General features: G+C 38.4%; 4 protein-coding genes, 1 non-coding gene and 1 pseudogene across 9 annotated transcripts in view; 3 read left to right on the forward strand and 3 right to left on the reverse strand.

The window, feature by feature from the left end:
• The first annotated feature begins 3,298 nt into the window (after window positions 1-3,298).
• LOC148295589 (protein FAR1-RELATED SEQUENCE 5-like) lies at window positions 3,299-4,915 on the forward strand. The gene has a single exon (XM_088250532.1). It carries the CDS (start codon window positions 3,299-3,301, stop codon window positions 4,913-4,915), a length of 1,617 nt encoding a protein of 538 aa, XP_088106658.1.
• A 19,527-nt stretch (window positions 4,916-24,442) lies between these two features.
• Window positions 24,443-27,790, reverse strand: LOC110757944 (protein trichome birefringence-like 43). Of its 3 annotated transcripts, none has more exons than XM_088250919.1 (6): window positions 27,596-27,790; window positions 27,256-27,502; window positions 26,558-26,729; window positions 25,551-25,732; window positions 25,273-25,431; window positions 24,443-24,921 (listed from the first exon to the last, which is right to left on the reverse strand). In XM_088250919.1, the coding sequence occupies exons 1-6, from the start codon at window positions 27,618-27,620 to the stop codon at window positions 24,621-24,623; spliced, it is 1,086 nt and encodes a 361-aa protein (XP_088107045.1). In that variant the 5' UTR covers window positions 27,621-27,790; the 3' UTR covers window positions 24,443-24,620. The 3 variants fall into 3 exon arrangements, with proteins under 3 accessions (XP_088107045.1, XP_088107047.1, XP_088107046.1); XM_088250921.1 differs by having other exon boundaries at window positions 27,586-27,790; XM_088250920.1 differs by lacking the exon at window positions 27,596-27,790 and having other exon boundaries at window positions 27,256-27,539.
• Window positions 27,791-29,512: 1,722 nt separating this feature from the next.
• Window positions 29,513-43,386, reverse strand: LOC148295590 (guanine nucleotide exchange factor SPIKE 1 pseudogene; annotated as a pseudogene).
• Window positions 43,387-51,763: 8,377 nt separating this feature from the next.
• Window positions 51,764-54,408, reverse strand: LOC148295591 (uncharacterized). Its single transcript, XM_088250533.1, has 3 exons — window positions 53,133-54,408; window positions 52,955-52,962; window positions 51,764-51,928 (listed from the first exon to the last, which is right to left on the reverse strand). Exons 1-3 carry the CDS (start codon window positions 54,391-54,393, stop codon window positions 51,764-51,766), a joined length of 1,434 nt encoding a protein of 477 aa, XP_088106659.1. The 5' UTR covers window positions 54,394-54,408.
• Window positions 54,409-60,097: 5,689 nt separating this feature from the next.
• On the forward strand, window positions 60,098-60,204 carry LOC148295592 (small nucleolar RNA R71). Its single transcript, XR_015834892.1, has one exon. It is a non-coding gene; the product is annotated as a small nucleolar RNA R71 (small nucleolar RNA).
• Window positions 60,205-62,805: 2,601 nt separating this feature from the next.
• LOC110757935 (proteasome subunit beta type-4) overlaps window positions 62,806-70,356 on the forward strand; it is a 7,945-nt gene continuing 394 nt past the window's right edge. The window contains exons 1-6 of one of the 3 annotated variants that reach the window (XM_088250839.1): window positions 62,806-62,840; window positions 68,089-68,153; window positions 68,321-68,397; window positions 68,609-68,738; window positions 68,874-69,033; window positions 69,182-69,367. In XM_088250839.1, coding sequence (XP_088106965.1) covers window positions 68,092-68,153; window positions 68,321-68,397; window positions 68,609-68,738; window positions 68,874-69,033; window positions 69,182-69,367 — 615 coding nt within the window. In that variant the 5' untranslated portion in view covers window positions 62,806-62,840; window positions 68,089-68,091. Of the gene's footprint in view, window positions 62,841-67,842; window positions 68,007-68,075; window positions 68,154-68,320; window positions 68,398-68,608; window positions 68,739-68,873; window positions 69,034-69,181; window positions 69,368-70,356 lie in introns of those variants that run through there. The other 2 variants (XM_021959684.2, XM_021959683.2) reach the window with 2 other exon arrangements.

The raw sequence follows: 70,356 nt of genomic DNA on the forward strand, positions 1-70,356 counted from the left end.
TTCAGCCATCAACCGGTTTTTAAGTTACGAAACTGATTTTTGTGACATTGGAGGATTGGTCAATGACTTTAATTACTACTTACCATTATTGGTGGCATGCTATTTAAATATAATAAATATCAAGTTGCTATTTTCATCCCTTGTCTTATTTCCCCATTTGTAAAATGACTTCTAAGGACTTGGGGAAAATACAAGAGGTGGAAATAACAACACTTCAGATTTATTGTGGTTGGGGTAACTTTGTAATAAAATTATGATAAAAATCTTCCTCCCAATAAAATATTAGAATTGTAAGATATAAATATTTTACTTGGAATACGTACCTTACTTTTCAATATACATTTAAGTTTTCAATAAAATATTACTTTTAATTGATAGTATCATATCATGCATTGTTGATTACAATATTTTATTTTTGCTTTTAATTGACAAAACTGTGCTGAAGAACAAACTGATTGAGCAATGACAACCAAGGAACATGGCACGGATGTTGTTCTGTGCTGAAGAACAAACTGATTGAACAAACTGTGCTTGTATAATGTGTATTTATTAATGATTTATTGGAATATGAAAAGGAATTTCAAGTTTGAATTATTTTTTAAAAATAAAATACCATAGTCTGATTCTGATGGGCATTTTTGGTACATAAGCAAGCAATTCTACGAAAGTCAACATAAATACAAATAAAAGGCTTAATGTCAGGCGAGTTCAATAAAATAAAAAAAAAAAAATATTCTATTGCTGAACTGAGAAGGCGTTTGTCCCATTCTATTTCTCCACGCTGGCGATAGACGAGCTGCCTCAACAGATTTGGAATCCGGTTTTGGAGTGCTGCGGTGGGAGTGCTGTTTGTGTTGGATTAGTGTTCCTGGTATGTACTGTCATGGGCCTCTGGGATAGTTTTTCAAAACTTGTCATGCTATGGCTTGCGCGCAGCATGCCGGTAGTCTGTGCGCAGCATTTAGGCTTTTAGAAATTTAGAATAAGGAGTGGAATTGAATGTTACTAGGTTGTTTTTTTTATTTTTTATCTTTTAGCTATTGGAAGAATTTGAATTGAATCCAATATTGCGTGTGCAATCAGTGCATGCATAGTAAGAGTGTTTGTTTTGGTCATTTTTACTAGAATTAATGAATACTATATTTTTTAGGCTTGTAAAATGGGTCAAGTCGAGTTAGTCCAGCCTTAAGAGGTGTGAGCCAAGTTCTAACCTATAACGGGCTTTTTTGGCCCTAGGAAGTGAATGTTACTAGGCTTTTTTTTGTTTTTTGTTTTATTTAATCTAAGCTTTTTATAATTTAGGTATTGTAAGAATAATTAGATTGAATTGAATCTAATATTGTGTGTGCAGTCAGTGCTTGCATAGTAACAGTTTTTGCTTTGGTCCTTTTTACTGGAATTAATGCATACTATATTTTCTAGGCTTGTAAAAAAGGCCGAGCTAGGCTAGTTCGGGTGTGAGCCCAAGTTAACTTATGACAGGCTTTTTTGGCCTTAAGAAGTGAACGTGTCGGCCGAGCCAGCCCTATATTAAATACGTAAGCCTAGGCCTTACCGACGGGCCAAATAGGCTTTTGGTACGAGCCTATATGGCCCATCTTATTTTTTGTTTTGTTTTTTTATTTATTACTTTCTCAATATTTTAATCACAAATAATTAAAATAATAATAATAATAACATTATTGTTAAACTCAATACACTAATGTTATTGACATTTTTGGTCTTATTTAACTCCAACCAATAAAGTTGTCGTGTTTAAAACAAAGACAAAACCAATAAAGTTGTCGCTTGCTTCCAATAAAGACAATGGGAATAATGCAGAGCAGGGCATGCAGATTGGATGGATAACCTAGGATGTGGTGATTGTCTACTTTTGAATATTTTTTTTACTTTAGGTGATTTGTTTAATACAAGTAATTTGTTTACTTTGTTTTGTTTCGAACAATTATATATTAGAGTTGTGCACTCTAATTTTTCAACATTGTGCTCCGGTTGTTGATTGGCTTTTATATTATATTGTATTTTGGGGTGGACTATAAGAGGAAGCTCATGGTGTTGTGGCTGGCTAGAATAAGGTTTCGGAGTGCTGTGGTGGGAGTGTTGCTTATGTTGGGTTAGTATTCCTAATATGTGCTATGACGGGGCTCTTGGGTCCTTTTTACTAGAATTAATGATACTATATTTTCTAGGCTTTTAAAATGTATCGAGGCAGGCTAGTCCCTAAAAGGTGTGAGCCCAAGTTCTAACCTATAACGGGCTTTTTTGGCCCTAGGAAGTGAATGGGCCTAATTGGGCTAGCCCTATATTAAATAGGGTCGGGATCTAGTGAGAACGCTTATGTGAGAACATAACATGAGAACACCATTGGATCCAATCTAACGGCTGTATGAAAAGCAATTGTAAGTGTAAGTGTTGTATTAGAACGAGGCCTTCTTCTCTCTTCTCCCTCCAAAACGTCCCCTGCAAAACAGACATCGCCTCCAAACACAAGTCCCCTCCAAACCAGCTGTTCGCTCAGTTCAATGAGGAGGCCATTTTTTTATCAGCTTTGATTGAGGAAGAACTGTAACATTGAAGAGAGAGCACCCTCATTTTTCTGGGTTTCCCATTCAGGCGAAACAAAGTAATCTTGGATTTTATAATTTCATCTTTGTGGTTGGGTTTTTGGGGTCGGGACATACGTCAATCCTTGAGGAACGTCGAAACTGGCGTTGAGTTGGAAAGTGCTGACCGTACTGTTGTGGTTCTGCTCTGTTGGTTTTGAAATCCTTGAGCGGGGGCGAAACAGGGGTTGAGGAAGAAGAAAAGTTTTTGGGGTTGACGTCCAGATCTAAAAGGGCTACGTTACGTTGTCATAGTTGTTGAAAATTTGAAGTTGGAAATCAGTTACGAGGTAAGCCATATACTGTATTTGTCACTTTCATTATTGGCCATCAGCATGAGTCACTTTAGGTTGTATGTATGACTTTAATGTTTCAGCGGAGAGTCATTTGCATGTCATATGTTAGTTCATATATATTGTAAAGCTGTTTGAAAGCATGTGCCAAATATTGGGCATCAACATGAGTCAGATTAGGTTGTATGTATGTGTTTAATGTTTCACCAGAGAGTCATTTGGATGTCATATTTTAGTTGATATATATTTTAAAGCTGTTTGAAAGCCTGTGCCAAATATTGGGCATCAGCACGAGTTACGTTAGTGTGTATGTAGGTCTTTAATGTTTCACAGATAGTGATTTTAATGTCATATATGATGGTGGTGATGTGATATTCAGGGTTAAATTGCAAGATCTGTGAAATGGAGTGCGAAGGACAGGTGACACCGGAAGTTAGTTCGGAATTGAAACCAAAATTGGGACTTGAATTTGATTGCTGTGAGGATGTGTTCAATTTCTATAATATGTATGCTGCGAAAGCCGGATTTGGCATTCGGTGTTCTACAACGAGAACGTGCACATTCACTGGAGAGGTAACAAGGAAAGAATATGTATGCTGTAAACAAGGGTATGCGTTGACAAGCACTGTTAGTCGTAAGAGAAGACAGCGAGGTTGTACTCGAACTGGGTGCAAGGCTAAACTTGCGATTTTGAAGGTAAACGAGAAGAATAAGTACACTGTTGTAGGATTCAATGAGGTACACAACCATGACATGACCACAGTTGATAAAGTCCATCTATTGAGATCTCACCGTAACTTAACAGAGTCTACAAAGGCCTATAGTGCACATATGAGCAAAGTTAATATCCCTGTACATAAACAGGTAAGCCTTCTTGAGGTGCAAGTAGGGGGATTGGAAAATGTTGGGTTTGTTAGGAGAGATGTCTATAATTATGCAAGGGACGTGCGTGGGGAGGTGATTGGGCATGATGCAGAGCTGCTGAAGGAGCATTTTTTGGCTGAGCAAGGAAAAAATGAATCATTTTATTTCAATATGGAGGTAGATTCGGAAGGAAGGATGGGAAATGTTTTCTGGGCAGATGCAAGGTCAAGACGAGCTTATGGGTTTTTTGGGGATGTGGTGGTATTTGATACGACGTTCAACACGAACTGCTATGGGATGGTCTTTGCGCCTTTGTTAGGCGTTAATAACCATAGGCAGACAGTGTTGTTTGGTTGTGCATTCCTAAGTAGTGAAACCACGGATTCATTTGTATGGTTGTTCGAAGAATTCAAGAAAGCCATGCCAGGTGAGCCACCCAAAATGATCATCACTGATCAAGATGCAGCCATGTCAAAGGCAATTCCTTTAACTCTCCCAACAACATTCCATAGATATTGCATATGGCATATCTTGAATAAGTTTATGGAGAAACCCGGCATTGGGGAATGTTTTTCGGAAATGTGCAAATGCATATGGGGTATGGACACTAGAGAAGAATTTGATGCGAAATGGGATGAAATCGTCACAAGCAATGGGCTGAAAGACCATCCGTGGCTGAGCTCGATTCATGCTTTGCGGGAGAATTGGGTTCCATCATATGTAAAACATGTGTTTTCGGCTGGGATGTCCAGTAGTCAACGGGCTGAAAGCTGTCATGCATTTTTCAAACAATATATTAACCGGAAAAACACATTGATAGAATTCATTGTACGTTTTGAAAGAGCTCTTGGTTCACAGAGGCACAAGGAGTTAATGGCTGATCATGTTGATACCAATGAAAAACCTCCACTGCCATTTCGAACACCAATGCAACATCAAATGGCACGCATTTACACTCGGGAAATTCTTGAAATGTTTGAGAGGGAAGACTTCCGAAGCCTTTTATGCTTGTTCGAACTTGTAGAGCAAGATGAGACCCAGTGCAGGTACAAAGTAAGTGAGCGGGTAAATCCGGGGGTAACACGGATGAAGGAGCTTGTGCATGATAAAGATGCCGATAAAGCTTATTGCAGCTGCAAAGGATTTGAATTTTAGGGATATTTCGTGCCGACACATCCTAGCATTTTTAAGAATGAAGCAGGTGGAGCACTTGCCAGACAATTACATAGTGAAACGATGGCTTCAAAGTGCAAAGTGCGGTGTAGTATATGATAAGAATGACAAAGAAGTTAAAGATTGCGTGGACGGTTTGGTTTTGGTTAAGAGATCGAAACTTGGCAAAGTTGCAGGTGAGTTGATAGATTCTGCTTTGTTGTGTGATGAAGGTTTTGAGTTGCTGGAAAATTCATTTGACGACATTCGTGGGAAGCTTACAAAGTTGTTGTCATCAAGAGCTCGTGTCGAAGAAGAACCCAATGGAGAGGTCGGAACTAGTTCTTCCCAAGTCAGAATAAAGGATCCCCATCGAGTAAAAGCAAAAGGGCGTGCGAGAAGAGTGAAAGGACAAAAAGAGAAGGCAGCGGAAGGACATAAACGGCGGTGCAGTGAATGTAGGAAGACTGATCATGATAGACGGAGTTGTCCAAAACTTGTGAGCGGGTAAGTGAATATGTAATTGTCTGGGTTTGAATTTTATACAAGAAATGCTGTTGACTTGTTTCTTTGTTTCGATGTTGCAGCTCTTCATCTTCCGACGCAGAAGTTGGTGTTGCAGTTGATGAGAATTTGCAGCGCAGTCAGAGCACGCAGGACAGGGAAGCTACTATGACAGAGTCATTTCTGCAGGAGTTTGATTTCCTTTACGGTCCCGGAGTTTGAATATTTGTTGATACCAATTTGCGTCTTTTTGGAAACCATCTGGAACCATTAGTGAATCTTATGTAAGTGCCTCATGTTGATACTGAACTAAGGTATGTGAAAAGCAACAGTGAAACCGCCCAAAAACAAAGTAACTTTTGTATTCGATAATTATTAAGTGTCACACACGTATCGCATGACTTACATTCGACCCCCTGTAAAAATAAAAAAACTAAAAGTACATTAAAGTCAACAATAAGTTATTTGAAGAGCCACTTAGTTATCAACATCAGAGTCATCACTTGACTCAAAGCGGCCGCGTTCCTCCCAATCTAGAATGCGTTTGTCATTGTAGCAATCCTCGCACCACTGTCGGGGTAATGCAAACAATGGGAGATGGGGGCTTTGGGGGAGAAGGGGTCGGGGACCGATAGTATTGAACATTGTGTGGACCTACCTCGAATAGATCCCTGCACGTCCCACAAGGATGGTCGTGAACGTCACCATGCTTGCAATAATTATGCGCAACTCGAACTTTTGGATCCATCTTTGGTTGAAGGTGGATGTCCATCCTGGGGCTTTGGTGTTTCCAGAACGTGGAGCCAGTGTTTGAAAGGATTCGTTTGGGATTCATGCAATGTGGGTAACGTTTTATCACCTTTGCAACGGTTGCAAGGAAAATGAAATATGTAGGTAAGCGAATCTTGAAACCATCACGGTGTGTCAGCAAGGGAATCTTGAAACCATTACTATGTGCCAGTAATGTGTCAAAGAACCGAATATCTGTGTCAGATAATGTTGAAAAAATTTATCAACCCACCGACAATTTTTGAAACCAAAAATTTGAGCACTATTAGTAACTGAACTCTACTAATCCAGTAGTTATAATAAGATTGAACTCTGGTAAGAACATAGAACCCAATAGCAGATTTAAACCCGAATAAGCTGCACGTAAGTCAGATCGGGCATAAACATGTAAACACAAACCCAGATCTGGCATTAACAAAAAACAAACAAGTGAATAACGATTGCCTAGCGATTGATATGGCTACCAGCCGTCATTATCGTTGGCTTTTGCTGGTTGGTGGCCTAGCTCTGGTGGGTGTACACCGCCGGAGATGATTTGCTGTGCAGCAGACGGAGTTATGGCGTCCCAGTCAATATGTTTGTGGACATCTGCAGCGAACCGTCGGAATTGCTCAAAACCTTCGTTGAAAGCCACAAACATTGCCTGCCCATGCTTGTCGCCTCCTTTGTGGATGCTCAAAGATTCGTACGTAGCATCGTCCAGGGCCATTTGCAAATCCTCTGCTTTGTGCTTTCTTCTTTGGCCACGAATTCTGTGCTTCTCTTTTCTGTAACCCGTTTTGTTCACTTGGCGCGTCAAATACGCCAACTTCTGCTCAGCTCCGACACACTTTTGAGTCCAATAATGGACCAATGAGGAGTCGTGTTCCAGTTTGTTCTTCATATCATTTATTTCCACAGCAGGATCATCGGAGTCGCCCTCGCTTGCCGAGGAGGTTGGAAGTGGCAGCGGTGGTAGAGGGGACCTTGGATAATCGGGGGCATATTCCCATGACCCATCGGAGTCCCCCTGATTTGCATTGCCGTCTGAACTGGTTGACATGTTCAAGTTTCTTCAGATTGGGGGATTCGTTATGCACAAAACACAACTCCAAAGAAGAGTCAGGAAGATAAGAAGATGTTGATGTAGGGCAATGAGTATAACATAGCCATACGACACCGTTTATATATGATGTCCTGGAGTATTCCGCAGTTTGTTTTATCTGTTTTCCCCATCTGTCACATCAGTTTTGTTTTTTTTGTTCAGTAATGAGAGTATTTGATTTGAATTCGGATTAAAGCCTCGTATGTTTCACAGATAGCATACACAAGAAATTTGAATTTTCAACTTTCAATGAGGTGGTAGCATTTGTCGAATTATTATCCCGATGTTTGCAAAGGAAGGGTGAGAGAATGGTCACTGACGTGCACGTGTGCACCTACCCAAGGTTGATGCGGTCAGGTCCCGCCATGTGTTGTATTTCGTTATTTTCATTACAATTTACACAACTGGGGGAAAATTATTGAAGACATGGTAAGAACAAGGAGAAAAATGGGAAAAAATGCCCCAAAATTGATACCAGCTCCTTGTGGCATTACACAACTGGGGGAAGCTATAAATCGTGGAATGTGTTTTTTGAACTCACTTTCGTACTCAATTTCATAAGATGTGATAATACAGAGTGTACACTTCATCTTCGGAATATGGTTTGAACTCGCTTTCGTTTCAACCGTAACATTATGTTTTGCAAACCTTTTCCGTCTATTTCCTTCATGTTGATTATGTAATTTAAAATAACACAACTATTGGTTACATTTGCTTCGTATGTAATTTTTGTGAAAAATTAGTCTTATTTTCTCCTTTCAAATGACACATTGAATATTATTATTGTTATTTTCTTGGTCAAATTATATATTTCACACGAATAAGCAAACCTCATATTACCATTTTAGGAACAACAAGTCCTGTGAGGGAGATCCAATCAATGCTAAAAACAATCCCATTCCCTGTAGGCATTTTGTAAAGAGAAATTAAATATGTTGACAGAAAATCATGTAAACATACTTCAATTAAAGCATACCCATTTTGCCTTACAACAGTACGCATAATCAACCAAAAGCAGTTTCCCATATTTTTTCCTTAATTTTCTTCACATCTTACAGCTTGGATACATATAAGATACCATCTGAAGTGTCCAAAGCTAAATGGTTATACCTTCAGGAGCGCACACAAAGTTGGAACAAACGCAGTCAAAATGAACTTTTAGGCATGTTTTTCCAAACAAACTGACTGAAAATAACGAAAATGAACGTTGTCCAGCGACGGTTTACTCCATGGTGATTCAGTCCCAGTTGTAGCTTGGGACAACACATTTTGCATACTCTCGGAACAGGTCAAATCCTTTACGTGCTTCTGCTTCCCTCATCTACACTGCCTCATTCGACCCCCTGAACCTTCGACAACCTTTTCCTTTCGCAAGCCTAACCCTCAGTTTCATTACTTTGACTGATCGAAGGTGTAATTTCGCTTGACTTTTCTCCTTCCCCAATGTTTCTTCATACCATCTTAGACGTATCTTCCGACGTTTTATTTCTGTCAACAACGCATCGTACCGCATCTGGCCGGTACGACCTGCATCATCGTGGTCCTCAGATGAAAAGTTGATGGATTTCGCAGGTCCTACAGGAACATCTTATTCAATTCTTATTCTTCTGTGGCACCATTTACGGTTTATGGTTCAGCATAGTTCAGGGTTTATGCTGAATGATTAATTCATTATAGTAGATTTGCAAACACTTCTTCATATTTCATAGGTGTCCGGATTAGAAAATTACAACATACATACTTGAAAAGCCAAAACAGAACAAAATTGATAAATATATACTTGAAATAGCTGGAAGATTTCCAGACGCAAAAAATTTCTTACTTCTTCATCACTTGAACTGCCAAATTCAGAAATGATAGAACTAACAACAGTAGGAGGATCTTTTTAATGCCCTTCACTATACGGATGACTTCAGCATACACATTAAGTTGCTTCACATCCAGCTGGTTTTCAATTTCAGATTCAGTTGGCATGTTGCCTCCAGTCACCCATTCATAGCCGCTACACCTTGTAGCTCCCTAAAAAAACATAAGAAAGTTACATTTTTCATTTTCGGATTACAATGTCAGACCCAATTCATCTACTCTGTAGCAGTTTTCGTTGGCTTAGGCAATGGCCGATCTGAGTTAGTGTTATTGGCTTAGGGAAGATAATACTTACATATGATGTAAAGCACTTCCAATATGGTCTGCCCATATTCCTTTCAGATTTCGAAATTAGCATAACCATCTCAGCATTGCAGTGCCGACACCTCTTTGCTTGAGTGTTTGTTGAAGAATTCGACATGGGTTTGCCAGAAGGGAAAATGAAGATAACAGAAGATGAAAACCCTTCAAACAATTTGCTCAAAACCCCCAATTAATTTTCCTTAAAATCAGAAAAGGAATGGTTTTTTCTTTTTTGGGGAGAACTAATATGGAGTTTCAAGTTTCAATTGTCCTGTTTTGGTCGTAACAATCCGTGACTGTGAGCGGCAAATTCAAAATTTGCAGGAATGTTTTTTTTTTGTTAACCCTAACCCATGAGCGGTAAAGAAAAGAATTGGTTTATCTGTGGATTCCCACCGGCAAATTCGAGGGACTAATGCAGTTTCCTCGATCCGCCTACAATATCTAAGGGGGGGAATTCCCAATTCAGCAATTAATTCATACGCCCAAATCTACAACAAATAGATTATCAAAGTCAGTACTTAGTTACGAACTTAAATTTTACAAACACTAATTTTCAACTAAATCATACCTGGAAAGCATAGCTCAATCCCTTTATATTCCATGCAGGTCTGTTAATTCTTTTAGGCTTCTCATCCTCCACTTTTTTCTTCCCTTTTCTCACTGAACTCCACACCGCCTTTTTTTGCTTTTTCACCCCTTTCCCCTGCCCATCCTTGTCTTCATCTCTCTCTTTCTTCCCGGGAACAAACAACAGAGAATCTTGCAGACACTCAAACGATATAGATCCCCACGGATATTTGTTGAATTCATCCATTTTATGAACCAAATGTAAGTAGTCCTCATTTATCTTTACATTTTGGGGTCTACCCATAATCACAGACTCCACAAAATACAGCAGTCCCAATTTGAATGAGTCCTCGCTTCCTCTTTCGGACTTTAGGAATGCATTTTCTAAGTCCTGGCCAGTAATGTGACTCCTGTTGGTAAAATGTGCTTTCATAAATCGCTTATGATCTTCCCCGGCAGACGTTATGTCAGGCTCGCTTCCACATTTTAGACCACTTATCAAACAAAAATCCTTTACACTGAATTGAGCAACGTTGGACCCTATTGCATAACTAAGGCCCATCATGTCCTTCACACCAAGTCCTCCGACTCGCCGGAGTGCCAGACCATGCACAATTTGACCACTAAATGCAATTTTATGGAGTCCCAACAGGTGCCCAAAACAGCTCTCTCTAAATCTTTCCATAAGCGACTCACTGAAATGCGCCCCAAAATTACACAGGACTGTTTGCGCCACACACAGATTATTCACCCGCGCAGAATAGACCTCTGACTCCGGGAAACAAAGCTCAAACCCACAATCCATTTTATACCTACAAAAGACACCTTTTGCTTCAGAAACAGAACTGATACGTGCTGACAATATTATGACCACATTAACATACAGAAGTGATACCAACTCACAATATTATCTACACATTTTTAAACCTACAAACACTATTTTCAACACATTACATAATTGAAACCTACTAACAGAATCTTCAACATATCAAGTTACAAAACTGATACACTATTTTCAACACATTAAGATACATAATTTCACCTACAAACACTAATTTCAACAAATTCAGATACAAAATTGATACCTACTACAAGATGCATTGCTCCTTATGCATCCCAAATCATCTCATATTCAGAGTTAAGATTCAATTTTCTCTTATGCGTTCTACTTCAACTGGTACTTATTATTATTTGTTTGCCAAGCCCCATTAAATCCCTAAAATTATGCCCAACACTCACACCACTACATGCCCAAAGCAGGATTACAATGAGGAACAGATGAAGATTCCTCAAATTTTACGAAAACACAACAAACAACCAGAATGCAAACAAAAATACGAACTACAACACAGAACACAAATTACTCAGGCCAATTTATATTTTTGCAAACACTCCGTACAGAGACAGCCTACTCTTACCCAGAAAATCAAAGCCCTCAAATCCTCCCTAAAGTCATAAACCAATTTCAATTAAGTTAATGCAGTATAACATGCAAACTTTAATATCAAAGACAGGGAGGAAATTCGACAGAAACGTACCGATTCAGACGTTCAGATCAGAATTACTCGATCACGGAAGTTCTGCCACAACAGAAGAGCAAGTCAAAAAGAAACAGTACACAAAGGAGTTTCTGTGAGAAGAGATGACGAATAGAGAACTTGATGTCTGGTAGGTATTTGGGTGTTATGACTAGGGTTCATTCATCACTCCATTGACAAGAAAGGCGCCACTGTCAGGAAAAAGAAAGGCGCGATTTTTTCGAACCAGACGCGACCTGACACCTCTGCTAAGGGGAAACTGCAGCCTACTCTAATGTACCGTAAGCTCGCTTTTTCTCTTCTACCGTTCAAATGCATTTCAATGGCTGCGATTTATTCTTATATAATGTTCTCACATAAGCGTTCTCACCTGATCCCTTTCGATATTAAATATGCTTAGCCTAGGCCCTACCCATGGGCTAAATAATTTCGGGCTTTTGTTACGGGCCTATATGGCCCATCTCCTTTTTTGTCTTTTATTTATTTATTTATTACTTTCTCAATATTTTAATCTCAAATTATTTTAAAAATTAATAATAACATTATTATCAAACACAATACACTAAAGTTATTGACTTTTTTTGTTTTATTTAACTCCAACCAATAAAATTGACGTGTTTAAAAAAAATTAAAAATCAATAAAGTTGGCACTTGCTTCCAATAAGGACAATGCAAATAATGCAGAGTAGGGCATGCGCATTGGACATATAACCTAGAATGGTAATTGTCTGTTTTTGAATATTTTTTTTACTTTGGGTGATTAGGGCATGTGCATTGGACATATAACCTATAATGTGAGCCATTGGGCCAGTCCAGCCCTAAGAGGTGTGAGCCCAAGTTCTAACCTATAATGTGATTTTTTGGCCCTATGAAGTGAACATGTTGAGACGGGCCATCCCTATATTAAATATGCTAAGCTTAGGCCCTACCCATGGGCTAAATAATTTCGGGCTTTTGTTACGAGCTTATATGACCCATCTCGTTTTTTGTCTTTTTTTAAATGACTTTCTCAATATTTTAATCTCAAATTGTTTTCTCAATATTTTAATCTCAAATTGTTTAAAATAATAATAATAACATTATTATTAAACACAATACACTAATGTTATTGACTTTTTTGATTTTATTTAACTCCTGTTGAGACCCAAAAAAGTCACGAGAAGCCCAAAGACATTTAAAGCCCAATATAACATATAATGTTGGTCATGCGTTAATCCAATCTGTATTTTGAGAATTAATTCATTAAATAAATATAAAAATAGTGTGCATGACATGCCAAGCCAATAATACATTTTTCATATGTCAATCACCAATCAAGCTCACATGAACCCAAGTCATGTCGTTTACAGGGCTTGCACGAGGGATTGTGATGTGGAAGGTTACAAAGGTCCACAAGGCCCACGGAAGCTCTTAAATAATGGAGACTTTGGGCTAGCTACTTGGGAGCACCAAAGTCCAAGCCCATTACTTGGAGTTCTCCAATGTGGGTAAGCAAATGAGATATTCTTCAAGCACTCCCTATTACCCGCTGGAAACAAGCCAATTTCGACACTTCATTTTACCCATAAGAAATAGTCATTTTCCAATGCCTAGCTTTACATGTTGGAAATAAGAATGTCCTAATACTCCGTTTTACCTATAGGAAATCGTCATTTTCCAATGCCTAGCTTTACCTGTTGGAAATAAGAATGTCCTAATGCTCCCTTTTACCCGTTAGAAATAGACTAGCTCCAACACTTCCTTTTACCTATTGGAAACCAAAGAGAGCCTTCACCTTCTATAAATTGGGAGGCATTGCCCAAGCAAAACCAACCCCTCTTGGTTGCTGCAAGCCTCTCAACAACCATGAGAACTCAAATTTTTTCAGTTGCTACAAGCATTCTGGCAGTCATCACAGTTATTCTTGAGCCATCAATCTCCATCCTTTGGCTGCTGCAAGCATCCCAGCAACCATTGACCAACATCTCTTGGTTGCTCAAGCACCCTAACACCCATCAGACCACTTTCCTTCCTTCCTTTGGCTGTTGCAAGTATTCCAACGGCCATCCCAGCCATTCCTTAGCCACCACAACCATGTCTCCTACTTTCTCACCCTTGAAATCCATCATCTTCTCTATAAAGCCTCACCAAGCATAACTCCAAACTTTTCCTTCCTTCTAAGCTATAAACACCATAGCCTTCAAACCTCAAGCTTTTCCTCCCATCCTCCTCTTGAAACTCTTAAATCCATAAAGCCTCACCAAGCATAACTCCAAGCTTTTCCTTCCCTCCAAGCTACAAACACCATAGCCTTCAAACCTCAAGCTTTTCCTCCCATCCTCATTCTCTTGAAACTCTTAAATCCCCATAGCCATAGCCACAAACAATAAATTCTCAATACCCAAACTCAAGCATGTCTAACACCAAGCCAAGCACATGCATTCTCATTTGCTAAACTTGTGGGTCTTTAGCTCTCAAACTCCAAGCTCTCATGCCAAGTTCATATAATCTCAGATCAACATCAGCAAGTCATTTTCAACCATTCCAAAATCATAACCAAGCATTCGTCAAGCTGCTGGAAAATCTACTCAAACCACTCATCCATTCATCCCCATCTTTCTCTCTCTCTCTTTCTCTCTCTCCTTCAAAAAGCTTCATCCCATATCTGAAACACATATCCTTTCAAGCTAAGTTGAAACCACAGTCATTACCTTTTTGGTAAGAAAACATAGACATCACAAGCTCTTCGTCTAGCTGCCGAAAACACCCAAAACCTTAAGCCTTAATCCTTTCTTTATGCTCATTTTCTCTTAGCTCCCACATCATAAGCCTCTCATGCCAAGCCTAGTAGTATCTTGATTCACCAAAGCAAACTCTCATACCAAGCTTGTGCAACATCAATGCACCATCTTCAACTATTCGTCAAACTGCCGGAAACATCAGCACAAAACACGTAGCCGCTGGAAGAAAAACAAAGTACTCCCTTGGGACTTGCTTCTCCCTCGGGATACTTTGGACCTAGTTTTCGCTAACTCAGAAAAAAGGACAATGAAGACTTGATTCACCACTTTATGGCGGCCCAAGAATCAACAAGCCCGAACGAGCCTTCCGACGGAAAAAGACCCCAACAACTCCAACCAATAAAGTTGACGTGTTTAAAACAAATATAAAATCAATAAAGTTGCCGCTTGCTTCCAATAAGGACAAAGAGAATAATGTAGAGCAGGGCATACGCATTGGACATATAACCTAGGATGGTGATTGGCTGCTTTTGAATATTTTTTTACTTTGGGTGATGATAAACGATGGGTTCAATATAGTGTGACCGACGATGACTTCCGTTTTTGCTTTTAAATTAATCATTGTCTAACACTATATAATTATAATCATTGTTAATTTAAATAAAACTTATTAATTAATTATAATCGGGCTGGGTCGAGTTTTTAAAGGGTTTAAAAGTATGGTTCAAGCCCTACTCATTAGACCACGGGCCGAGTAAGCCCATAATTCAAAAAATTAGGCCAAGTTTGATCCAGCCCATCGGGCCTTGGCTTTATTTATAGGCCTAGTCGACAAACAATAGTACCCAATGTGACCAGACTTTTCACTTATTATAATTAGTAAATGATGTGTTATGTGAGGTGACCTTGTTAGGTTAAATTCAAAAGTTTCTAAGAAAGCGTTTAGTTCGTGGGAAAGGGGATTTGAGAATGGAAAATAATTTCCACTTGCATGTTTGGTAACTTCCATACTTGCGACATTGCAAAAAAAAGAGGGAAAGTAAAAAAATTTTACAACTGCGACGTTCTAATTAAATTAAATCCAGCTTGATTTTATTCTTCTATTTTCAGTTATGGTGTGATTAACAAATTTGCACCATATACATGTTGTAATTGAAACCGTTATTATTTTCTAGATCACAATTTAAAGGTCATCTCTGTGAAATGGGGCTTGGGAATGGGAAATCAAAAGATTTCCCATGTTTGGTAAGTCCAAGCATGAGAAATGGTTGCCTGGTACATGGGAAAATAGGTGTGAAAATGAAACCCTCCACCCTCCATGGGTTTCATTTTCACTTCCCATGGGAAACTAAAGCCTGCACTAAATACACTTTTTTTTTTCAGGATCATTTTGTCCCCATTAACAATTTTGAATTACAATATAACATTAAATGCATTTTTTATATATATTTAATATAGGTATAATTGAAAAATTAAATCAGCTTTATTTTGTATTCTTTCGCAAACCAAACATAGGAAAGAAAATAAAGTGTTATTTCCTGGTTATTTTCCTAGAATTACCAAACATGAAAAATGAATATTCATATCCCATAACATGAAAAATTATTTCCCATCATTCAAAAGCTATGAACTAGATTTTGGACTCTTGATATTGATGACCAAAAGACATGTTGAGACTTAAAATTGTGCTTCATGAGGTTATTATAGCACAATTTGTTTTCGGTTATATGGTTCTTTTCATTCAAAACCTATAAAATAAAATAAAATAAAATAAATTTAGATATGATGGGCCATAATATGTTATATGGGCTACATGTGATTGGGTTACTGGGTCTGGCCCATAATATAGTTGGGTATACCGGTTGCTTAGAAGCATGTACTTCATTTCTATATTGTTACAAGGCCATGGATCCTCTACAGTTAAAATCATGGATGAGTTAATCAGTTGTTTTCTCTTTGACTCCTGTTTTCGTCAACTGTTTTCAATGTCATTTCCTTCCTATATTGATGGTGACCACCTTGGAATGACAGATGCCTGAAATCTTTTAAGAGTGGAAGCAAAAAAAGTTGCAGAGAAGGTGTTCGATGAAATGGGGAAGTCTAGCAGGTGTTAAGTTCTACTTCTGGTTTACTCATTCTGCAAACCCTCCTCTTTACAAGGCTTCTATTAGTTACTTCTGGTATAATATTAACAGTCTTTTTCATCAGAGGTCTTCAGTTTGGGAATTTATTGGCTGCATTGATTTGACTTCATAGTGGATGTCAAGAGGAGACAAGATATGATATTGATCTTTCACTTTTCTTATTGTGGGAGCAAATTTCCTCCCACGGGAATATTCAGTTGAAAGATTCTTTCGTCTTCTCCTCCTCTCTTTCTCCTTGCGAAACGAATAGCAATAAGAGGACCACACCCGGGGGGTGTTGGCCAAAGGCCCTCCGATGCCTAAGTCAGTTCAATCGATCTGAAGAGAAACGATAGCTAGAATAGGGTACGGGAATATGTATGTGTGGTAAAAACCGGGTGGCCGGAGCCGTGAGTGGTGGCCGGAGCCTTATATAAAAGGGAGAGAGAGAGTGGCGGCTAGGGTTTCTGAGAGATAATTTCTGCAGAATTTCAGTAGGAGTTTAGACGTACCTCAACCCTTGTGTGTGGCCATCCTTTTATAGAGGTCTTGGGAGCTAGGGTTTCAGAGAGATAATTTATGCAGAGTTTCAGTAGGAGTTTAGACGTACCTCAACCCTTGTGTGTGGCCATCCTTTTATAGAGGTCTTGGGAGCTAGGGTTTCAGAGGAATAATTCCGTAGATGGAAGGGAATTATTCCTCCCCAATTTGGCGAAATTTAACTAATTAGGGATTTGATTTATTTGATTTAAATCAAATCCCTAATCAGGATAGCAATCAAATCAATACTTAATTTAATTAGGTAACTCCTCCATTAATTGAAAATATTCGTAGGAATCAAATCAATCCTCAACCTAATTAGGTAACATTCTATTTAATTGGGTAACCCCCAATTAAATTGAATAATTCCCAATTAGGTCAAATAATCCCCAAATGGAAGGAATTATTTGACCTAGGGTTATGAATTAATTCGGTTCCCATAAATGCCCCCCAGCTTTTGCATGGCGCGTGGTGGCATGTAGGAGATGTAAATCATCTGTTGGGCTATCCAGCTATAACTGGGCTTCCTTCTTGGATTTGGGCTCCTGAGTGGAGGAGGTATATGACTTGCACTTGGAGTTCGGTTCCCAGTAGGAATGGGCTTGCGATTCTTTCTTGACCTAGGATGCCGAACATGTATAAATGCAGGGCTTATCTTCACTCTTCTTCACATCGCAAACTTAACTTCTCTACTTTCTAGCTTGAGAGAGATCTTGGAGAATTTGTACTGCTTGTCGAAGAGATGAGTCGCTGTGCATCCCAAGGTAAGTCGAGCACGTGTATTTCTTTTTCTTTTTTTTTGCTTCGAGGATCAGCTAGGGGAAGCCCGACTAGATGTCGTCGTGACAGGCAATGGCTGGCAGTGGGCAGCAGCTGTGGTGGAGTAGGTGCGCGGGTGGACTAGCCACTGCCTATGCATTGCGGGCGTCATCAGTTGGGCGAGTATTGGGAGAAAGTCGGTGGTCTGCCCCCTGCCCAGGATGTTGAGAGATGGAAGCTGAATGGTCCAGACTCTGATGATCTGCCAGCTGGGCAGGAGAAGTGTTCTGCTGAATCTCCCCCAAAGAGAAAGGCTGCTGCCAAGTCTTCAAGAGATGAAGCTACTCCTTCGCAGGCAGAGAATGTGTCTCCATTGAGGAAGAAGCCAAGGTTCCCTTATGCTGAGAAGACTCCAACGGGGTCTACTCTGTCATCATCTATCAAGGCCAAACATCTCATGGACGCATATAGCACGAAGGTTGGAGGCATGCGCGATGTTCGGGGTGTTCTGCCCGAGCCTCCTGCTGACAAGCTTGATAACCATGATCTGCTTCATGAAGCAGCTCGTGTCCAATCTAGTTCTGCCGAGCGTCAAATAGATGCAGACATTCCTCCTCGAAGTTCGAGTCGTCTGCATCTGTCAAAAGATGGAGATCGGAGCGGGAGGTCTGCTCATGATCCAGCTGTTGAGTCACGGGCAGTCAAGCGTGGAGTTGATTCAATATCATTGACTCTTTTGGAGGTGAGGTTGGCGGTGGCTAAGAAGATGAGAGAGTCATCTGCCTGGGCGAAGGGTTCTTCTTCAGCGTCGGCAGTTGATCCCAAGGCGAACAAGTCTAGTCCTGCAGGGGATGCACGTGTGTCTGATCTGCTCAAAACGAACTTTCTGTCAAGCCCGTCCACTTGTGCTGAATTGGTTAACCACGTCCGCCAGGCCGGCGAACTTAGCACTCACTCGAGTCTTTCCTTGGAAAAACAAAGGGAAATAACACTCCATTTGCTTAAAAAAGGATTAGTTTTTGCTGGTGAAACTATCTGAAACTCGCCTGCTATTGCCCCCTCTTCTACCGGTGACTTGGTTAGTCGAAAAGATGCCTACTTCCGTCTTGAGCGCAAGAATGCTGACATCTCATTTGGTTATGACAAGCTTCTTGCTAGGTTTGGCTCCTATAACAAGTTTGCATTAGAGATGGAGACATTAAGATGCTCTGTTCTGACTTGCTCCATGTGCAAAGTGAGCAGGTTAATGCTGTGAACATGGCAGGAGCTGAAAAGCAGGCAGCCGAAAAGGCGGTAGCTAAAGAGGATGAAGCAGAGGAGGATGCAGCAGATGAGGTAGTGGCAGACGTCGCGGATCAAGCAGGTGGAGCTGCTGAGAACGTGGCTGATCAAGCGGATGCCGAAGAGGCTGTAGATCAGGGATCTCCTGCTGGCGTCTCAGAGTAAATGAAGACTCCTTTATTTCTTTTCACCTTGTAGTCTGCTTTCTTGTTTAGAATAATTGGTCTTATTCGACCATCTTCCTTTTGTTGAACTTGGCCGGTTGGTCAGCTTGCTGTATTTTGATTGCGCATCTTCTTTTCGAGATTTATGATTGCCAAGGTCCCCCTTAAGGGACTCCGGGCGTGGTCTGCTTTTCCCGCAAGATGTTTTCCCTTAGGAAATTGGCGAGGGCCAGGGTCCCTCTTAAGGGATTTCGGGCGTGTTCTGCATATGTCAAAAGACATGTCGATGAGAGTGGCCCGTTTAGCGTACGTCTGGAGACGTGTCGATGAGTGTGGAGACGTGTCGATGAGTGTGGCCCGTTTGGCCTACGTCCGGAGACGTGTCGATGAGAGTGGCCCGTTTGGCCTACGTCCGGAGACGTGTCGATCAGTGTGGCCCGTTTGGGCTACGTTCGGAGACGTGTCGATAAGAGTGGCCCGTTTGGCCTACGTCCGGAGACGTGTCGATGAGAGTGACCCGTTTGGCCAACGTCCGGAGACGTGTCGATCAGTGTGGCCCGTTTGGCCTACGTCCGGAGACGTGTCGATGAGAGTGGCCCGTTTGGCCTACGTCCGGAGACGTGTCGATGAGAGTGGCCCGTTTGGCCTACGTCCGGAGACGTGTCGATGAGAGTGGCCCGTTTGGCCTACATCCGGAGACGTGTCGATGAGTGTGGCCCGTTTGGCCTACGTCCGGAGACGTGTCGATGAGAGTGGCCCGTTTGGCCTACGTCCGGAGACGTGTCGATCAGTGTGGCCCGTTTGGCCTACGTCCGGAGACGTGTCGATGAGAGTGGCCCGTTTGGCCTACGTCCGGAGACGTGTCGATGAGAGTGACCCGTTTAGTCTACGTCCGGAGAGGTGTCGATGAGAGTGGCCCATTTGGCCTACGTCCGAAGACGTGCCGATTGCATTTGTGAACACTCCATTAGAGAGAAAAGCTTGAACTTGTATTGATGTATGCGTGACTTCATTTCTTTATTCAACAAAAGAGATGAGTTGCTGGGGTAACATCAAAAGTAACTTGTCTTCAATTGAGGTAAGGGAGGCTTGGCCGCCTGCTTGGTGCCGAGCTGATAGGCGAGGAGCTTCGTGGATAGTACCTCCGGAAATGATGGGCATTTCATTGTCTTGGAATTTCCTTCTCTTAAAAGATGATGCCAGGATCGTTTTCCATGACTAGGTAGCTGGTCACAGCTTGGGAGACAAAAGTTGCTTGCTTGATCCTTCTCTGCTGCTCCCCGGTGGTCAGCTCGAGCTCTTAGAGTCAGGATCATGCTGATCCGTATGACTTTTTTGTGGAGGCTCGTTGGCAGTTACGTCACAATCCTTGATTTGCTAGACGGCCCCCCTTGCAATGAATTCTGTGCAAGCGAAAAAATGAGCTTCTCCATTTTCAGATAGCGAGTCTCTGCGCCGAGGAGAGCTTTTGAAGTGTAGAATACAGGATGTTGTGCCCCCAGCTCTTCTCGGATGAGAGCTAAGCTGACAGCTGAGTCAGACACCGCTAAGTAGATGTACAAGTCTTCGCCTGGTATCGGTTTTGAGAGTAGGGGAGGTGAAGTGAGGTAGGTTTTCAAGTTTTGAAAAGCTACTTCGCACTCGTAATCCCACTTGTCCTTCACTTGGGCTAAGATTTGGTGTATGGTGATGGAGAACTTGGTGTAATTTTCTCCTGCCGTAGCGTCCTCTTTTGGGTGCGACCTGCGCTTGTCCTTGTTCCTGTTGCCAAACTCGTCGTTCTTTTGGTCTGCCCGCTTGGTTGGTTGATCTTCCTGCTTAGTAGACCTTTTCGCGGCGATTCGATCATCATCCCAGAGCGCATAGCGTTCCACGGTTGCGAGGACCTTTGCCAGAGTCTGGCTGGGAGCGATAGTCAGCTCGCGGTATACGTCGTGTTCAGCTGGAAGGCCTTTCTTGAAAGCAGAGGACGCGATCTGGTCGTCACATCCTACGATGTTGGCCTTTTCTGCTTTGAATCTCTTGATGTAGTCTCGAAGGGATTCGTCGGACTTCTTGCGTATGTTGAACAAGTGGTCGGGGTTCTTCTTGATTGTCCGGTAAGATGTGTATTCTTTGGCGAAGACGTATGCCAGCTCCTTGAAGCTGCTGATCGACCCAGATGGTAGGGTGTGGAACCAATCCTGAGCTGCTCCCCGTAGGGTCATCACAAACACCTTGCACATCAATGCGTCGTCGGTCTTGTGGAGGATCATGACACTTTTGAAGTGTTTTAGGTGGCTCTCGGGATCGGAGTCTCCATTGAAGGGCGTGAACGAAGGCGTCGAGAACCGCTTCGGGGGAGCCGCCTGCTCAATTTCGAAGGTGAAAGGCGTAGAGTTCGCTTGGTCCATCTCCTTGCGTAGGGCATTTTCGAAGTTCCTACCGGTTTTCAAGTCCCGTAGTTGGTCGTTCACAAGCTTCTTAACGTCTTCTGCACGCATTGCTGGTTGGACACGTTGGTGACCTTCGTGATTCGGGCGACGCTAATTGACCTCCTCGTTGACTCGCAAGGTTCGAGCTTCTCAGCTGCGTTGCCTAGGGGGCGTGTTGGTGGACTGCACTTGCGAGTGATCCTCCGTAGCTTGTCGACGAGAATCGGTTCTTTGAGAGTGAGCAGCGGAGCGCCTTTCCTCGTCATCCTCACCTTGAAGGTTGTCAGGTTGACCTCTCTGGGAGCCTAGCCTTTGAGGAGCATTCCTCTGCGGGCCTAGGCGGTCGTGGACGTCGAGTCGTGGGCCCAGCCTTTCTCGCACGTTGCTTTGAGAGTGGCTTGCGGATGCTTATGACATGTTGGCGAGCTGATCACGTTGTTGTCCCTCTCCTTGTCTGCTCATTCCTGCTCGACTTGCTCGGCACCCGTCGATCTGCCTGTTGGCGCGGTCGTCCATCCTTCTCTCTTCGCCCAGTGGTCCAAGGCCAAGGTTTTGAGCTAAGTTTATATGGTTGAGGAGCTGGTCAACTTTCTGAGCTAGCTGGTCAACTTTCTGAGCTAGCTGGTCAACTCTCTAATTAAGGTCTGCTTGACTTCGTGGATCGGGAGGAGAGAAGTGTGTGGAGCCCAACTGCATACGGGCTAGGGTTTCTTGGGAGGTGTACGCGGTAGCGTGCGTCGAGCGTGGAGGCAACGGAGGAGATGCTTGAAGTTGCTCCAAGATTGGGCCTAGGTCGGCGGTGGTAACGAGCCCATCTTGATGGGAGGTTCCACCATGCTCGGTGATGGAGCCACGAGGGTGGCTAGATCCAGCCAAGGGGCCTTGGGCGACTGCGGTGGTGAGAGGTGGTGGCGCCACCATGTCAATCGCGGGATCATGGGTGGAGTGGCTTTGGGCCGTAGCGGATTGAGCCATTGCGGCGGCTTTGCCTCCCGTCATCTTGCTTCCAACCATGGTTGTTTGGAAGGCTTTGGTGGATTGGAAAATAGGTTTGGAGCACGCTTTGAATATATCTCGTGCTCTCAATGAAAGCACCAATTTGTGGGAGCAAATTTCCTCCCACGGGAATATTCGGTTGAAAGATTCCTTCGTCTTCTCCTCCTCTCTTTCTCCCTGCAAAACGAATAGCAATAAGAGGACCACACCCGGGGGGTGTTGGCCAAAGGCCCTCCGATGCCTAAGTCAGTTCAATCGATCTGAAGAGAAACGATAGCTAGAATAGGGTACGGGAATATGTATGTGTGGTAAAAATCGGGTGGCCGGAGCCGTGAGTGGTGGCCGGAGCCTTATATAAAAGGGAGAGAGAGAGTGGCGGCTAGGGTTTCTGAGAGATAATTTCTGCAGAGTTTCAGTAGGAGTTTAGACGTACCTCAACCCTTGTGTGTGGCCATCCTTTTATAGAGGTCTTGGGAGCTAGGGTTTCAGAGGAATAATTCCGTAGATGGAAGGGAATTATTCCTCCCCAATTTGGCGAAATTTAACTAATTAGGGATTTGATTTATTTGATTTAAATCAAATCCCTAATCAGGATAGCAATCAAATCAATACTTAATTTAATTAGGTAACTCCTCCATTAATTGAAAATATTCGTAGGAATCAAATCAATCCTCAACCTAATTAGGTAACATTCTATTTAATTGGGTAACCCCCAATTAAATTGAATAATTCCCAATTAGGTCAAATAATCCCCAAATGGAAGGAATTATTTGACCTAGGGTTATGAATTAATTCGGTTCCCACACTTATCAATGCAGTTGTTGGGTCTTTACTGGCCCATCATAAAGTATGGCCTCTGTATGTCCAAGAACAAATGAAGGAAATGAAAACAGAGAGCTCAAACATGAAAACTGAAATGTATTTCACTATTAACAATTTTGAATTACAATATAACATTAAATGCATTTTTTATATATATTTAATATAGGTATAATTGAAAAATTAAATCAGCTTTATTTTGCATTCTTTCGCAAACCAAACATAGGAAAGAAAATAAAGTGTTATTTCCTGGTTATTTTCCTAGAATTACCAAACATGAAAAATGAATATTCATATCCCAAAACATGAAAAATTATTTCCCATCATTCAAAAGCTATGAACTAGATTTTGGACTCTTGATATTGATGACCAAAAGACATGTTGAGACTTAAAATTGTGCTTCATGAGGTTATTATAGCACAATTTGTTTTCGGTTATATGGTTCTTTTCATTCAAAACCTATAAAATAAAATAAAATAAAATAAAATAAAATAAAATAAAATAAATTTAGATATGATGGGCCATAATATGATATATGGGCTACATGTGATTGGGTTACTGGGTCTGGCCCATAATATAGTTGGGTATACCGGTTGCTTAGAAGCATGTACTTCATTTCTATATTGTTACAAGGCCATGGATCCTCTACAGTTAAAATCATGGATGAGTTAATCAGTTGTTTTCTCTTTGACTCCTGTTTTCGTCAACTGTTTTCAATGTCATTTCCTTCCTATATTGATGGTGACCACCTTGGAATGACAGATCCCTGAAATCTTTTAAGAGTGGGAGCAAAAAAAGTTGCAGAGAAGGTGTTTGATGAAATGGGGAAGTCTAGCAGGTGTTAAGTTCTACTTCTGGTTTACTCATTCTGCAAACCCTCTTCTTTACAAGGCTTCTATTAGTTACTTCTGGTATAATATTAACAGTGTTTTTCATCAGAGGTCTTCAGGTTGGGAATTTATTGGCTGCACTGATTTGACTTCATAGTGGATGTCAAGAGGAGACAAGGTATGATATTAATCTTTCACTTTTCTTATCAATGCAGTTGTAGGGTCTTGTATTGGCTCGTGATAAAAGTCCGAGAACAAATGAAGCAAATGAAAACAGAGAGCTCAAACATGAAAACTGAAATGCATTTCACTAAAAGAATCTAAAAATCTATTTACTGCCTATAATTATTCATCTCCAATTTTTGTAAAACAAAAAAAAAAAATCGTTCTTTGGGATATAAAGAACGCCTAATTTTGAATAAGAGCTGCATAAAGAAGCACATTCCAAGTATCAGGTACTCCGGCTAAACACCAATGGGTGCAGTCCAAGCCCCTGTGCCCACCAAGGGCGTAGACAGACGGGTGCCCATCTTTTCTAAGTTGTGAAAGAGTTGTAACATTAAGCAAATGGACTGGCTTTGACACGGTCCGTAACACTTTCTCTACTACTTTCTCTGCTGGATGTGCTTCTCCTGGATAGTTTGGACCTGATAGCGGTTCTGATTGTGCACTGCAGTTATTTGCTTGAGGATCACCCCACTCTCTTCCACTGAGAGACATCAAAGATTGAGTTTAATAAGAAACTATAACAAAACAGAAGTAAGATAGTAGCTTGGCTTAATTAATAGTATAGATAAGCTGTAACATAAGTATCAACAGATGTCATTGAAGAAGTAATAACAATTCAGCTAAACCGCTTCCTCCGAACTAATATCTGCTTTAGAAACTACAATATCCTTGAAGCTGGTGTATGCTGGTATTGTGTTTGAATGATTTCAAGTTACCTAAATAGCCTTGATGCATTAAGAAGAATTATAAATACTTACCCAATGTCTAGGAATGTAGATCTTGACTAGGCACTTGTACAAAGGCTATTATCATACATTGTTGAGATACTTACTTGCTATGATCTGGAGAAACACCCTGGAAGAAGACCTTGGTTTTGTTTGAGTCCACATTGGAGTCTACCCATGTTGCCCAAGTGTTCAATGCCTTCTCATATGCAACCAAGCGATCCATGTCCTTATAAGTTTCATTCCCCACTTGAATAAAGTTCCATCTGCACCACATTTAAAAACAAAAGCTCAATCACTTGTAGAACATAGAGATAGTGGCAACCAAAAGCTCTAGGAATGAATAAACCAAATTGGAGACAGGAAAGTCAAATGGGGTTCGTACGGTTGCTTTCTGCCGGTGTGAACCCACCAATGCCACGTGTCGAAGATCAATACGTCGACTCCCGACCACAGTTTGTCATCTTGAGTTGAGATTGAGTCAAGTTTTAGGATTCGGCCATCAGGTGTGCGTACAATGTTCACAATTAAGGCATTGCGGGAGAACAACAGTTTAACATTGTATTCCTGCAAATTGTAAAATAGGTCTTCATAATGTAAGTATTTTGTAAATCTGTCATGTAAAACTAATTAAAAAGTGTTCAAAACTTAAGCGAAGGAGTACTTGGGTCTCACTTCTTTCAATTATCTGATAAATAAATGTGAATTATGTAGGTATTACATTGTTTTTCATGTTTAGTAACCTAACTAAATATGTCCCAGTACTCATTTAGAAATGAGATGATGACCTCATATGTGCCCAATTCATTACTTCATGATTATAAACACTCAATGTTGCATTAAAGTTCAACTTGGAAGAGATCTATTTTGCTAATCATCATACTTAATTGACTAGTTCTATATGGGTAGCAATCATTGTCATATGGACCAAAGTGCAGCAAACATAATGTTATATATATATATATATATATATGGAGCTTCAATTGAAGGATCTCTCAAATAAGCTTATTTGAGAGACACCCTTGTAGGGCCCACTCCGTATTGCATTTTACTAATCCAAACCATCTATTTTGTAGATACTCATTCAAAGATCATAGTCACAAAAAATCACTTGAATCCGATATCATTTGACCACTCAATTGAATTATTGAAATTTTAGTACTTTCTTAAAGCACCTTGTTCATTGATTTTGTAGGACACAACTGGATATCGAAACGGTTTCTAATTTGTCTAATTTTTTGCAAGGATGATCTATGAATGTAGACTTAAAAAACAGATGGTTTGGATCGTTGAAAAAAAATTCGTAAGGGACCCTAAAGGGTGTTCCTCAAATAAAAATATTTGAGGGATCCCTTTGGATTAGGTCAAGTTGAGAGACAGTGATAATCTCACCGGGAATGTGAATGTGGAGAGTCCTCCAGTCCTAACCGATGTGTATTTGGCCTCTGGAACAGATGTATAAAGCATGCAGGTAAGTGACTGCCATTGGTTCAAACTCAACGAGTCCCCGATAAACATGATGCTTTTCCCTCTAAGTTCTGTCAACAAACGACTACCATCGAATCTGCATCATAAAAGTTTTATACACAGATCAATATCATCGTATAAATCAATACCAAAGTTGTATGAGGTCTAAAGTAGATGCTAGAGTTACAAGATGTGTAAATTGCATGATTTGCATAAATGTATCATCTTATGTCACAAGACTGTGAATCTCGATCCTCGCACATGCCATATGGTCAATGTGACAACTTAATATTGAAAAAGGCAATCCTAGAACTAGAAGTTCTTTACACCTTGTATAGAGAAGTATGCAAGGAACCAAAGTGCACGCCATTTATTAGAATTTGAAATGCTACCCACCAATCTCAAATATGTATGGTAATGATGAAAAAACCAAACGAAAATACCCCACACACAAAATGATACAAAAACATATAAAGAAAAAAGACAAACAAAGATCCAAACTCGAAGAAGAAATTGAGGATGATGACAAAGAAAAGAAGTATGAAGTTTCATTTGACATTTTGGTGATAGATATAATATGTATAAATGCATAAATGTGATGTAGATTAAAGGTATATACGTACCTTGGTAAGCTGCAGGCAGAGGGCTGCCATCTATATTTGAGGTAGTCTCTATCAGGGCGACCATTCTTTACGCAGTCAAACACCTTCTCAAGGAAGGGGCAGCTAGGCGCGGCATAAAGAGGATATGAATCATCAAAAACCCAGTTGCCTTGAGAAACATCACAGCCGTCGATATCACTCCCTACAAGTCCTCCATGCACTTCTTGATGCAGAACAGAATGTACAAGCAGTACTAGCGTAGCACCAACTGCAAAAGCATCCATGATATCAGAGAAATAGACAGATAGAAAGAGAGACTAGAAGGTTGGCCTAACTCACAAGGTAATATACCTACACATACATATATATACGCACAGAGAGAACATGAAATGGAAGAATGTACATGTGTGGTGAACGTCATGGGACTTTTTAATTTACGTGCTTGTGGTTGCAATTAAATCTTCCATAATCAGAAAGGAAATTATGGAGATTGGGATTTGGTTTCTTTACTGGTATTGGTATATATGGATAGAGAAAGAGAAGAGAAGGAAGCAAGTGAAAGGGAGGGAGATGGAGTTTCAAAATGGGTTGGTGGAATTAGAGAGAATGTAGATATCTAGGAGGGGACATATTGTAGCTGTCATAGGTTGGTTTTGGTGGGGTAACAGTCACCAAAGGGTTAGCCCAAAGATTATGGTCAATTAATTAGCTGTCCAATTGTTTCACATATTATTATTCCCAAAATGATCTACTATGTGTCCCCGATGTGATGTGATAGTATTTTACTTGTTAGAAATAAATGAGTCTTCGAATGAACAAAAAAAATATTTTCATAAACTCAAAAATTCTACGCGGTTAGATTTTTTTTTTGGGCGTTCTTCCATTTTGGCTATGCTAATTTGCCTTTCTAATTTTTCTAACCAAAAAAGAAATTTGACTGTAATATAACTCTCTTATGATGTCTTAGAAAATTGATTTGGGGACTATTAAGAATAATTGTTTTTTATGCCATGCAAACAGGTGACCTGTATTCGACCAGAAAAAGAAGATGGGACCTGTAGTAGAAGCCATGACTACCTATAACAGAAAAAAGAATTGCCGTGGAAGACACATAACCTCTCTAAAAGGATGGAAAAAGAAAAAGAAAATACATTAACAAGTTTAGATGGAATTAATATACTATATGTCTAGTCCCACAAAAATTGATTTTTCTATTTTTTTTGCTGGTTTTTTATTTGATTTTCTTTTATTTTTATTTCAAAGATATGATTTTTTATTCATTTTTTTTATTTTAATATTAAAATACCATTTTACCCCTACATTTAACAGAAAAAGTTAACAAAATTGATGACAGGACCATTTGTCCTAACGAAAGTGAAGCTAAAGGACCACGGGAACAATTTTGGAAATTGAGGGACTCAAATGCAAATGCAGGTCCAAATTCAGGGACCAATAAAACGATTAACCCTTTATTCAAACTTAGTTGTAGAAAAAAATTCTTTTGATGTGTCATTGTAATACTACCATCTGGTGTTACTAAATCATACTTGGGTGATTTAGGGTTTTGATTATGTTGAGTTTGTGGGCTTTGTTTGGGCTTATGGCTAATTGAGGTGATGTGGGCTAATAATTTTAATGCGGCTTTTGTCAGCGTTAGTTTTGCTTTTAGCATGTTAGTTTGTTGCCTTCTTGGGATTGATATTTTAGATGTATTATTGATGTCTTTAATTGTATCGTTGAAGTATATCTAATAAAGTTTCTATTTGATCAAAAAATCATATCTCATAACATGGGTGTGACTGATTTATATTTTAAAATATAATATTAATAAAATATATACATATAATAAAATTAATGAATTAATAATACAACGTGGCAATATTAAGATAATCTAAAACTTTCTCTGGACGAGACCTCGGAAGAAAAGTTGGTGGAATTGCATTGATTTGACTTCATAAAGGATGTCAAGAGGTGACAAGGTATGAAGAAATTAATCATTCACTATTCTTATAAATTCAATCTGGAGTGTACACGGATGGCACGCTTGCATACAGCCATAAATTCAAGGAGCGCGCCAATGAGTTGCTGCAGTTCCTGCGACCGCAACCTTGTTGCAGGCTCACCAGACAGGAAAGCAGTGCACACACTCGGTACCCCGTTGTTAACCTGCAAATAGAAAGTAGAGAAATCTGATCAGTTATATATAGAGATATAATTTGAACGGAGTAAGCAACTGATACAGTATTGGTTCAGAAAAAGGGAGTTTTGAGAACAAAGTTCAACCTGAACTGCAACACTGACTTGAAGAATTCCTTGTAGGGTCTGAAACGTGGGAGTTGATCCCCTTCAGAACTGCAAGTTCATTTCGTAAAGCAGCTGTCCGACTTTCACTCATTCCCAATGGCATTTTCCACTGGGGGAACTCAAGCAATTCCGCTTTGGTACCCGAAAGCCTGTTCACAAGACCTAGGAATGAACTTGAAGATTCCATTCCACTGGTCTTCCAATCCACTTTGAGTCTTTCCATTTTTCGTAAATGGGGTATCAAACAAGAAACGCTCAAAGACTCGTGCACAAACACTACCAGTTGAAAGAGAAAAGATTCTCTCCCTTCTGCTTCCCAAATCTTCATCTTCCATGACTGAATCAACAGCAGTTATCTGCAGGTACCAGACACCAGGCTGCAATTCATCTGCCTCTACCTGCCTAGAATCTGGAATAATGTGTAAGGTGTGATTGCCATCCATCCCACACTCGTATATATATATGACTAAGTTTCTCCATTATGTCACCTAGCCGTACATCACGGGCCTCCCTATATACACATTCCTTTCCATCTAACTTTCCAAATCTGTCACCGTAAAACCCAACCTTGTCTGTAGTATGTTACATCAGTGAACGGAATTGGACTTGATTCCTGCTCAAGGATTGATTCATAGATATTAGTAAGCATAGTGTGACATTTACTCAGCCGTCCATATGCCCTCCTGCTTTTGTAAACTGGGATAACAAGTTCCAGAATATCCTTCTACCTCAGCTGCAGAAGTCCCAGAGCAGATCTCATAACTCAGAATAGCCAAAATCTAGCAATTGCTTTCAAGTTTTCAACATAACTGCTGCCACATTGGCAATAGCGGGGTTTTGACTACAATTAAGCCGGTACACGCCCACCACTTTGATAAATTATTGACTTTTTCAACTTTCACATTCCAATTGACTAAAATCTCTCAAATCTCAATTTAAAATTACCTAACAAAAATGGAAAAAAAGTCCAAGAATTTGTCCAAATTGCACTAGAGTCAGACCCTATACACATTTAGTCCTTCACAATCTTTTGAACTACAACTAAGAACAAAGTATGTAAAAGAAGGTAACAAAAACCAAGAAAATATGTCTAAATGGAGAGGGGAGAGAGTAAAATTAGATTGGTTAGTCACAACCAAGGTTTAAAATATCGAGTGTAACAAATAAAAGTTGATTGATGATGTTAATAAAGTTATTGACTTAAATTTTGATTATGGGGTTGGGTGAAAAAACTATTTGAGGTTGTTGTATATATGACTAGTTGTATGAGTCCATTCACATAATGCATAATGCATGAAATGGTATGACATAATTTTAGTCAAATATCTTATTTGAGAAATTCATGCACCGACAATTTGATTTTGACTTGGCTAAATTATTCTTTATTTTATTGTAAAATTTTCCGGTCTAATTCGAACCAAAAATATTTAGTAAACGATAGGATTACAATATCTGTAAACCGATGAAATGCTGTACCAAATTGATATTTAAAATTAATTCATTGTTTAGTTACTAATGTATGTGTCAACATGTTAGTGGCTGGATAAATAGACATTACTTATGTATAGATTGGAAGGTTTGCTTTAACATTCGAATGAAGAATAAGAAAGACTTCAAAATCTAGTGGTTTCGATTATGAGAGAGGATTTATACAAATATTTATTAGGTGTCTGGGTACCTCTGCGTACAGGAGTGGAGGTTGAGCTTAACTAATGGATTGTTGCACTATAGAATGTGTTGTTTTTATTTATTTATTAGAATTTCTTGTTTTATTGTTCTGATTAAGGTTTATTTCTCGATATTTCATGAACTTTCTTATAACTTTGGGTTCTAAATAATTGTCTGTTTGGCATCAATTATAAATTTTTGGTTTCCACATAAGTCAATAGGGGTGGGTACGTATGGATTTTACCTCACAACCATGGCGAAACCAATTATAATATAACATTTTGGTTCGGTTTAATTTTGACAAAAATTAAGGAAGAAACCAAACCAATTTAAGATGGGTTGGTTCAGCTGATTTGGGCCCTAAAGCCCATTTCTCTTTCAATTTGCATTTTTTTAGCCCAATTACAACCGAAACACTTTCAAAACACTATAATTTGACTCATGAATGAATGATAAAAATATGTAAGCTCTTTTAATTCATTAAATGCTGAAAAACCTGTTGATTTTCTAACAAATCAAACACTGGGGTGTAATAGCAAGTCTCTGATCCTGTGTGGCAAGTAGGTCCATCAGGCTTCTCGAGGTAAATTATTTGAGAAATAAGTCTGAGTTAAAGTAATTAAATCAAGCACATAAACATAGATTAAAAAATATATTCCAATTAAACTAGCAAGCAACATACAAAGTCTCGATCACAATCAAGGAAGATGTCATGGACATCAATGAAATTATTGGAGGTCTCTCCCTTTTTCCACAACATTGAACGTGACCGACTGTAGAATGTTGCTTTCCGTGAGGAAATTGTTGTAGCCACTGCTTCCCTGTTCGCAAAGCCTTGCATCAAGATGGCTCCTGTGTCAACGTTTTGAGCTATGGCAACCGCCAAACCTCTGTCATCTCATTTTACACTATCTAACACTGTTATCACCATTGAGAGTTTTCAAATTCTAAAGGAATCCCACTTGGGTTTCATTACAGTGTAACCAAATCAATTATCCTTTTCACATTGCAAAGCCAATCCAGTTGAAATAGTAGATTAAAAAATGGGAAAAAAAAATGAAATTTCCATTGAAATTTTTACGTCTTATGCCATGTGTTGAAATAAAAATACAAAGAGTCAAATTAATTAACACCGCCAAAGGCAGAACTAAAAAACCCAACTTAACCAAACGACTCTAAATCCGAAAATATGAACAAGAGATGTGGTGCGTCTGTGTGCTGATATACCAACTCACCTTCAAACTTAGAGAAAGAGAGGCGTAATGCTGCTGCTCTGTGCTGCCGACAAAACAAACGTATGTATCGAATATAGGCACGTGTGCGTGCTCTCTTATATTACCGGCTCCACGGGAATTTCAAACCCAACCCAAATTTTGGCCCAACCCAAGCACGTCTTTGTATTGTTATATTCAGAAATTGATCTACACACCCAATTTTAATGCCAAATCTGCCCTTTATTTTAAATGAAAAAGGACATTTTAGAGCATCTCCAACCGATATGTCAAATTGTCACATTGACGTGAAATGGCAAAAATTGAAGGTTAAAGTTGCTCCAACCGAGTAGTCAAATCCTACATGGATTTGAAGGCTGGAAGAGATATGTCAAAAATAACATATCAAAAAGCTTGATGTCAAATGTTATTTTAATATTTATTTAGTTATGGACCCCACTATCATTTACTATTTTTTAAAACTTGATGCATCATATGTGCCCATTTACTTTTAAAAATATAATACAATAATATGATATTTGTCATTTCGGGTGGAGTTAATTTTTTTTTCAAAGTGACAAATTGCCACATAAGCCATCAAATTCAAATTTAACATTTTGCATTTGACATCTCCCTAGGAGATGCTCTTATAACAGCAAATTTTATTACCACGGCTACCAATTGAAACCGAACTTGCTTCAATTTTTTTTTCACTAAAATGATGATTTCACTCTTCACTAAAATGAAATTTAACCAAATGACCCTATAGTGTAGTGGTTTGGAGCATTTGTACCCTTTTAAAAGGTCATGAGTTCGAGTCCTAGCATTCGTGTAGTGTGTGTGAGTTCGCCCATCTCAATAAGAAAGGTTAAAAAAAAACCAATTTAAAAAATAAAAACTAAAATTTAAATTATAAAAAACATTACGGGGCCTTGAAACTGGTGTGCATTGTGTCCCCTTAGATTGAAGCATTGGTGCACCATTTAAGAGCAACTCCACCCATTTGCCATGGCAAAGGGCAAGGGGAGGCAAGGGCTATTACTATTCACATGAATAGTGGCAACCCTTGCAAAAGGCTTGTGGTGTTACCACTCATTGCCATGGCAACCACTATTCACATGAGATATGAGGAGAGGAATTTGTATAGAGTTTTGGTGTGGGAAGTGAAAAATATGACTAAGTATTTATTTTAAAAAATTTTCTAAAATTCTTAATATTTTTTAAAAAATTTTGTTGGTTGCTGATGTCATCGCTAACGTCAGCAAACCTACGCTATTGCAATGGCTGGTTTTGCCTGAGGGCCAACCCAGGCTTGTGGAGCCCACACCCAGCCCGGGCAAAAAAGGCCCGCTGGAACACGATTTTCTTCTTGGGCCCCCCCTTGCCCCAACCCTGACAGACCGATGGAGTTGCTCTAAGATGAGGTTCTACTCTCCCCCTATGATGGCCTAGAAAAAATCATGTAATTGTTAACTTTTTTGTTATTTATGATCTATTTTATTTTAAGGAAATGATTTAGTTAATTTGAAGTGTCCTTTTAGAATATGTTGAGTGTGTTGCAAGTAAAGGCATAATATTTTGAAGTGTGGGCTTATATGCGGAGAGCAACCAAAAGCTTGAAGATCAACCTTTTGAGTGTGAAGAGTTAGACAATCGTCTTATTTAAAATTTAGATATGATCACAAGTTATAGGTTTATGATTTACATAAGTAAATTAGTAGTATATCTTTGTAGCTTTGTTTCGTGTTATTTGGAAACGACTTGATGGGGTTAAGTGGTTGGTGTATGTTTCCTTCTCGATCAACAAGCTTTCGGCCTAGTGCTTTATTTTTCAGTTTTTTTATTAGGTTTCGCTATTGAAAAAATCAAATTATAAAAATCTTCTATAGAGGTAAGATACATCTCACTTATGATGCTTCTTATCAAATTTGTACCACTTCTATTTAAGGGCCAAGCCATAATTTTATTTTGAGAGGGTCATAACTAAAATAAAAAAACATGTTTTATTTTCACAAGTTTCTTTTGATGTATGCAATATAACCAACCTTAACAAAATACACACAATGTAATTTATTTATTATTGAAACATAAAAGAAAATTAAATATCAATGAACCAAACTTTGCGCCGATGATCCTATTGATATCTTATTTAGGCTGTAAGAGTTTTAAACTAACTGATCAAATTTTGTTGGCTTAATTAGTTTCATGGGTTGGATTTCACTTACATTTTATTTGCAAGGCTTCTTGTTGGAAAGGTCTCATTTGAAGATTATGTTTTCCTCTACATGTTTAGTTAGAGGAACCATTATAATGTTTGATGACTCCTCACTGTCCTTCACCATTTGGCATCATTCCCTATATTATCAATGTTGTTGATGATTGATTGCTGAATAGGTGAGAGACCCACCTAAAACTAGTGCTCTTCTACTATGGAAATTTCTATTTGAGAATTGGGAAAACCCAAAATGTTTATGATTTTAGGTCAAGCCAAGGAGGATATGTATAGATTATGTGTGAGTTATCAGATATTACAAAAGGGACTATATATCACTAGGCATGTTGCATGAGAGCTCTAGCGGAGGAGTGTCACAAATTGACCAAAACATTTTATCGTCTTATCATAAGTTTGTAAACTAAACTGACTACACATGATAGAACACACATCAAGAATATACAAGAGCACATCTCCTCAATCCGATCCCTTCATACACTCATTCTAGATGGGGTGAATTCTTTTGTGTGGGTTGGCTTGATCGGTTGAGCAGGGGCACTAGTGTTTTATATGCATCTGACTAGGAGTCTTTCCCATCAAGAAAAACTCTCAAACAGTCCTTATTGCATTAGGAAATAAAAACCCTAGTCCATATTAATTAGGAATCCTTTGTGACATAATTGTAATCTTCCAAAATATATCATACGATCAATTTGTCCCCGTATCCTCAAGCAAACTTGATTGATTCACACCTTTGGGTAGAGAATTAAACATGTTTTCAACACTAGGACATGCACTTACACGAATTTCCTGAACAAAGAAACTCCCACGTCTTTGGACTGAAGAAATTCCTTGCTAATTCATGCAGTGCATCTCCCATGTTGTTTCATTATAAGTGTACTCATGTTAAACCACTCACATCTTTGGACAGAGAGTTTTTAACACGCCTTCACCTACAATGCCAATTATGATCAATTATTTAAATCCAGAAAACTATATATTAATGATTGAGTTGCTTTGGCTCACTCAACCATTGCTAGAATATCTGTAGACTATGATCATAAAACTTCCAAATATGATAAAGTTAAAACTTTATACTTTTATCACATTTAATAACCAATCTTAGAATCAATGATTCTTTAATCAACTAGGTTGCTTTCGCTCTTTAAATTGAAACAAGAACTCTTGAAACTTTGATCTCAACCCTTCAAGCATGAACGAGAAAAGCTGTATATCGAAACACGCTTAACAAAGTATGTTAGTGTAATAAAGGGTAATAAAACAATATATTGCTTCTGTAACTTTCAGTTTTAGGTTTTATCATTTTGGGTTGGTACTTTATAACCTTTCGCATGTGTATAGTTGCTATGCTAATATAAAACCTAAACCTCAATAGAACATATTTCTCCAAAATGGGTCACGACAAAAACAGTTCATGACATATGCGATTACTTAATCAACATGAAACATGCTTGGGTCAATTTAACATTAATAACTGAAGCTACGACTGAAAGTATGTATCAATTTATGAAAATTAAGCATGCTTGACATATAGAAAACTGATGTCATCTTTATAAAATATTTTAACATGCCACAATTCACAAACTCAGTATGCATGATATCGTAAACTGAAACCATATGAATATCATGCAAATATGCCGTAAAACAAGATGTTTTTACTTGAAATTGTATTTAATTTGTGTCCATGGAGGTATAAAAAGGAGAAACAATTTATACAAAGGCAAACAATATAAGTGTCATGACATGAGTTCATATTAGAGGTCCTTTATAATACTAGTTGCCAATTCTTTAAGATTAAACCTAATTCGTGACCACTGGATGCAATTTGCATAATTAAAAACATGAAACTAATGTTATAGCCGCAAACTTTAGCAATCAATTCATATTCAATAAAATATCATACCCCATGGAAGCTTGATCAAGATGCAGCAAAAGAGGAGGAAAACACAACAGCCCAAAGTCGTACAGTGTACACGGCCAGTAGCAACAGAAAAGGTGGGCGATTTCTTTTGGTTCTAAAACATGTAGCCTAGGCTCTGATACCACATGTAAACTAAACTGACTACACATGATAGAACACACATCAAGAATATACAAGAGCACATCTCCTCAATCCGATCCTTTCATACACTCATTCTAGATGGGGTGAATTCTTTTGTGTGGGTTGGCTTGATCGGTTGAGCAGGGGCACTTGTGTTTTATATGCATCTGACTAGGAGTCTCTCCCATCAAGAAAAACTCTCAGTCCTTATTGCATTAGGAAATAAAAACCCTCACTACTACAAAAAGGGCAAAAGACGACCAGAAAAAGACGACGGTAGAACAAAAAACCGTCGTTGTTTTTAAAAAGACGACGGTAACAAAAAACCGTCGTGGATAACTGACTTAAACAACTAAAAAATGGAGATACTGTTGAGAATTTTTTTATAACGACGCACACAAATAAAAAAGCGTCGTCTTATTAAAAAGCTTTTCTTTAGAGTTAAAATCTGACCAAAAAACAACGACAGCAGGTATGACAAACGTCGTCTTTTAAAAATCAAGTGTCCTTTTTTTGGTAAAGACATGGTTGTTTTGAAAGAACTGTCGTCTATTATATGTAAAGATGACGATTTTTTTATAAAAAGGGTCGTCTATTATTAAGTAAAGACGACGGTTTTCATATAAAAAGGGTCGTCTATTATATGTAAAGACGACGGTTTTCATATAAAAAGGGTCGTCTATTATGAAGTAAAGACGACGGTTTTCATATAAAAAGGGTCGTCTATTATATGTAAAGACGACGGTTTTCATATAAAAAGGGTCGTCTATTATATGTAAAGACGACGGTTTTTTTATAAAAAGGGTCGTCTATTATAAGTAAAGACGACGGTTTTTTTATAAAAAGGGTCGTCTATTATATGTAAAGACGACGGTTTTTTATAAAAAGGGTCGTCTATTATATGTAAAGACGACGGTTTGTTATAAAAAGGGTCGTCTATTATAAGTAAAGACGACGGTTTTTTTTATAAAAAAGGGTCGTCTATTATATGTAAAGACGACGGTTTTTTATAAAAAGGGTCGTCTATTATGAAGTAAAGACGACGGTTTTTTAATAAAAAAGGTTGTCTATTATATGTAAAGACGACGGTTTGAAAAATAGCGTCGTTTGAAAAACCTTTTACATCGCTTTTTAAAAAACTATGACGTTGTTATGTGTGTACAACGTCATTTTAAAGAAATCATGGTTTAGAAATGTGCTCTTCGATAATCATCGACGGAAAACAAAAAAACCGTCGTTAACAATATAAATAAACATGACGCTTATTACATCTATACCCTAAACCCTAAACCCTAAACCCTAAACCCTAAACCATAAAATATAAACCCTAAATTATATACATATGTTTAAATAATTTTAGAAAAGGGATTATGGTTTTACGGCCTAATATATATTAACCATAAACCCTAAACCCCAAAAATAAACCTTTATCCCCCTAAACCCTAAACCCTAAACCATTAAAGTATAAGTGATATTGTGACTCATGAAAATATTTTTCTTTTTGGTGGTAATTTTAAATTTGTATAACTCAAACTTAATTTTTTAAAGCTTAAGGGGGAAGAAAATATCTCAATGACTTCATAGGAGTTGACGTTGCATTTTTTGGATTTATTTTAAATTTATTATGAATATTTCGAATTAAATAGAATAAAATATTATTAATAAAACCCACAAAACACGTCGGCATTAATAAATTAAAGACGTTGTAAATCATAATAAACGACTTAATTTTAAAACAAACGAATGACGGATTATGTAAAGACGACGGTTTTTTATGAAAAGGGTCGTCTATTATATGTAAAGATGACCTTTTTTTTTTAAAAAGGGTCGTCTATTATATGTAAAGATGACGATTTTTTTATAAAAAGCGTCGTCTTTTAAAACACGCTAAAAAAAGGCCGCTTAAGTGAATTCGCGCTCGACAAATTTTCAAATTTTCCCCCGTCTTTGAAAACCATATCTCTCATTAACAAGCGTCGTCTTTTAAAACACGCTAAAAAAAGGCCACTTAAGTGAATTCGCGCTCGACAAATTTTCAGATTTTCCCCCGTCTCTGAAAACTTTATCTCTCACTCCTTGAAACCTCCTGAGCTCCTCTCTTCTTGAAACCCTCCTGAGCTATCTGAAACACTCCATCTCTCACCTTTCTACTCCTCATACGTACCTACCAGCCATCGACGCCATCGAAGCAGCGACGCCGTCAACGCTATCGACGCAGCGACGCCATCAACGCCATCGTTCTTCGCATCAGTCATCACTAGCCGCCATCGACGCCATATTCACAGTCAACGACGACGATGTCCTTGAAAACATATCTAGAGACCTTGCGAGATGGGAAAATCCTAGAACATCAGATTTGGTCTTCGATGTCGCTTGAGGTTCGATGACAGATCTCCATCGCGCCCTCTTGGTGAGCTCGCCATCCACGTCACAAAAGAAACTCTAAGTTAGTCAAAATGTTCTTCTGTATTGTGTTACAAATGAACTTTTCCTGCATAAGCTTATGCATATTTTTTGTTAGTTAAAATGACAGCAAGATAATGTAATCTTATTGTGATTTTTGATTGCTCAGGTAAGATGACATGGCAAATAGGTGCTGCAGCTTATATCAAGTGTAGCTCGAAGGCCAAGATGACAACTTAGAAGAATATAAGATCCAGTTGACCAATATGACTTAGAACACTAGTCCAAGATGACAGCTGAATGTGGAGAACAAGTACAAATTGTGGAAGATACAACAACCATAGGTTAATGCTTTGGATATGGTATTTTGTAATTATAGGTTATAATGTTATAAATATGGTATTTTGTATGGATATAGTAGGAATCAAGATTGGTAAACAATGTAATTACAATTGAATCTTCAAGTTTTATGAAAGAAATAATTTTTTAGGATATCTAAAATGAAATTAGTACATCATTTTTACAGATAATAAACGGTGATTTTTTGGAAGAAAACCGTCTTTTTTAGATTTAATAGACGCCTTTGGATATAATAAACGACGGTTTTTTCAGAAAAAGTGTCATCTTTACATTTAAATAGACGACGGTTTTTTCAGAAAAAGTGTTGTCTTTACATTTAAATAGACGACGGTTTTTTCAGAAAAAGTGTCGTCTTTATATTTAATAGACGACGGTTCTACAAAAAAAAGTGTCGTCTTTACATTCAATAACGACGGTTTTTTCAGAAAAAGTGTTGTCTTTACATGTAATAGACGACGGTTCTTTTAAAAACCGTCGTTTTTACATATAATAGACGACGGTGAATTACCGTCGTAGTTTGACTTTCAAAAAGACGACTGTCGATTTAATGACGGTTTGAAAAAGAAAAAGACGACGGCGTTTCCCCGTTGTCTATTTCAATTTTTGTAGTAGTGCCTAGTCCATATTAATTAGGAATCCCTTTGGCTCATGTATTTAACTTAAACACTTGTACAAGGGCTACGGGCCGAGTAGTAATTGAGTCCTTGATCAATATTGAGCCCAAGACAACCCTATGATGATTAGAAGACCACTTAAGTAGGTAATTAGAATAATCTAACGTCTTACAAAGTTAACCTAAGTTATAATGGTGGACCTAAATACCGATTTTATAGTCTTCATATGCCTACGTCGACTTTCACGACAAAATAATAATCATCTATAAACAATAGTGGATTTCATAATATGAACTCTCATGAAAAAAAAAAATCATTCATAAAATAATTGTGAAATTCACAGTCTTTTATAATGAGTATTCGACTTCAATTTTTATTTTTTTTCACTTTTCGTTAATTGCTACATTAGGTGATCTTTGTTAGCTAATTTTTTTTTGTTTTTTCATGAGCTGCTTTGGCTTCTTGCCCTATAAGCTTTCCAAAAATGATAATTCGAGCAAAATACAATTATCAAAATATCCAACCTATTTTTATTGGCATGGCATGATAAGTTAAGAATATTAGATTTTTGTCTACCAGAGACAAAATTTCATTAATCATAAAATGAAGGAAGTTGAGGTTTCACATCAAAATCAATCGGTAATAGGAGGAGTAGCGCAAAATGTGGGACAAAACACTACACGTGTGGCCGTTGGACCCAACATGCGAAGCCTTTCTATGATACCATGAAGGAAATTAAGGGGGGTGTATTCAATTACGATTTTAAAGAGTTAAATGAAGTTATAAAGTTTATAGAGTTCAATATATTTCAATTGATTTCTATAAACTCCACATAGAGTTTGATTGAATTCCTAGATTAATTTTAATGGTGTTTGTTAGAGTTTTATCATAGATTTTAAAAGAGTTTATTAGAGTTCTAATTAGTTCATGAGAAAAAATATATATATATGAAGATAATTTTTTCCTTTTCGTTTTGTCATGGACTAGATATATATAGATATTGTACATTAATAAAGAAGGAAAACGCAGGAAAAAAAAAATAAGGATGACTATAGATCGATGAAGAAGGCTATTATATATATGATATAATGTACAGAAAAAAATAAAATTAACAGCAACTAAAATAAAATAAAAATAAAAACATCAACAACAAAAAAGATGAAAAGTTGGAAAAGGGTAGAAAAATAAAACTTGTTTGATTTAAAGCAGCAAATACTTACAGCAACAAATATGTTGATGTTTATCTATATATGATGATGGCAATAACAACTACTATTCAAGCAGCAACTATTCATATTATGATGTACATCGATGTATATATATATATATGCTACTGTTCATCGATATATGGTGATGTAGAACAACAACAACTATTCAAACACACGATGAAAGATCATACATATATGAAAACGTAGAAAAAGAGAAGAGATTTTTTATCTCCACTTGACAAGCACACAAGTTCAAGGACTGGAAAGCGTAGAGCACATTCAAAATTTCTAGGGTTGACATAAGATTTGTTAGGGCCTTCTGTATTTATACTTACCACTTTAATTTCTAATGAAATCGGGCAACTCATTAATTCCTTCAAAATAAATTACTTTTTGAATACACCTACAATTTGTTTGACTTTTAAAAAGTCATAATTGAATACACCTAAATTTCGATGTATTTATTTAATGTCAATTGAAATTTGAATTGAATACACCCAAACTTTTACAAACTCTTTTAAAATCTTAATTGAATGTGGCAAAAGCACTCTCAACATAAAATTTGAAAATTGAATGGCTATTAAATATTTTATTTAACAATTCATCAGCCTTATTCTCTTCTTCATGATCTTCTTTTCCCCCACAATTAAAAGCAAAAAGAATTAAATAAATAAATAAAGAGACTTAATGAAAGGGTAGGATGGTCATTCAACGGAAAAAGAATGCTTGTGCAAGGCGACACCATGTCTAAGGAGAGTAATGCTACACTTACCACATTTTTATCTCACATTTCCATACCACATGGCGTGACATGTCCATATTATATGTCACATCAATTAAATGAATCAAGTGTATTTTAATAAATAAAATTAGAAAAACAGAAACTAGTATTTTACATGATGTGGTATGTACACATCAGCTGCCACATCATGTGGTATGAAATTGTGGTATAAAAATGTGGTAAGACTAGTATTATTCGTCTAAGGATTACTGATTGCTCCTCTTTAAATTCTCAAGCCTCTCTTTCTTGTCATCCTCTCCTCCATCTCACTCTTCATACTCAAGTCGGCGGCGAGAGACCCCCCCTATATTTTCTTTACTTTGAATTTATTGAGGTTTGTATCTCTATCCTCCTGTTATTGCTTTAAGCCTTTGTAGCTGATTGAGTGTTTGTGGCTTTAAAGTTTGGTTTTGTTATTTGTTTGATTTAAGTTAATTGATGAACTGGGTTTTGTTCAAATATGAGTTTTAGATATGGTTTTCTTGTAGAAATTGCATGTGGGTTGTAAGTGTTCTGTTGATGAGTATATGTATGTATTCTGCAACCGATTATATGAACTTCAAACCGCATACTGGCCGAATGATTCAAAGAAAAATAGACATTGCTTTAAGTGTCACTACAATAAGTTCATACTTGTTGGATGCTGTAACACCAAATTTAAGAAAACGATGAGTATTATAGCTAAAATGTTTCTAAAAAGCCAACCAGCTATATTCGAGTCAACACTGTTACAAATTCATGGTTCGAATAACTGTAGAAACACATTAAAGTTCAACTTAGCTCCTAGTTGGCTGTTTCATGTTTAGAAGCCATGCCTCTATTAAACTACCATGATACCTCAGCACCCAATGTTGGATTTTCGAAAGCAGAGAAACCCCAGAAAGTCTTCAAAGAGTAGGGCTGAGAGATGGTTACACCTTCTTCAATGATTTTGGAAATCTGCAATTTCAAAGTTTAAAGTGTGTCATCTTACAAGGAAGTGCTAATCCATGTTCAAGCAAAACAATACACTCCACCCTTACAATGCACAAAATTATCAAGATCCTTAAACACTGATTGTTGGATTTTCCTTTTTGGCCTTGCAACTACTATGCCAATTCCAAACTATTAGTTTCACTTTAAAAAAATAATAATATCTCATTGTAGTTATCTTATGTGTGCAAATATGCAATATCACTTTACTAACATAACTTTCTAGAAATAAGAGTTTTCACTTTACTAGCAAAGGAGGCAAAACAGAGGAAATTGTTTCACACCAAACTAAATCCACAAACATATGCCACAAACCTTCAGCACCTCTTCAGAGATGAAGGTGGTGTTTAAAATCATGTGATGTTCAAAACCACACAATATCTAGCATTAAGCACATCCAAAGATGAATAACAATTTCCCTCTTAAATGACCCATCATCGCCTAAACCCTAAATCCTTCCTTTTATAAGTATGAAAAATAGAAACGATGAGTAAATTCTACCAAGCAACTCATTGTACAATGTGATTTCTAATTTGCATAAAATATATACAGAGAATTAAATATTTTATTTAACAATTCATCAGCAGTATTCTCTTCTTCATAACCTTATTTACCCCCACAATTAAAAGCAAAAAGAATTAAATAAATAAATAAAGAGACTTAATGAAAGGGTAGGATGGTCATTCAACGGAAAAAGAATGCTTGTGCAAGGCGACACCATGTCTAAGGAGACTAATGCTACACTTACCACATTTTTATCCTACATTTTTGTACCACATGACGTGACATGTCCATATCATATGCCACATTAATTAAATGAATGAAGTGTATTTTAATAAATAAAATTAGAAAAACAGAAACTAGTATTTTACATGATGTGGTATGTACACATCAGTTGCCACATCATGTGGTATGAAATTGTGGTATAAAAATGTGGTAAGACTAGTATTATTCGTCTAAGGATTAGCGATTGCTCCTCTTTAAATCCCCAAGCCTCTCTTTCTCGTCATCCTCTCCTCCATCTCACTCTTCAGACTCAAGTCGGCGGCGAGAGACCCCCCCCTATATTTTCTTCACTTTGAATTTCTTGAGGTTTGTATCTCTATCCTCATGTTATTGCTTTAAGCCTTTGCAGCCGTTTGAGTGTTTGTGGCTTTAAAGTTTGGTTTTGTTATTTGTTTGATTTAAGTTAATTGATGAACTGGGTTTTGTTCAAAGATGAGTTTTAGATATGGTTTTCTTGTAGAAATTGCATGTGGGTTGTAGGTGTTCTTTTGATGAGTATATGTACGTATTCTGCAACCGATTATATGAAATTCAAACCGCATACTGGCCGAATGATTCAAAGGAAAATAGACATTGCTTTAAGTATCACTACAATAAGTTCATACTTGTTGGATGCTGCAACACCAAATTTAAGAAAACGATGGGTATTATAGCTAAAATGTTTCTCAAAAGCCAACTAGCTATGATGTGGTATGTACACATCAGCTGCCACATCATGTGGCGGTATGAAATTGTGGTATAAAAATGTGGTAAGACTAGTATTATTCAATGAAGTAATGCTACACTTACCACATTTTTATCCCAAATTTATGTACCACATGACGTGTCATGTTCATATCATATGCCACATCAATTAAATACGCATACCAAAAATACGCATCATACATTTAACATTAAAAATGAGAAAAGCGAGAAGTGTGAGAATAGAATACAGGGTTCTCTAAGAGGCTTCAGGGTTGCATAGTAGGCTAGGTTTGGCTTGGTTGGACTCCATTAATTGCTCAAAAAATCACAAACTCAAAATCAAAGTAACAATTATGGAAAACAACACCTATTAATTTTGCTTCAAAAGAACGAGTTAGATAGAACTGATAAAATCCACAAACTAGATAATGAAGCCTAATAATATATAACAAAAACATTTGAAAAGAAACTCCATAAACAAATGTCAAGAAGCACCAATCAAATCAGATCATCCTGTAGCAGATACAAGATTGTATTCGACCAACAAACAATAATACTCATCAACAAAACACCTAAAACCCACATGTAATTTTTACAAGAAAACCATATCTAAAACTCATCTTTGAACAAAACCTAGTTCATCAATTAACTTAAATCATACAAATAACAAAACCAAACTTTAAAGCCACAAACACTCAAACAGCTACAAAGGCTTAAAGCAATAACAGGAGGATAGAGATACAAACCTCAAGAAATTCAAAGTGAAGAAAATATAGGGGGGTCTCTCGCCACCGACTTGAGTCTGAAGAGTGAGATGGAGGAGAGGATGACGAGAAAGAGAGGCTTGAGGATTTAAAGAAGAGCAATCGCTAATCTTTACAGAACCATGTATTCTATTCCCACACTTCTCGCTTTTCTCATTTTTAATGTTAAATGTATGATGCATATTTTTGGTATGCGTATTTAATTGATGTGGCATATGATATGAACATGTCACGTCATGTGGTACATAAATTTGGGATAAAAATGTGGTAAGTGTAGCATTACTTCATTGAATAATACTAGTCTTACCACATTTTTATACCACAATTTCATACCACATGATTTAGCCTATTGCTGGAGATGACCTTAAATGTCTGAGATGGAGCCTCGAATGGGGTTAAAAGGAGTTCTCACCTTAGCTGCGCGCTGAACTCAAAATCTTCAAACTGGGTTGGACCTAAATTATAGTTGGGCGTGAACTTTTTGTACAATTCCACTAACACTACTACATTTACCCTTTTGCGCGACGGAGAATAATCAGTCGCGCAATGAACAATCGAGTCGCTATTGTATTTGCGCGACGGATAAAACAACCGTCGCACAAAGTTCGTAAAGACTGACTTTGCGCGACAAATATATGGTTGAGTCACGCAGAGTGCGATGAAGACCACTTTTAGTCGGGCAAACATAGCGACGGATAGTATTCGTCGCACTAATATTCGTCTCACCATAGTAAGCGCGACGATACCTGAATCGTCTCACTCCTGAAAGCGCGACGATATATTCTTCGTCGCGCAAAAGTATTCGTCGCACAAATATTCGTCTCACCATAGTAAGCGCGACGATACCTGAATCGTCTCACTCCTGAAATGGCGACGACACCTTATTCGTTGCGCAAACGTATTACGCGACGAGATCTACATCGTCTCACGAGAGTAAGAGCGACGATATAGTCTTCGTCGCGCAACAAACAGAGTGACGATTAAAACACGTCGCACTTTCGCGTCCCAAAAATATGCGCGACGGAGTTATATACTCGCGTTCACTTTCGCGCGACCAAAAATATTAGTCGCATTTTCTTTAAAGAGACGAAACATTTCGTCGCGCAAAAATAAATATATAGTTTTCAAAATTAATTTATTTATCCGTTTGTAAATGCGCGACGAAAAATGTCGTCGCGCAAAAGTATACATTTTATTTAATTTTAATTTTACCGTTTTGTTTTGTAATAAAATATATTTGAATTGTACGTTTTTTTTTTTGCAATAAACTATATTTTATGTAGTTTAAATTTTATGTTTTTTTTGTAATAAAATAAAATTGCAATAAAAAAACCATAATGAAAAGATAATATAAATTGAAATAGTTCAAGACAAAATGTTTAAAATGTAATTAAGAAAGTAAAAAACTAATTAAAAAATGTAGTAACATCTATGTTGTCATCTTGCAAATGCGGCTCGGAAGTCTGGACATCGACATGGGCAGAAGTGTGGTGGCCATGCTCTGGTTGAGGGGGTACGGAGGTCGACGAGGAACCAAAATGTGACGGGAGTGGAATGCCGGACCGAGAGATGGACTCTATAAGCTGTGACATCTGGGCATTATACGAGGCCATTTGGGAAGCCATTTGGGTCTTAAGCTCGGCCACCTCAGCTTTCAAAGCAATCACTTCAGTGTCTGATTGGGACGATGGAGGGGCTCTAGATTCCCGCCGTCTGGCATTCCCCATCCCTCGACAATATGTCCCTGGCCTCCTCCCGAGAGTCTGATCTAAGGTCTCCGTCAGTATCTGAAACCCCGCATCCTGTGGAGGATCCACAACATCGAGCGGAGTATCGGGAGGAAGCTGGGAGGCAGACTCTTGAAGAACCAACTGGCTCTTCTCCGTCATCATCGCCTAACATAACATAAAATATTAATTAAAATCCTCATATAATAACCATGAACTCATGAGTAAAACAATAATTAAAATTAAAGAATACTTACATGAAGGGACTCCGCCAACTCATTCCCGGGTCGAACATAAACGTCGCCAAAGACGTCAATCTCTGGGAATTTGGACCCCCCCCTTAATTGAACAAGAGAAGACAGTTGTTAGTACAAAAAAAACAAATTCATATTAATGACATATTGAAATTTAAAAAAAACGATATAATTATTACCCGCCGCCGCGCTTCCATCCTATATGAGAAGGGCCTGGAACCGGAATGATGGAGAAGAGTCTTCTTGTCCCTATTGCCCTTATTTGCTTTCGCCTTCTTCTGTTATACAAAAAATAAACGTATTAGTTGAAAATTAAATGAAATTAAAAAAAAGTAAATAAACATTAATAAAAAAAACATGTAATAAATTTCAACTTAATATAAAAAAATTACCACATAATCGGACTCTTGAAAATGACCGCAGAGCCACTCCCAACTATCCTCCCGCCCCTCAAGCTCCTTCGGGCAACCCTCCTGAAGAGCGACCTGCGGATCATCATATGCCATAAAATGATGGTGCAGATCGCTCTTCCACTGCTTGTACCTCTCACCAAAGAGTCTGTTGACGTACGCCAACGACTCGTCGGGGAGGTTCTCTAAATTGTAGTTTGTCTACAATACATTAATGACATTCATTAAGTATTAGAAATATATAAAATTTGAAAGCAAAACAATTAAAAGGCATACATACCGACAGATGTTCGCACACCACCGTCCGCATCTCGTCAGGCATGACCTTCCAAGACTTCCATTTCATCGGACAATGGGTCCGAACGACGTGACCAATGTCGTGGGCCAATGAGCTATGTTGGTCAGCCGTTGGTGCAGCTCGATGTCGCTCGTCGTATCCGATGTTGACACGACTGTTGTGAACCCGGGTGGACTTCGCCGTCTTCAACTGGCGACAAGGTCCCCGGGTGTTCCTCTTGGCTGCAAACACATATCACATTAACATTAAATATATAATCCTAGTAAAATATTGGTCTGAAACAGCTAGAGTTGAAGGAAATCTTTACCTGGTTGTGAATCTGATGCACCAGCAGCAGCGGACGAAGTGGTGGCGATCATGTGGGGAGGGCGATGACGCCGTCTGGCGCTAACAGGCTGCGCCACTGATGACTCAGATGTCACCGGCTCATGGGAGACCTGACGAGAAACCTGCATAACATCCACCTGTGGTGGAGCACTGACAGGTGACGTCGAAGCCGGGGGTGGCAAAGGCTGTGCACTCGTCATCGCCTTACGGGTTCTGATAAGGTTCGACATCTGCACAAAACAAGCATTTAAAGTACCTCCTGGGGCAAGAATTTATAATTTATACATAAATAAATAAATAAAAAACCTCAACAACTAATCAAGAACAAATTCAATATCAAGTAGCAATAAAGAAAGAAATCAATCAAGAAAATTTAATTGCAAAATATACTAGAATAATTTCTACCTAAATAAAAAAGAAAAACACATCATTCCATTTTGTGAAGCAAACCCAAGAACCTCAACCCCAAACAAATTCAGATTTACAAAATGAAATGGATGAATGCAATCTGAAAAATAAAACAAACCGAAGAACCACAATTCCAAAAATTTCAGATTTACAGAATTAGAAACCTAAGATTGAGTTGAGAGATGTAGTAAGAAACTAACATAATTTGCCCTTTGTACCTAATTTTCGTTTTAGACCTTATACTTTTTATTTATTTATAAAAAATTAAGGATATTAACTTCTTTTTTTTCTCCAATTCCAAACCTAAATAATTTTGTGACCCCATACTAGAATAATTTCTACCTAAAAAAAAAAAAAAACACAGAAAAACAGAGACTAAGCCAATACAAAAAGGAAATTGAAACATAAAATCCTAACGTCGAGAGCAGGTACCACAGTGGTGGTCTCCCCCTTCCCCCTGCTTGACAACCCAGGTTCGAAACCCCAAGGGGTTTCTTTCCTCCCAATGTAACAAAAAAAAAAAACATAAAATCCTAACCAACCATCAGACTAAGCAATTTCAACACGTACAAACTAAATTGAGAAATCGAAACAGCAAAACAAAATCACAAATGCATTAACATAATTGAAAGAAAAATAAAACATATATTATACCTTCCCACAGAGACACGCCTGGAGGAGACCGTGAGAGGAAGATGGAGATGGTGACAGAGACCGTGGGATTTCACCGTTGAGGATTTTTGCGGGATTTCACCGATGGTGGGTTCGGATTGGACAGAGAGGGAGAGAATTTGAGGTCAGTGAGGGGGAGAGGGAGAGAGGGTTTGTGGTTTGGTTAGGGGGCATCGACGGTTGGGGGGAGTTTGGGTTGGAGAGAGAGGGAGAGAATTTGAGGTCAGTGAGGGGGAGAGGGAGAGAGGGTTTGTGGTTTGGTTAGGGGGCGTCGACGGTTGGGGGGAGTTTGGGTTGGAGAGAGAGGGAGAGAATTTGAGGTCAGTGAGGGGGAAAGGGAGAGAGGGTTTGTGAACTTAGGGGGCATCGACGGTGGGCGGGGGAGTTTGGGTTGCAGAGAGAGGGAGAGAATTTGAGGTCAGTGAGGAGGAAAGGGAGACGGCTGGAGGAATGTGACGGTGTAGGCATGGCGTAGGTAGGCTCGGCTGGTGGTGGTCTGGACGGAAGGGCACGGCTGATGGGGATTTTCGCGGAGGAAGACAGAGTGAAACAGAGAGTCGCGTTCTGATGAAAAATATACAGGACCTTGCGCGACGTAGAATTATCCGTCGCGCAAATTCAATTTTTAACCTTGCGCGACCAACATGTAAAATAAGGTCGCGCAAAACGATACTTTAATCTTGCGCGACCAAAAAATTTACGTCGCTCAGAGTCGATATTTCAATCTTGCGCGACATAAAAGGAAACATGCGTCGCGCAAATTCGATATTTCCGTCTTGCGCGACCAAATAACATTTAGTCGCGCATATATTTTTTAATGCGCGGGAATTGAAGCGCCACAATTTCGCCGCATTGCGCGACGTAACTATCCCTGCGTCGCGCAAATCCTGAACCCTGGAACCCTAAACCCTAAACCCTAAACCCTAAACCCTGAACCATAAACCATAAACCCTAAACCCTAAATGCTGAAAACTATAACATTGCGCGACGATATTATCCGTCTCGCAAAACTATTTTGCGCGACTTATTATACTTAGCGTCGCGCAAAGATATTATGTGCGACGAAACGATGCGTCTCGCAAACATTTTCATTTATAACCGTTAAATATATTGTCCCATTTCTGGATCTCTAAATAATTTTTATTTGCGATTTTTGGGGTATCCGATCTCACAGTATACACAAACACGTTTGACGGTTGGATCGTTGAAACGAGTTTCTTATAATGCGTATGCCATCAAAACCCAATTCATTCTCTATAACAATAGAAAGTTTGCTTATACTTTTGTTATATATACCTTTAGATTTTGTGGTATCCACTAGTGTACATCATTTTAATTGAAGATCAAATTCAATCATTGTATTTATATAGGGTCAATGAGTCTAGTTGTAAAAAATTATGAAAATCGGAATTAAAATAACCGTTAAATCATGATTTTTCATTTATAACCGTTGAAAACTTTTGTTCGTTACAAGATTTCTGAATATTTGTTTTTTGTGATTTTTGGGGTATACGATCTTGCAGTATATACAAACATGTTTGATGGTTGGATCGTTGAAACTAGTTTTGTAGAGTTGAAAGAACACTTTTTAGTTTCAAAATATATTTCGCACATTTGTCCTCCTGGTTCTCTCCTAGCTAGAAAACAGGCGTTCCCGCACAAAGAAGGTGGTGACCAATTTACTGAGATTTAAAGTGTAATTATTTGAGGTGCAAATGAAATTTTTTATATTTTTTTCTATTATTGGACTAGTTTAGGAGATTTTTCGGAGTTCGAACATGTTTGCGCGACGAATCCAGTCGTCGGAAAGACTTTTACGCGACGAATATGTCATTCTCCGTCGCGGAAACACGGTGCTATAATTTCTGGAAATTAATTATAATTTTTATTATTGTGAACTACCTTTTGCGACGATGATATTCGTCGCACAACATATGAATTGCTACGATGATGTTCGTCGCACAACATAATTTTCATAATTTTTATTATTGTGAACTACCATGCGCGACGCAATAATCCTCTTCGTCGCGCAAATATGGGCGACCGGTCAGAGAGATGCGACGACCGGTCATTTTTTTTACAGAGTCTACGCGGAAAATTCACTTTTATTTCAAAAAAAAATTTGTTATTGCGCGACGACGATATTCGTCCCGCAAATTCATCTTGCGCGACGCTAACCCATCTTTCGTCGCGCAAAAAGGTCATTGAAATTTTTTTTTTTGGTTTTTTTTAAATTAAAAGATTCTCCTGATTATGCAATTTTTTTTTTTTACAGATTCTCCTGATTATGCAAGTATATATATTCAAACAAGCATACTTTGCCAAAATCTTTACACTAACATTATCTCATCACAAATAATTTCACATTACTATGTTTTACATGGCAAGTCACAAATAAATTACATTATTCATCATCTGAACTATAATAATCTTCGTTATCGTCGCTGTGATCACTTGGGGTCTCCCAATCCTCCTCCTCCTCCTCCTCCTCCATAAGTACATCATCATCGTTGTTCGGGGCCGTGGTTGGATCGTATCGCGGAAGAAAACCGAGGTCAATTGTAATTGACTGAATCAGTATTTCTCTTGAAGACACTCCTTCAAGCTGAAAGGGTTCTTGTACGACATTTGTATCTAGAAGTGTTTCTGCATCATGTTCCATGGAAGATTCGAAACGTTGGTCAGCGACGTCGTTGTCAGATGGGTCTGGTTCTGGTATAGCATACACATTCCTCTGATCCATCTGCTGAACTACTTTCCACCCGCTCCCTGCTTTAGGGTCATCTAGATAGACAATCTGTTTTGCCATGTTTGCCAAAATATAAGGGTCGTCATCATACCAAGTTTTGTTTATGTTCACAGATAGTAACCCATGATCAATTTTAACACTTCCCTGCCTATTTGGGTTCGTATCAAACCATCGACACTTAAACATGATCACTTGGTATCGGTCTTTGTAAAGCAATTGCGTACACAACTTGTCATCTCGTGCAGTCCCCAAAAACTTGACGCCGTTAACATGACAACCCGAGAACAATTCAGTCCTAATTGGGCCGAATGCTAAGTTATATAACTCTTCACTGTAAGAGGGGGAATTCTCTAATTTCAACTTATTCACCTAATATTAATTAAAAACATTCACATATTAGTTTCAGAAAATTAAATACTACAATATATATGTCAAATACAAAACACTTATAACTTACATATTCCAAAAACCATTTTGGAAACAATTCACGGTGTTTCTTGGAATACAAATGTGATGGATGTTCTCGCTTCATCATCTCTTCATGCTCCTCTAAGTATGCTATTATCTCATCACAATTGTTCAATACGAACCAATGAGCTACCTCCATGTCATTCCTGGAAAATGACTCTCCTCGTACAGGATCTCCAAAGGGTCGTGCGCTTTGGGCAAAAATAGAAAGTTGCTCATTTCTCACACCGCCGTCATTATTGCGCTGAGGTCGATTGAAAGCTGTGTCTACATCCTTTAAATACATTGCACAGAAAGTAAGCGCCTCATATTGAACCCAAGCCTCTACAATGGATCCTTCGGGCTTCGCTCTGTTGCGTACGGTTTTTTTCAACTCACCAAGAAGCCTGTCAAATTAAAACGAAAATATGCAAATTAGCAAGTAACAAACATGTGATAAACATGCATACAGAAATAATAATGATTATATACCTTTCTACTGGATACATCCAGCGATAGTTGACTGGACCAGCGAGCAATGCCTCTTCTGGCAAGTGAACCATCACGTGAATCATACTTGTGAAGAAAGCCGGAGGGAATATCATCTCAAACTTGCATAAGACTTGGACAATGTCATGACTCAATTGATCAATGTCTGTCTTTCGCAACGTTTTTGCCGTCAATTGGGAAAAAAATCTTGACAACAATATGATTGGCTTGACTACATCTTCCGGCAATAAATGTCGAATCCCCACAGGAAGTAGGCGTTGCATAAACACATGGCAGTCATGGCTCTTCAGTCCAGTAAACTTACCCCCGTCAACATTCACGCAACGGGCGATATTAGAAGAATACCCGTCAGGAAATTGTACAGACGATACAAACTGTAGAAACTCTTTTTTGTCATTCGGTTTCACGGAAAAAAATGCAAGATCCCTTATAACTTTATCACTGGCTCTTTTCAGCCATAAACCTCTTCGTATGCCCATTCTTTCTAAATCAAGACGAGCTTTTATCGTGTCCTTAGTCTTCTCCTTGATATCTAGAATTGTTCCAATCAATGTGTCAAACACATTTTTCTCAACATGCATAACGTCGAGATTGTGCCTCATTTTTAGTTTCGACCAATATGGGAGCTCAAAAAACATAGACTTGTGCGTCCAGTTCATATGTGTAGCAGGTCTGGTCCGACTAACTATTTTCCCGAACGGAGCAAAATCCAAACGGTTCAGCTGTTCCAAGATATGATCACCAGACGATTCTCTAGGTCTTGCGCGACGCTCTTTGTTCCCGTCAAACTCTTTATCCTTTTCCCGCCACTCGTGGTCCCATGGCAACCATCTTCGATGTCCAAGATAACACACTTTTCCAGCGTGCCAACCCGAAGTCACATCTTCCTTGCATACAGGGCATGCCATATAACCCTTTGTGCTCCACCCCGACACCATTGCATATGCGGGAAAATCATTCACAGTCCACATAACTGCCGCCCGCAAAGTGAACATCTTCCCGGTGGATTTATCGTACGTGCGCACACCGTTTATCCATAAATCCTTGAGCTCATCAACCAACGGCCTTAAGTACACATCGATTGACCTACCAGGATCCTCAGTTATCAAAACAGTCTTCATCATATACTCTTTTTTCATGCATTTCCAAGGCGGCAAATTATATGGGAATACGAAAATCGGCCAAGTACTATGGTGTTGGTTTAGAACCCCGTACGGATTGAATCCGTCTGTGGCAAGTCCCAATCTAACATTCCGGGGATCAGAAGCAAACTCGGGGAATGTTCGATCGAACTCTTTCCATGCCTCCCCATCTGCAGGATGCTGCATCACATCGTCGTCTACCCGTTTTTCCTTATGTCATCTCATGTCTGTGGCAGTATGTGTCGACATATATAGTCGCTGCAATCTTGGTTTTAGGGGCAAATAACGCATGACTTTTTGTGGAACCTTAGTCATTCTATTATGAGACGTCTGTTTGAACCTCGACTCATTGCATATAGGGCATGTATCCAACGTTTCATATTCTTTGTAGAATAACATGCAATTGTTTTTGCATGCGTGGATTTTTTCATAACCCAATCCAAGACCACTCAACATCTTCTGTGCCGCCCTGTGGTCTTTCGGCAAACAATTGTCCGTTGGAAGCATTTTCTTGAAAACCCCCAAAAAGTAATCAAAACACAGATTCGACATACGATACTTTATTTTTCCCTGCATTAGCTCCACAATCGCCGTCAGAACGGAAAAGCTCTCGCACCCCGGGTATAACTCTTGGTTGGCATTTCTTAACAGGTTTTCATACTTTTCGAACTCTGCACTGTCCATTTCTGTAGGCACGTCATCTTCCCCTTCCTGATTGCTGCTGGTCGATGCAAATGGAAATGCATCATTTATAATATCCCTAACTTGTTCATTAGAATCAACACTGGGTTCAACATTATCTACTCTTGTGGCCCTTGAAGACGAAGCAATGTCTAATTGTTCCCCGTGATGGTTCCAAGTTATGTATGTCTCAATCATTCCATTCCTCACTAAATGAAATCGAACATTTTCAATTGTGTCCCACAACGTGTTGTTACAGCTCCTACAAGGACAACGGATTCTAGTTGCACCCGGGTTGTGTGTCTGTGCAAAGTCAATGAAATCCTCGATTCCATCCAAATATTCGTCTGCGCACCTATTCGGATTCTATATCCACCTCCTGCTCATCGTTCCTGGCACCACAATCACAATACAACAATCATGTTGTATTCGTACAAAATCTTTCCTTATGCCTCCGGTAAGGGCCTATCCCATTCAGAAATGCATAGTCACGTCACGTAATTTACAGCTACATGAGATTAGATTTCGACGTGGATGAATTTCGGCAGCATCTCAGTACAGTTCTTGAGGTGTACCATAGATATAAAATACCTACGTACCACCCGAAGAACATACCGAGATGACATCGAAATCTCCACAATCGAAACCTAATCCTGTAGCTATAAACTACGTGACACGACTATGCATTTCCAAACTGTCCAAAATATGGGACAATTCAAGAATTAATTGGACCGTAGTCGTGGTTTACCCACCCATGCGCGGTCCAACTAACCTCGAACGGGAACTAAGCTTTACCAAAAAAATAAATATACGAAGTTAATTTCAATTAACTTCGTACATCAACGTACATGCATAATTTAACTACATATTACAAATATAATTTCATAAATCAATATAAATATAATGTAATAAATTTTTTTTTAAAATTAAAAAACGACAAAAATACCTTATCAATCGTTCTCCACCAATCGCTAATCACATATAATATCCCTATAGACAATGAAATTAATATTTTTAATATAAATTTACATTAATACTTTTAAACTAATGACAAAAGATACATACCCAACGAACTTAGCAGTGGTAGAGGTAGTTCAACTCATACAGGAAATGAAATTGAATAGCTTTTTGGGACTGAAACGTTTCAGAGAGAGGAAGGGAGAAGGAGAGGTAAGCTGCATATTTTTTTTGCAGTTTGCCTCTGGCATGGCTGAACTCGATGTAGACTACGTTTTTTGCGCGATGCATATAATTCGTCGCGCAAGAATACATATGGTCGCGCAAAAAATCCACTTTGCGCGACGACATTTTTCGCCGCACAAAGACCCCAAAATCGTGGCGCAAAGTTTGACATTTTTGCGCGACGAATATATTTCTCGTCGCACTTATAGTTTTCGTCGCGCAAAGGTTTTTATCGTCGCGCAAACATCAGTAGCCGACAACGATCATATGCGACGTTCATATTTTGTCGAAAATATTTTCGCGCGACGAAATATTTCTCGTCGCAATTAAATTTTTCTGTCGCGCAAAATGTTTTTTCGACGCGCAAAAATGCTCTGCCGACAACGATCATATGCGACGATTACGTATATTCGTCGCGCAAATTTTCGTCGCTCAAGAGTAAAAATCGTCGCGTAAAGAAAGTGGCGCGACGAAAAATATAATTGTCGCGCTAAGATGTCATGTGCGACGAGAAAAGTCGTCGCGCAAGGGTTTGGCGCCAGAATATTCTTTCGCGGTTTTTCCCCCTTGGTTTATGCGACGATTTTTTGTGTGGTCGCGCTAAATATTTTTGCGCGACGACTATTTGTCGTCGCTATTCTTTGCATCCTCAACTTGTGATACTCGCAAGTGCACGAACCGTTGGTAGTTTAGCGTATATAAGTGCGAGGTCGATTCCACAGGGATTGGTGATTGAATGATCCAATTTAGTTTCCCTACACAAAACAGAAATGAAAAAGAAAGGAAATAAATAAAACAAGGAAGAAAGAAATAACTAACTCAAGCAGATAAGTTCCCAAGTTCAATTAGATTAATGGATTGATTCTAGCTAAAGTATGATTAAGCCATGGTGTTTGGTCATAACCTTGTGTTCCTAATTCCCTAATTTGATCATTTGTTGTCTAACCTAAAATTAAGCATTAGGAACCCATTAAGCATAGAAGAACAATTTAAACAACCAAGTATGTATCTAATCCCTGTTGTCGAATGTCCATACATACTCTTCCTATTCATAGTTCAATTCGAATTAAAGCATGGTGTCTACTCTTAATTCAAACCAAGATAGCTAACATGCAAGCCCAAGTGGTGATCAATCATTCAAACAAGCATATTAACTTATAAGCATAATGAATAAGAACAAAAACCATAATTGAAACTTGGAAACTAATCAAACTTGAAACTAAAGAAAAGAATTTACATAACAATGAAAATTAAAGTAGAACTTGGAAAGACTTAAGGAGAATTTCAGCACAAATATTTCATTATAACAATTGAAAACTAGAAAATGAAACTAAGAGAATTTGAGGGAGAGAAGGGAAGGGAGCTCTAGAGAAGTGTTTGAGAGCTCCCCCCCTTGGGGTGTGTTTACAAGCTTAGAGAACTTCCCTATTTATAGGCCTAGGGGAAGTGAAAATCTGAATTCAATATGGCTAATGCATACAACACTTATTTTATAAAATCTGAAATGGTTGATGCACTTGTATTAGAAAATCTAAATTGGGTGATGCACTTGTATTAGAAAATCTTGAATTGGTTGATGCACTTCACCAATAGATCCCACCAGCAGCCCTAGCTCATCTTCATGTCACCATGACCAAGCTTCCAACCAGAAATGATAGCTCATACCTAGCTCACCATGACCAAGCATCCAACCAGCACATGCTGAGGTCAGCATGACCAGCAACTTCAAGGGCTTACAACTTGGGCTTCTCTTAATCAAATTAGGACTTTAAGCACTCTAAATTTAAGTCAGAATGTCTTCTTTCCAGCCATATGTTATTTGGGCCAATCCAAGGTCGGAGGAAGAAGTTAAGGCCGAAACAAATTACTAACTCATTTTCCGCGCTGATAAGATCCATCCTGAGCATGGTTCTGTGTTTGCTAGGTAACGGACTCCAGATTTATCCAATGGGGCTGAATGTTGGATATGTTATAGTACACACCAATTGGAACAACTTTCATGAAGAATGTGGCCTCATTCGAGCTATGTAGGTTGTTGAAACAAAGCTTGCAATATGACCTACGGAACTGGACTGGCAGGGGGCTGTAGCCAAAATGAGTTTGTCTTTAAGCTCTTCATCCATTCATCCAAATTAGGCCTTAACATGCATGGATTGCATGAATTATGCTCTCTAAAGCCATCATTATTACCTAAAGCTCAATGAACTGAAAGATAAACACAAAAAGGATTAAAAGCACAAGTTTAACTCAAAAACATAACCAAATCATAAGCTAGAAGGGTACAAAATGATATACAATTATGAACTGATCAAGCAGCCCCCTGCTCCTCCTTGTCTACTCCTTGCAGCAAGCATGCTTCTAGTGAATGTGGAAGACCATCAAATCTCTCCTTCCCTGGATTGTCCAATACTTCAATTTGAAAACAATCTTGAACATCGTTTGGAAGATTCGTGGCATCAAACACTTTGAAAGCAACAGTTTCTCCATTAACGGTCATGGTGAGAGTGCCTTGCGCTATATCTATCGTGGTCTTAGCAGTAGCCATGAAGGGTCGGCCAAAGATGAGGGGCAATTCATTGTCAGGAATTGGTGCTTCTTCCATCTCCAAGACTAAGAAATCAGCTGGCAAGATTAAGCCTTCTACTCTCACCAAAACATCTTCCAGAATGCCCTTGGGGTACCTAATAGTTCTATCTGCCAATTGAATGCTCACAGATGTGGCTTGCAACTCACCAAGGTTAAGTTTCTCATAAACATGATATGGCATAAGGTTAATGGATGCACCGAGATCAAGCAAAGCTTTTGGAATCTTGAAATCACCAACAATGCAAGGTATAGAAAACGAACCTGGATCCTTTAGCTTTTGAGGTAGCTTTCTTTGTAACACTGCACTTACCTCTTCACTTAATGCAACCTGTTCATGCTCTGTGAATCTCCTCTTGTTAGTGCATAGATCCTTCAAAAAATTTGCATATTTTGGAATCTGAGCAATGGGATGTTGATTTGCACCTTCTTGAATATTTCCATTATCTCATCCAAGCCTTGATCTTTCTTTGACTTTGATAACCTGCTGGGAAAGGGTGCAATAGGCCTAGAAGCATTAGTTGAAATTGGAACTTGATCAGCATTAGATGATACCTTAGGGCCTGTGCTCTTTCCAGAAGGATTGAGGGACTGTTTGTGGGAAGTTGTGGGCTGCCCTTGTGGTGGCTGAATGATCTCCACGTTTTCTCCATCTTGCTCTTCATTGGCATCTCCAACCTTATTATCAACTTGTTTACCACTTCTCAAGATGTGCACTGCTTTAACTTGCTCATGATGCCTTGGATTAACCTCTGTTTGGCTCGGAAAAGTTCCAGATGCTCTATCGCTCATGGAGGATGCAATCTACCCAACTTGCACTTCTAGTTTGTTCACTGCATTTTGAAGATTCTGATTGGTTTGCATATGTTGCCCCATGAACTTCTTGAACATGTCTTGCAATTCTCCCATTTGATCGCCTCTTTGTCCTTGCACTTGTTGGGGAGCTTGCTGGAATTGCCTTTGTTGTATTTGGAATCCTGGGGGAGGTCCTTGAGATTGTTGCACATTTGAATTATTGCTCCACCTGAAATTAGGATGATTTCTCCACCCCGGATTGTACGTGTTTGAGTAAGGATCATTCTGAGGATTCCTTCCTTGAAGGGCATTTGCTTGTTCTAACATGTGGTCCGCAAAAGATTGGTCTTGAACTTCCACTTTGTTTCCTAGAGGGCCAGTCACTACCTGTTGAAGCAAAGAACACATAACATCAAGTTTTGCAGTAATCTCATTATTAGTACTTACCTCAGAGACCACAGCTTTCATAGGAGCTCCTCTTCCTTTATTGTAGCTCCATTGTTGAGAGTTAGCACTCAAAGATTCAAAGAGAGTAAACGCCTCATCTGCTGTTTTGTTCATCAGTCCTTCTCCACTTGTTGCATCTACCATCATCCTTTCGGAATCAGGCAAACCTTCATAGAAAGATTGCATTTGCATCCAACTCTCTATATTGTGGTGTGGGCAAGAACTCATCATCTCCTTGTACCTCTCCCAGCATTCATGAAAAGCTTCTCCTTCTCTTTGTGTGAAACCAAGAATTTCCTTTCTAATCTTGTTAGTCTTTTGAGCTGGAAAGAATTTATGCAAAAACTTATTAGAAAGCTCATCCCAAGTACGAATTGAAGCATTAGGCAAAGAGTATAACCAAGACTTAGCCTTATCTTTTAAACTGAATGGGAATAGCCTCATCTTAATCTGCTCATCATCAAGTCCTTGAAATTTGATTGTAGCACATATTTCAAAGAATTGCTTAACATGCATGTACGGATCCTCAGTGGTATTACTATAATAAGTCGGAAGAAGATGAATCATACCACTTCTAAGCTCAAACATGTCAATTGTGAGTTGAGGATAGACGGTGCACGAAGGTTGATCAGTGACTTTGGGAATGGAAAATTCACGCAGGGGTTTCCGAGGTTGGACAACAAGTGCACCACCTCCATCATCATTATTGTTGTTGTTTGGAATCTCTGCCATCTTGCTTAAACCTTCAGATTCGTAGCTCTTAGATTCAGCGCTTGAAGAACTATAATTCCTCCTTAAACCAGTACGTACAGCAAAGTTCTTGGTGAAAGTGGCTCAGTATCAGATTCGGACATATATGCACACACAAGAACCAAATTAGTGCCTTCAAATGGAGATAACAACTAAAAAGAAAAACAGAATACAGAAAAAAAAAAAACAACGAAAAAAACAACTAAAACAAAAACAAAAACACTCAAAGTAATCTAACTATAGCACCATCGTTACCGGTTCCCCGGCAACGGCGCCAAAAACTTGTTGAGCCTATTCCTAACAACTAAAATGAGTTATTAAAAATAGCAACTTTAATTCTCGCAAGTGCACGAACCGTTTATAGTATAGCTTATGTAAATACGAGGTCGATCCCACGGAGAATGGTAACTTGGTTCCAAGTTAAATTACTTAGAATGCTGGAAAAACAGAAAATAAAGAAACTGACTAACTAACTAAAGGCAAGGTCGAATTCAACAATGCCTCTTGCTAATTACTCAAGGTCTAGGATAGAATCCTAGCACCACACACGCACTCGAAATGGGGGGTTTTGTTGTTGAAATGAAAACAAGGAAGTGAAATGAAGTTGTTGGAAAGTAAACAATAGCAGCAATGAACAAGTTGTGAAACAATGATTGAGAAGTGTTAGAGCCTTGGAATCTACCACTAGTCTTCCTATCCAAGTTATGAATGCATAGAAATTGACTCAAGCTTCATTAACAATAGATTATCGCATACAAGCCTATGGTATCTAGGTACAGGATGCATGATTCTCCTAAGGCATGTGATTGTGCATGGTATCTACACAACACGTGATCTCTAATATGCAACCTAAGCATGGTATCTACTTAGAATAAAGCATACAAGAGTCATTAAGTTCCTTGAGAATATGATAATCACACAAGTCCTAGAACATGGTATCTGTCCTAGTCAACCTATGGTTATTAACCCCTTGAATGATTCTTAGGTCATTCATGTGTTGCTTGTGAAAGGAGAGTAGAATTGGTGAATCTAAACCCCTTCCCAACCTGTGCTAGATGCATAAAATCCTAGTTAGCTACTCCAAGAAAACATACATCAAGCACATAATAAACTGGAGATTAACAACTTGGCAATGAAAGCAAGGAAATCAATTAACTATGAATTCATCCATAACATTGAATATTCATGACTAGGGCTTCATCCTAAGCCCTAACTAAATGGATTAGTTAAACATAATTATGAATACAGAAAATAAGAAATACATAGATAGAATAAAGAGAATAGAAGAACTAGTTGGTGGCAGCAAGGTAGTTCCCAGGACAGCTCCAAGCTCTCCCTCCTTTGCAGCTAGCTCTCTTCTCTCTTTGTGGTGAATCTGAATGTGTGTATGTATGAAGTGAATGTGTGAGAGGGGATTGTGAATCTCAGGATATGATTGATGATAGTGTTTGGAATGGAAGTTATATTTATAGGGAGAAGGGAGTGATAAATCTGAATTCAATATGGCTAATGCATAAACACTTGTATTTAGAAAATCAGAATTGGTTGCTGCACTTCACCAATAAATCCCACCAGCAGCCATAGCTCATCTTCATGTCAGCATGACCAAGCATCCATCAGCTCATCCTCATGTCAACATGATGTGTATTTTAATGGGCTCACGAATTGGGCTTGGTTGAATCAAAGATGACTTTAAGATATCCATTTTGAAGTTCAGAATGTCTCTGATCCAACCACACAAGCATTGGCCCAATCCAAGCTCGGATGAAGACAATAAGGCCGAAATGAACTTCTAACTCAGTCTCCAGTTTTTGCACGTTTTTGCACCATTTTGCTTCAAATGCCTCAAGTGGTATTCCTCTCATGCCAATCAGCCCTTAATATGCATGGATTGTACCAAAAGTGATCTCTTGCTGCCTTAACCTACAGAACACACAAACATAGGTAAGTGACTCGAAATAAAGAGAAACTATACAAAATTACTAAGTAACGAAGGCATGCAAATGTGTGAAATTATGAACTTATCAGTGCTTGACATTTGTTTATGGTGTTTTTTCTCAACTGTTTATGTTATTAGGCTTCATTATCTGGTTTGTGGATTTTATCAGTTCCATGTGATTCGTTCCCTTCAAGCAAAATTAATAGGTGTTGCTTTCCGTAATTGTTACCTCAACATTTAGAGAACAAAAACGAGTGTGAGTTTCCACTCTCTATCTGATTTCCACAACCCAGATTTTTGTTTCATTACTTTGATTTTGAAGTTGCGATTTTTTGAGCAGTTAATGGAGTCGAACCAAGCCAAACCCGGCCTACTGTGCAACCATGAAGCCTCTCAGAGAACTCCGTATTCTATTCACACACTTTCTCGCTTTTCTCATTTTTATTGTTAAATTTATGATGCGTATTTTTGGTATGTGTATACCTTATGGTATTTGGGGTTTTGGGGATTTTGCTTTCTATATGACATTTCAATCCTTTAATTCTTTTTTTTAAAATATAATTTTTTGAAGGTACCCATATGTAACTGGTACATCTGTGGTGGCTCTGAAGTACAAAGATGGAATTTTGATGGCTGCTGATATGGGAGGTTAGATGCCAATCCAATTTAGATTGTGTTTCAAATTTTAATTATTTTTTTGACATAAAGGTTAAAGTCCATCGCTTTATGAACAATGCTCATCATCTCTTCTTTTGGAGTTTCAATGCTGTTTACGTTGCAAAAGTTAGACACCCATGTATGTTCCTTTTCATGGTTCTGTTTCGGTTTGTAACAATATCAAATGATGCATTTACTATAATAGGTTCTTATGGGAAGACTGAGGTAGTTTGGCAATTGCAGATGAATCACATGTTTGAGAAGCCTGAGGTGCTTGAGAAGCTTGAGCTGCTTCAGATGGTTGGGATTGAGAAGCCTCGGCAACTTCAGATGCTTGGGATTGAGAAGGCCCTTGGGAAGCACTTGCTTGTCTCCTTTGCCTTAGTTGCATACTTTGTTGTCCGCTACTTTGGTCTCCACCATCTCTCCTTCTTACCTAAAACAAATAATAATTAGGTAGGCATGATATGAAATTTTGAATAGTGAAAACATAGTTGAAACCGTGGCACTTACTTCAAGTTTTTCCTTGTCAACATTCCTCTTCCTAGTAGGCTTTATGTTGGGATTTCTAGGTTCCTAATAAGCAAAGTCATCAAGTTAGAAAAAAAATCAAATAGATTTAAATGTAAAACCATTTTGGATAATGACACATACCTTACAACTAATTCGATTATGCATTTCTCCACCGCAATTGCCACACTTTAAAGGGATGCTATACCTAGGAAGCTTTTATGGATTAGCAGGTTGTTTAGGCTCATCAACAGCTTGTTTTCTTGTCTTCTTAGGCCTATCAGGCTGCTTGTGGTATTTTGGAGGGAGTAATGGAGGTAAATTAATCTTCATCCACTGATTTTGGCTAGTCATAGGCATAATCATTGGTTCATAGGCTCTCAAATAAGCCTCTTTTTCTTGTACAGTGCAGCACAAAAGTCCTCTACATTCCCATGAAACCAACTTATTGCAGCACAAGCATGCAAACATGGTATTTCATTCAAATCTTAGGCATGACATGAACAAGAGTGGGCATTCAAATCAACAGCAAAGGTGCGGCCACTATGGTGCATCAATTCAAACCTATTCTGTCCAGCAGCCTTAGGAATGCACCACTGAGCTTTTCCTTTGTTTTTCTCTAAGATTTTTCTAATTCTTGGCCCAACTTGTCCATGCCATTTCTCACAGAAAACCCTTCTTCCAGCCATCAACAACATTATATACAAACGAATTCTTTTTAGCATAGTCAAAACAGGCTTGTCTCTGGCATCCATTATGCTACGGTTGAATGCCTCACAGAGGTTGTTCATAAGCATGTCACACTTGGAATCAGTCTTGAAATATGCCCTACTCCAATGCCTAGGATCTTTCTCTGCAAGCCAATCATGTGCAGGTTTAGACAATTCCAACATCTTTCTCATCTCTGCATCAAACCATGGCATTGTTGTGGCCCTAGCAATTGCTTCCATTTGATGTTTCAAAGCAAGACCTCTATGTTCCAAATAGAAGTTTCCATACAGATGTTTCAAACAATGTCTATGCTCTGCATGAGGGAATAGAGCTAGCATCAACAACATCTATTAAACCTTTTTGTTTGTCAGTCATGAAAACTCACATCAATGAGTCTACCAGTTCCAAACTCTTCACCATAAAAACTCACATCATACCCATCGCCATATCCCAAATCTTTAGCCATTCCAAATAGCTCTAACATGGACATATAGTCAACCTCACAATAATCAAACCAACTCACTTCACCACCCAAATAACCATTCACTGTCCCTTCTATTTTTAACTAGTTTACCTCCATGGCAAAACTTAAATTTAACAACCTCGTCAGCATCTTTATCTGTGTAAGAGGAAGATTCATTTAACAAATAGACAAAGGTAACAAAAACAAAACAAGGACCACACTTAACAATAAAAGGAATTTGAATGAAACATAACATGTTGCATGATTATTTGGTGGTGGATAGCACTTCCCCTAACTCATTTTCTTAATTGTGAAATACAATCTGTTTTTATAATTCAAAATCCATTTCTGTCATGTTGTTGTCCGATTTAATTTATATAGCAAATCAACTCTAAAAATCCCAAAAATTTGTGTGCGTGTAGCTTTGCATGTCTAGTATCTGCGTATAAAATTTCGTAGACTTTAGATAGGTGTAAGTAGGTACAATAATTTTTTTTCAGTGGCTGGTCAGTAAGGACAGCAGCCCAGCCTTTGTGACATTTTAAGTAGTTAGATAAAACAATCTCCTGCAGGAAAGACCCTTATTTTCATATGCTACAATTGACAAATCTTAGTGTTACTAAGGAAAATCAATAGGATATTTGTGTGCTACTTTGTGGTGTGCTTTTAATCCTATCAGCATACGAAAAAACAAAAAAAACTCCAGCAACACACAACAACCAGACAAGGAACATACAAGGACCATACAATGCCACACCAGGACCAACACAAAGTCAAAAAGTACACAAAAAAACAAAAAAAAGTCGAACAACAGTACAATACACATGCCAAAATCAAGAAAATCGAGTGAGAATTGGGTCCACTTACATATCGGTTGACAACCTCCAGATTCTCTAAGCACCACCATCTTCGCACTTTCTAGCCTTAAAGTCTAACACCAAACAGTGATTTCTTCTCCGGATTCTCCCAAAATCGAAGCCCACCTCAGAAATTCACAAACCCTAAGCCCTCTTCTCCAAATTCTCCCTTCTGAAAGTGAAAAAAACCCTTATTCGCAGAGGTTAAAGATTAAAACGAAGTGGGGCCCAAAGCTTGTAACGGAACGTTAATAATCATGACGGAACGGGTAAATTGAGACTGTTTTTCAAATGTTGGGGGGTATTTTGAGACGATTGCAAACACATGTGGTAATCTGAGATAAGTTTAAAAGCACAGGGGGCATGTACATAAATAAGCCTTTATTTTATTTAAAGCCACGTGGCTCTATACAATTGGATGTGTGGGCTCCACACATGTGCCATGTTAGCAATGTAACAGAAAATTTGACGGAAGCTAACGACAGGGACTATTTTGATGTGTGGAGGGTAACGTTAAGGACCATTAGTGTCATAAAAAAACGTTAGGGACGAAAGGTGATAATTTTGCAAACCTTAGAGACCATTAGCGATAAAAAGCCTTTTCTTTAATTTGGTTCTTTGGTATTTGGGTTGTCAGATTTTGGGGGCTTGTATTTTCTCAACAGCCGTTGAGATCACTTAGAGCACCTCCACCCCAAAAGGCAAGGGCAAGGCAAAGGCAAGGCAAGGGCTGATACTATTCACGTGAATAGTGGCAGCCTTGCCTTTTTTGGTTCCACCCCAAAGGGCAAGGGCAAGGGCAAATACTATTCACCTTACCTTATTTTCTATTTTTTTTATACTTAACCCATTAATTTTGATAAGCTTTTCAGATAATATTTTCGGTTTCCATGTGTCACTATTTATTATAAAATTCTCACCTAAAAATTCAGATAACATTTTCGGATAAAATTTTTGAATTAAATTTTCAGTTGCCACGTGTCCATCAAATTTCAAATAACATTTTCGGATGAGATTCTCAGTTGCAACGTGTCTTATTTCAGATAAGATTTTTGGATATTTATTTAAAAAAATTATAATTTCATATTTCAGATAATATTTATTTTTTGATACAAATGGAAAGTAGTAGAAAAATATGAGTGGAGAGTAAAAAATATTGGAAGAAGAATAGTTGCAAGAAAAAAAATGATTACAATTTACAAATATTGGAAGGAGAAGAGTTTGTATGAGGATTTGGTGTGGAAAGTGAATAAAATTGTTATGTATTTATAGGGAAAACATTCATAATTTTTTGGTATTTTTTTTAAAAAAATTTTGAATTTTTTTTGAATTTTTTTCACTCGTTGACGTCAGGGCCTTCGGGCTTGAGCTCATGCAGGATTTGCCTGGGGCTTGCCCAGGCTGGTGGGTCCCAGTGTTTGCTCGTACTGGTTTTGTTGGGCTCTCGGGGGGCCTGTTGCCAAGGCAGAGCCCCTGCGCTGGACATGCTCTCAATGGTTGAGATGGCGCCTCAAATGAGGGTTCGCAAAAAGGAGTTCCCACCTTAGTTGTGCGCTAAACTCAAAATCTTCAATTCCACTGAGTGGGCCTAATCTAAAGCCTTAGCCCACCCATTTCCACATGGACTACCCAAATCCAGTAAATCAAACCAGGTTTTCAATTTCTTGAGCGAAAGGAAAAGGAAAATAAAAAAGATCCAACAACGCTCGCTCTCCTCTATATAGGGGTGGGCATTAGAATCGCAAAACCAGCAAAATCGAACCGAACCGAATTCAAAAAATTCAAAAAAAAATCGTGTTGACTGAAAAAGTAAAAAATTGAAAAAAAATCCAAACTGAACTGGTTCAGACCGGTTCCGATTTCGATTTTTCAACACACAGAACTGGTTCAATCCGAACCAATCCAGTATAATTAATTTATATGTATATTTTTATATTATATATATTTATAATATATTTTTTACACATGGCTCTTTTTTATTGGTTATATATGGTGTTACCGTAGGCGTGCATGCACACGATCAGCACAAAACTTATAACTCGATTAGGTTTTTCCCTTCAGCCGATTAGGTTTTCACGATTTGGGAAAAAGCCGATTAGGTTTTCACGATTAGGTTTTTCACGACCAAACCTCTTCTCCCTCAGCCTTCCTCTCTCTCATCCTCTCTGACAGAGGCTCTGTCAGCGCCAATCCTCTCTTTATTCTTCACTTTTAGTTTCTTGAGGTTCGTATCTCTATCCTCCTGCTCTTGCTTTAAGTTTTTGTACCTGTTTAAATGTTTGTGGCTTTAAAGTTTTTTTGAGCAGTTAATGGAGTCGAACCAAGCCAAACCCGGCCTACTGTGCAACCCTGAAGCCTCTCAGAGAACCCTGTATTCTATTCTCACACTTTCTCGCTTTTCTTATTTTTATTGTTAAATTTATGATGCGTATTTTTGGTATGTGTAGACCTTATGGTATTTGGGGTTTTGGGGATTTTGCTTTCTATATGACATTTCAATCCTTTAATTCTTTTTTTTTTAAATATAATTTTTTGAAGGTACCCATATGTAACTGGTACATCTGTGGTGGCTCTGAAGTACAAAGATGGAATTTTGATGGCTGCTGATATGGGAGGTTAGATGCCAATCCAATTTAGATTGTGTTTCAAATTTTAATTATTTTTTGACATAAAGGTTAAAGTCCATCGCTTTATGAACAATGCTTATCATCTCTTCTTTTGGAGTTTCAATGCTGTTTACGTTGCAAAAGTTAGACACCCATGTATGTTCCTTTTCATGGTTCTGTTTCAGTTTGTAACAATATCAAATGATGCATTTACTAATAGGTTCTTATGGGTCTACCCTGCGATACAAGAGTGTGGAACGAATGAAGCCTATTGGAAAGCATTCTCTTCTTGGTGCAAGTGGAGAAATAAGTGACTTTCAAGAGCTATTACGTTATCTTGATGAGCTCATGTAAGCATTGTTCTCAAGAAAAATTATGTAGAAGATACCTTCTCTAATGCTTTCATTGTGATTTTTGCTATGCTTCTTGGTATCATTTGCAACTGGAGTTAAAAAGATTATTCATTTTGAGTCTTATGGTTGTAGCCTATATGACAACATGTGGGATGATGGCAACTCTTTGGGACCTAAAGAGGTCCACAACTATTTGACCCGTGTGATGTACAATAGGCGTAACAAGTTCAATCCACTGTGGAACTCTCTTGTCCTTGGTGGAGTGAAAAAGGGACAGAAGTACCTTGGCATGGTAGGCCTCATATAATCCTTCCCTTAACGCGTTGTAGCATGCTGTGTGCAATTAGGAAAGCTGATTATTTATTTATTTATTTATTCAAGAATAAAGTTTCTGAATGAGCTGACTTAGTTACTTGTCATATTCTTTTATCCCTATCCAGGTTAGCATGATAGGTGTAAATTTTGAGGACAATCATGTAGCTACAGGATTTGGAAATCACCTTGCACGGCCTATTCTTCGTGATGAATGGCATGAGAACTTGACTTTTGAAGAGGGTGTAAAGCTACTGGAGAAGTGCATGCGTGTCCTTCTCTATCGTGATCGGTCTGCTGTCAACAAGCTTCAGGTATAGTAATTCATTAATCTTATTTACTCTATCTTTTGTCATCCTATAATAATAACAGTGCTATAAGCTATCGATTCCATAATATTAAGGCTTGTAAGAAATGATGATTTGACTAGCAATTACTGAGGGCCTTCTTATCTGTCTATCTTTTTATTTTTTTTTTATTTGCCATATAATTCACCTATCTGTTATCTTTAATCGTCTTCAACATTTATAAACCTTTTTAAATATGAAACCTGGTAAACCTTTTTTAATATATTTGAAGTGTTTTGTTTTTCTATTGTTGTAACTTCTCTCTCTCTCTCTCTCTCAATCTCTCTCTCATACAGACGTTCAAATAGGTTTTCACTAAACTTTTGTCACTCTTGATCTTACTAGTTTGTCATGTAAGAAATTCTCATGAGCCTGATAAGTATTGTAATTCCCTGTCACTGGTGAAGTGCTAGTTATTTACTGGACTATTAAATGGGCTTTAGCTCCTGAAAGTGTTTAAAGTTGAGACAGAGGAAAGGAAAGGAAAAGTATTATGCTAATGAACATGATTGCATGGTTTTGATTTCAATTTTCTGTCGGAATATTTTCCTATTTCTACCCAACAAGTTTTCACACATATGCTCTGTATATATTTTATGCAAATGACAAATCACATTGTACAATGAGTTGCTTGGTAGAATTTACTCATCGTTTCTATTGGCCATAATTATGAAAGGAAGGATTTAGGTGATGATGGGTCATTTAAGAGGGAAATTGTTTTCGATCTTTGGATGTGCTTAATGCTAGATATTGTGGTTATGAACATCACGTGATTTTAAACACCACCTTCGTCTCTGAAGAGGTGCTGAAGGTTTGTGGCATATTTTTGTGGATTTAGTTTGGTGTGAAACAATTTCCTCTGTTTTGCCTCCTTTGCTAGTGTTTAAGGATCTTGATAATTTTGTGCATTGTAAGGGTGGAGTGTATTGTTTTGCTTGAACATGGATTGGCACTTC

Source organism: Prunus avium, chromosome 3 (genome assembly GCF_965620075.1).
Source record: "Prunus avium chromosome 3, drPruAviu1.hap1.1, whole genome shotgun sequence".
Taxonomy (NCBI): Eukaryota; Viridiplantae; Streptophyta; class Magnoliopsida; order Rosales; family Rosaceae; genus Prunus; species Prunus avium.

Bases quoted from the DNA above. Each gene is read 5' to 3' on its own strand.
- LOC148295589 (XM_088250532.1), top strand. From the start codon at position 3,299: ATGGAGTGCGAAGGACAGGTGACACCGGAAGTTAGTTCGGAATTGAAA.
- LOC110757944 (XM_088250921.1), bottom strand. From the start codon at position 27,655: ATGACGTTCACCACACATGTACATTCTTCCATTTCATGTTCTCTCTGT. The intron at 26,730-27,255 runs GTACGTATATAC...TTTATGATGCAG, and splicing joins TCTGCCTGCAGCTTACCAAG to ATTCGATGGTAGTCGTTTGT. The intron at 24,922-25,272 runs GTAAGTATCTCA...GATGTCTCTCAG, and splicing joins GTTTCTCCAGATCATAGCAA to TGGAAGAGAGTGGGGTGATC.
- LOC148295591 (XM_088250533.1), bottom strand. From the start codon at position 54,393: ATGCAGCATCCTGCAGATGGGGAGGCATGGAAAGAGTTCGATCGAACA.